We start from the raw sequence: 57,534 nt of genomic DNA on the forward strand, positions 1-57,534 counted from the left end.
GGCTGTCTGGGATTGGGGGAGCACTGAGTGGCCTGCGGTATGTGCCAAGTGGCTGGGTGCCCCACACGCCGGAAGGAACAGAATGGCCGTTCATGTTTGCTTGGGGCTTAAATGTCCCCAGCCTTCCTGCTCAGCGTGGCGTCTCTCAGCATAAGTGAGTGTTCATGTGGCCCAGTGAGTGGCTCCGGGCCAGAAAGCGAAGTGGGTTTAGCTCTGGTGATGGCTCTTGGGCTGAGTCTCTCTCCATTTATGGCTGAGCCCAACACCACTTCAGTGGCCTCATTTCTCCGCATGAAGCCCCTTGTCTTCCAGTAGGTGAGACCAGCTTCCTTACCTGGAGGCTTCAGGTCAGTGTGTCAGCAAATCAAGTACTGGGCTTGAGGCTGGCTCCCACAACACTACTTCTGGCACATTTGATTAGTCAAAGCAAGTCATGAGGCTGGCCTAGATTTAGGAGAGGGGAGGAGCAGACTCCACCTCTTGACAAGCCAGCGGCAGGGAATTTCTAGCTGTATTTAATCTACCACAATAGGCTGTGAAGTCTTAGGTCAGCAACTAACCTCTCTAGCCTCAGTTTTCCCCTCTGTGAACTGGGTCTATCAGCATCTATTTTATGGACTTGTCTGCGAGAATTAAACAGGTGATGCATGTAACGTGCATAGTACACAACCTCTCTTAGCGAGTGCCCAGTGAAAAGGCACCATTATTATTATCACTATTATTAATATTATTACAGTAATTAGAGTGGGAGCCTAGCAAACGGTGGGTGGAGGGATGGTTGGGCAGGTGGATAGATGGATGGTGGATGGATGATGGCTACATGGATGGGTGGCTGGGTAGGCAGGTGGATGGATGAGTAGGTGGGTTGATCATGGATGAATGAATGACTTTTGATATTCAAGCAGCATATAGTTCTGATGATCTGTCTGGTGAGAAGTCATTTCATGGAGTTCAGCATACATGGTGCTCTGCTGCTGAGTCCAAACACTCTGATTTCTGAAGAGACCTGACCTCTTGCTCAGTTTTTTCCATCATGTGTATTGGGAACAGGGGGAGTTTAGGCAATTCTGCTTCAGGCTTTGTACACAAGAGATAATATGCGTTTACACACACACACACACACACACACACACACACACACACACACACACACACACCCGCCCCCCCCCATGGCCTTCCTTAAACAACCGAACAGTAACAATCGAACAGTAACAATCGAGGCAGACATGGCCAAGCTTCCTCCTGGAAAGCTCAGCAGTAAACCACGTGTGGTTGGAGCGCAAGGGAGTTTGTTGCCCTGAGCGCCGGCAGGGGCAGGTGTGAGGGCCTTCTGAGCAGAGCCTGTCCTCTCCTAGGTTCGGCATCGCTTTGCTCACCCCCAACCTGGGTAGGAGCCTGCCCCCGGGGACAGGGCGGAGCTAGCCTTTATGTGTACATTGACTGGGGGCTGGCCAGGGGACTTGTGAGGGGCGGGAGTGCTGCTCCCTGATAGTGACATTTATCCCTGCACCAGCCTGCTCTTGGGTGAGGGAGAGGATGGGGCGGGGAGGCGCACAGCTTCCCAGCACTGCTGTAACAACTCCCACAAACTTGCTGGTATACAACAGAAACTTACCCTCTCCCCGTTCTGGAGGCCAGAAGCCCACCTGGTGTCAGCAGGGCCGTGCTCCCTCCCAAGGCTCAAAGAAGAATCCTTCCTTGCCTCTTCCTAACTTCTGGTGGCTTCCCATCATGCTTGGCGTCAGCTTGTGGCTGCCTCACTCTGGCCTCTGCCTCTGTTGTCGCAGGCTTCTCCCTGTGATTGTCTCCGTGTGTCTTTTCTTCTCCATACAGGGACACCAGTGAACGGGTTGAGGGCCCACCATAACCCAGTATGACCTCCTTTTATCTTGATTACACCTGAAAAGACCCTATTTCCAAATAAGGTCAAATTCTGAGGTTCTGGGTGGACTTGAATTTTGGGGGGACACCACTTAACCCAGTATGAGAGGTAAGGTAGAGGCAGGCAGATAGTGATGGGCACAGTCAGGGTACAGAGGTCAGAGGTTCTGCATATGAACAGAAGACCATAAGCAGTACTCGCCTTAGGCTGGACAAGGCTGCCCCATCCATGATTTGGAGGGGCCCACTCAAGCCCTTCTCTGGCCAGGTCCCTTCCCACAGGGCCAGGAGCCATGGAGCTGGGGTATGTGCCCACCTGGTACCTACACGGTCTCCGTGCTTGGGTCACATGTTCTGGACATCCCTGACTCAGAAATTCTCTGCCCCAGTAGCACTGAGCCATTTCCAAAGCCCGCTTGGATGTCTGCCCTTGGTCTGCCCTGCTGGCGGGCTGCCCTGCTGGTATCCTGGCGTGTGAAGCCCTAAACCTAAGGGGGCCTTGGAGCAGCTGTTAGTAAAGCTCAGTACAGAACTTGGGCTTTGAGATGGGGGTGCCTATCTGGGTGCACAGCATCCCTCGAGGTGCAGAATGGAGAAGGGTAGGGAGAGAAAGGGTTGGCCTGTGGAACTCCATGGAATCTGGGAGAATTCTGAATTCAGACCTGGCCTTCCACATCGCAGTGAAGGTGTTTGCCAAAGAGAGAGAACATATTTTATTCACATGGTTTCTTAGCTTGATTTATAACTGTTAAATCTGTAGACATATGGTACATATACCTTTATTTCTATTCATGTTCTGGCCCTGCACATGTTATAGGCTATGAATTGAGATGGAAGCATCTGGAAGCCTCTGGACTCAGAGTCTGAGGATCACCCTTGGTTCCACCATTCTGAATTATGTTGTTTGTGTGTGTGTGTGTAAATTGTTCTTGTCAGTCTCTCTCGCTATTATATATGTTTCATGAAAACAGGCTTTGCCTTCCCATCTGTAAAATGGGATGAATAATAGCCGCTGCTTTTACAGGGCTGCTGGAGGAGTGAGTGGGTTTGTGGCCGAGGAGCACCGAGTGCAGAGCCCGGCCCATGGTGAGCACACTGTGAGGTTTCTCAGGTCGGTCATCTCTGGAGCCCCAGCACAACAAATGGTGCATAGGAAGCCCTAGCGGCTATTGGTGGGATAAATGATGGAATGGCCTAGATGCAGGGGGCTGTGTCTGGCCCAGCTCTCAGCCTTAAGCACTTTGTGTCTGAAAGTTGGGCCAAGGAGTTGCATGATTCTCAAAATATCTCCAGGGTCCGATGTATGCCATTAGACCAGCAAACCCAGACTCCTCCAGCAAGGCAGTGTGATCAGGTTGGCCTTTCAAGGCAATTCCTCTGGACACCAAGGGGGGTCCATATTGGAGAAGAGGAGCAAGAAGGGCATAGGAGAGCCAGGTGGGAAGCAATTTCAAAGGCCAGGGTTGTGGACTGCTTGCAAGGCTTCTGTGGAGGTCAATGGACAGGACTAGTGAGGCTTGGGTGTGACAAGGACAGGACAGGGATGACACCTAGTTTCTGGTTAACATCACCAGGTTGAAGGGGGTGCTGTCACTGAGGTGGGGGACCCTGGAGGAAAATTTTTTTGAGGGAAAGCTCTCTAATTCAGTTTTGGACCAGTTGGATTTGAGGTGCCAGGAATTAGCCCAGGTCGAATCTCTGAGCACATCCTGGCAGTATTATCTGGGCAAGGCTCCTAAACCTGTCTGAGCGCCAAATGCCATGAGGAGAAAGTGTGTGTCTGAATCACACTGTCAGAAGCAACAGATGCACAGGCAAACTGGCTTCACCAAAGATTTTCTGTTTCTGTAACTAAAATCCAGGGAGTAGATCTGACTTCTCCAATGACCGCACTGGGGGCTCAAGCATTGTCACAAGGGCTTACCTCCCTCCAGTACCTTCCACATGTGTTCACAGTGGTCCACACTAGCAAATCCTGTGGCTTGAGGGGCTGTCTTTTCCTGTACTTTTGACAGAACAGTTTGTTCTGTTCATCCCATGTGTCCATCCCAGAGCCAATCACTGTGACCAGGCCTGGGTCACATGACATACCCTCCTTTACTCGCGCATGGCTGCCCTGTTAGCGAAAGCTGTCAAGCAAAACCAGCAGATGCCAATTTGTTCTCAGTCTGTCCAGTGGGAGGTCTCAGATGGTGGGGTGGGGAGTTGTGACTGTAAAGTCTCCGGGGCAACAGCCAAGACATGGAAGCAACCTAAATGTCCATTGACAGACAAATGGATAAAATAAAATACGGCTTAAATATACAACAGAATTTTTCAGAAATCCTGTCATATGTGAATACATGGATGAACCTGGAGGACATTATGCTAAGTGAAATAGGCCTGTTACAGATGGCCTATTTTACATAATTTCACTTACAGGAGAAATCTAAAATAGTCATGTTCAGAACCAGAGAGTAGAATGGTAGCTACGATGGGCTGGGAGGAGAGGGAAATGGGGAAATATTGGTCAAGGGGCAGAACGTATCATTTATACCAGATGAGTAAGTTCTGGAGATCTAAGGGAAGCATGGGGATGATGGTTGATAACACAGTATGGTATACTTAAAATTTTGCTAAAGGGTAGATCTTAACATTGAGTGTTCTTATCACAAAAGCTAAGAATAATAAAGAGGGCAGGAGGAAATTTGGAGACAATGGATATGTTTAGGGCATAGAGTGTGGTAAGGGTTTTCCAGTGGTGTACTTATCTCCAAACTTATCAGGTTGTATACATTAAAAATATACAGCTTTTTATAGGTCCATTATACCTTAACAAAGTGGTCTAAAAAAACAAAAATAAGGCTTCTGGCATACAGTAGGAGCTCAGTTCATGGTGGCTGTTTGCATTAGGATGCTGACACCAGAGCAGTCCAGCATGGTGCCCTTACCTTCCGTGTGCTTTAAAGTCCTTTACAACTGTGGTTTCCACCTTTAACAGCATCCACTTTTCCTCAGCTTCCTCCAGTTCTCGCCAAGCTTAGGAGATGGCACAGGAGAGATCAGTGCCAGGGCTTGAGGCATCCCCGAGGCCTGTAGCAGGGCCTCACGCTGTCCTCGTGGACAACTATGAGCTGGCCGTGGGCATCTCTGTCGCCGACCTGCACCTGGTGAGCCAGGGATTCCCCGGTCCTCTGGGGGGAAATTCCAGGACCTCTCCTGTCCCCTGACAGCCTGAGGTTGTGCAAAGATCTTTGTGGCTCACAACATCAGCGAGAAAATTCTAAGACCCCGGGGCAAGCTGTGATATGCGCGCTCCTCTCAGCGAATACTTCTGATTGGAGCTGCCGGGACCTCCCTGCCAGTCAGCACAGAACGCTGTGAAACCTGGAACTTTACAGCTTAGCAACGGGAAACCTGGCGGAACTGGAATTAATTTAAGGAAAGGGGCAGGAGAAAACCAAGAAGGGAACTAGTAATCAGGCTGCACGGTTTTATTATTACCTTTGTGGCGAGGGTAAGTCATGAACATTTTCAGCGCCCATTACAAGCAGAGAGGGAACCAGCCAGCTTTCTTTTCTTGAACTTGGGGAATAATGTTTTGTTTTCCTGAGCTGGTGCCCCTGTAGGGAGATGAACACAGTCAAGAGTGTACAGAACAGGTACAGTAATTAAAGAAGAAGCACAGCTGATTCTCCAGGAGCTTCCTGGCCACCTTTTGGGATCAGCTTCTATCATGTGACATCAAGGACACCAGCCTGTAAAGGATTTCTTTTCAGATAGAGGCCCAGTCAGAGGTGACAAGGGCATTGATGGGTCCATTTCATGAGTATTTATGAAGTGTCATTCACGTATCTTCACTGAGGCAGGGGCTATAAAGCAGAAGTGAGCTTCACATATGGGCCCCTGCCTCTGTGGGCTGATGGTCTAGCTTCTAGTCAGGGTGGGGGAGACTAACTAGATATTAACAGTCAGTTAGTTATACAATAGCTATGTGATTACAATTGTACCGAGGCTATGGAAGAAAAGGGTCGGGTGACAGGAAAGAGGTATATGTGTCAGAAGAGCATGGTTGGAAGATTCCTGGTTATCTTGGTCCTGCTTGGAATATTGTAGTGGGGGGATGGGGCCAAGAGGGAGGCTGGGCAGCTGGACCAGGCAAGCCCACAACAGGATCTCCCAGGCCTATGAAACTTAGAGTCTGTCCTAGAGCAATCAGGAAAATGAGAAACCATTTAGGTTTGTAAACCGGGACATGCAATGACTGGATTTACATATCCAGGCACTCTGGCTGTTTGGGGGAGATCAGAGTAGAGAGGGATAGGGAAAGATGCTGGGAGATGGACCACTAGGAGGATGCTGAGATGACACATGGATGATGCCTCCAGGGACCACAGGCATGAAACCCCAGTCCCCCCTCCGGGGCCTTGTTGACTCTTAGCTAGCTCCATCCCAGGGCCTTGTGCCTTGGCAAACATCCATTTAGATGCCTTGCTGTGAGGTAGCATGACCAACTCTTCCTGGTTGGCCCAGGCCTGTCTTAGTTTTAGTGTGTAAAGCCCCCAGCCCCAGAAAACCCCAGGATGGTTGGTCAGCCACTCTGGGACTGGATAAAATAGGACAGCAGAACCAGCTTTCCTACTGCATGGGGCTTCCCGCAGCTTCTGTCCAGGCAGCGTGGACACAGGCTCAGCAGCTAGTTTGCTGTGTGGCCCAGAACAAGTTACTCAGCCTCTCAGAGCCACTGTTTCCTCATTTGCAAAGTGGAGTTTGACCTGGAGAGCCACTGGTCTCCTGGCAGCTCAGATTTCCTGGCCCTGCTGTCTTATTTCAAAGCTTAATCATTGCACAGGGTCGAGCTTAGACAACAGGGCCGTGCACCCATGGTGCAGCCATGGGCAGGGTACCTTGCCTCTCTGGGCCTAGTGTCCTCCTCTGAAAAATGGAAATACTAGGACTTGTCATGGAAGTGTGAGCACTGAGTTAATCGCGATTATTCTGTGGGTTCAGCATAGCTGGATTCTCGGCAGTTGGGAAGTGTGGGTATAATGGTTTATGAAAGTGTGAGAGAGAGGACTTTTCTTGAGTTTTAAAAACTGCGAGTTTTCAGAAAAATGAGGATGTGATTAAGCACTCTTGCATCTCATGTCTGATGACTTGGACTTCATTCAGAGCCCTTACACTCTTAAGATTGCCTTTCACCTCTGAGCATCTGGTTCTGTGAGGTGGAGACTCAGTCTTTTCTGCCACTGTCCCCCCCTCATATAAAGGTTTCTTGAGTTAGTTGAGGTCATGTTATATCCATTTTATGAGTGAGAAAACCAAGGCTCAGGGAGGTTAAAGGTCCTGCCATTAAGTGAAGTCGGAATTTGAAATGGGATCTGATTCAGATTCAAGTTCTTTCTACCAATTGGCCTCTGCTTCTTCAGGGGGTGCCCAGAGAAGAGAAGCATGATGAGGAAGGGGTGGCAGGGCAGAAGCCGAGGGGGTACCCCCTGTGAAGACCTGGCTAGGAATTCTCTGGAGGGGGCAGCTATGGCAGGCCTGGCACGGTGCCAGCAGCCTGGCCTGGTCCTCATGGGGACAGGGGCCTTCAGATGCTGCTTTCTCGCCTTGCTGGTTGCCATGGGGATGGAGGGCGTGTGTGCATGAACGCGCATGTGCGCATGCTGAGATGTATCTCAAATCTGCTACTCAGATTTGCCCCAGAGATGCCAACGGCGGGTGGGCAGACCAACCTGATAATCCTTGAGAGAAGAGGAGGAAAAGACTGGTTTTTCTTTTTTACTGTGAAAAATTTGAGGCATACACAAGAGTAGAGTATATGGTACAATGAACCCCAGCTACCCACCATCCATCTTCAATACTCATCAGCTCTTGGCCAATCTTGTTCCATCTCTACCCCCTGCCCTCCTCCCTCATCCCAGATACTCAGAAGCAAATTCCTGGCGTCATCTATTTCTTTTGCAAGTATTTTAGTATAAGACTCAAAAAGGTGTTTTTTTGTTTTTTTTCTTTAACCATTATTATCACACCTGCTAAAACTAACAGTAATGCTTTAATATCAGCTAATATCCAGGGTTTATTTCTCTATCTCAAATAATTTCTTTACCGTTGGTTAAAATCAGGATCCCTGTACATTTTGTACTTCGTGATTTGATAATTTGTCTCTTAATCTCTCTTAATCTGTGGGTTCCCTCTCCCTTTCTTTTTCTTCTTTTGTAATTCACTTGTTGAGGAAACTGAGTTAATTCTGTAGTGTCCAACAGTCTGGATTTTGCTTGTTGCGTTCCCATCTTGGGGTTACACCTGTTCTTCTTGATATATTTCTTGTAAATCAGTAGTTAGATCTACAAGTTTGCTGAGATTCATGGGGTTTTTGTTTGTGTGTTTGCATGACTACTTCCTGGGGCTGTTTTGTATTCCCATTTAAAGGCACATATTTCTGCTTGTCCCTCTTTGTGATGGTAGCAGCCATTGATCACTGTCTAGATACATTAGAGATGGCAAAATGGTGGCCTAATTTCATCCTTCTGTTTTTGTTTGTTGGCTGGAACACTTTTATAAAGAGAAACTTCCCCTTATCAAGTATTTGGTTTCTGTAAGATATGGTACATACCAGAAAAGACAAGTGCTTGATTCTTTTCCTTAATATGACAACCTCCAAAATAATGAGCTGGCTTCCCTAAATCCTCAAAAGATGATAAATGAGTTTGCTTTTCTGTTCTTTGAAGTATTGTGAACTCACGCATTTGGACGCATATGACCATGTTTCAATCCACTGCAGTTATTCTTATTGATGCCCAAATAATCCCCTCTTTGGCCAGTGGGGGCCCCTTCACATTGTCCCCTGCATATTTTTTGACATGACCCCAAAAGTGTTTGACAGCTTCCCTGTTACCTGGGTTACAAGATGTTCCAGGTTCATTCTGGACATCCCTTCCTCAGATCTGGAATCAGCCATGTCTCTCCAGAGCCTGGACTTCTAGTGAGAAGTGGTGTTTAGAGACCATAATGTGGGTGCTGGGAGTGCTCACTGCTACTCCACTTGTCATGATTTCCAACTTTTTCAGTGGACAGAGGTAGGAAATAAGTATTTTGTAAGGTATAATGTAACAGGAGTTCCTACTGATGCTTCTAATTCAAATGTGGAACTGTAGGTTTTCTACTTTGTGACCTTACATCCACATCTGCTTTCTTCTGTGACAGTGACAAACCTGTCTCAAAGCAGAGCCTCTTGTTGTGTCTCCCTTTAAGCAGGAAGCATGTTAGAAAGCACTGAAGTTTTTCCCTCAGAAATGAACTTGAGTTCTCCGAAGAGGTTTAGAAAAGGCCTGGGAGAAGCTCACATCTGGGTCCTCAAGGGGCCACATTCTCATGGCTGATGAACCAGCTCCTTCCAGTATTCTGCATGTGGATCCTCTGATCTAGCTGCTTTCAATCCTGGCTGCACATTTGAATCACATGGGGATTTATTAAAACCCCCTCCCAATCACAATTAAATCAGAATCTCTGGATCTGATACCCTAACATCAGTGTTTTTTAAAGCAGCCTGGGTAGTTTTAATGTACAGCCAGGATTTAAAATCACTACTCCACTCCTGCTCCTCAGCCAAAGGAAGAAAAGAAGGAAGAAAGGGGTAATGATGGAATAGTGCTGCCTTTGAAGCCCATTAGCCTGGCTCTGAATTCTGGCACTGGCAGTTCTACCTATGAAATATCTGGAACAGTGCTGATCAATAGAACTTTCTGCAGTAATCAAAATGGTCTGTATCTGTGCTGCCCAATGTGGTACCCACTGACTACATGTGGTTATCGGCACTTGAACTAGTTGTCGGTACAATCTAGGCAGTGAATTTTTTATTTTTAAGCTATTAAGTAATTTACAAGTGGCCAGCTGCTACTGTCTTGGACGGTGCCACCCTGGAAAACTGCTTGACCTCTAGGAGCCTCATATCTATAAATTAAGGGACAAATAAGAGTTACTTCTCAATTGGGCTATTGTCAGGATTGGAGATCATGTATACTGAGCACCTGGTAATGTGCCAGGCCTCCAATAAAATACTGCTTATTTTCCTTATTAACATCAGGGTGTCACTCTTTAAAAACAAAAAAGCAGCTTGCCTGGAAAATGAGTGCTCAGAAGCACCCCAACAGAGAGACTAGAAATTCTAAGCCTTTCCAGAGAAACCCTTGGAAAATATTCCTTAATTGTTAGAAGTTCAATAGCAGCAGGAGGTTATCAGTTGCAAGGGCTGTATTTCATTACAGATCTAGCGGCAGCTCAATAAATTAAGCAATCACTCAAAATAACATGTTGCTTTAATCCCCTCTTGGAACAATTTCAAGTTGTTTGGTTTTATATTAGCACAGCTCTTGAAAGGCGACTCACATTGGCCTCATTTCTTTTCCCTCAATTCATCAGCTCCTCTCTGGATATATCTTTGCATCTCCTGGCTAGCAGGAGGAAGTATTCCAAGCTGAGCAGACCTTCTTTCATCAAAACTGGAGCGTTTTCCATCCTCTGGCCTTTACGCGTTCCACATTTCATTTGCTAAAATTATTGGCAGGTTTATCTGCAACTAAAACAGAAAGAGACACCTCTCAGCAGCCAGTTCTGGATGTGGAAAGCTAACTTGCAGAGGCTTTTCCATTTTCATCATCTCCCTACTGGTTTATGATCTCACTGTAGAATTTCGTTTCCCCTAGAAACTTGGCACTGGAGGTGTCAGCCTGGGAACATATTTGTTTGTGTAAATTAAAAGAAGAATATGTTTTGACCATATTTAAGTTCTAACCAAACCAAAGAAATAAATACTGAGTTGTACAACGCTTCTCACAACAGGGTTCTGGCTCCCCTCCCCAAACTCTGTCTTTGTTTATAAAACCCAAACCAACCAGGCCTCTGAATGGCCTATTGCTTCCCAAAGTGACAAGGGACAACCTCAAGGGCCATGTCCACTCCAACCCAGATGCACATGGAAAGTCCCCTTACCTCATTTGGGATCTGCTTCCCCGACACACTGCATTCTTGCAAGGGTGGGTGAGGGTGCTGGAAATAGGCACCCTCACACGTGCGTTGTCGATGGGCATGAATGGATGATACTTTCTGCACTGGGAAATAGCTACAGAAATTAAAAAGGCATATATCCTCTGCCCATGAAACTCCACTTCTAGGAAGGTAGCCTATAAACGTACTTGGATACATGCCAAAATGTATATACGTTTTAACACCAAAATCCTGAGTTGGGAGGCTCTGGGCTGCACAGGAACCTGAGTTGATCCCATTGATATAAAAGGGTTGGGATGGGGGGCCTCATTACTCTGGTGGCTGAGACCGAGAAAGGGAAAGGCCAAGCTGTGCTTGGATCTGGGGCCTGGAAGGCTCTGGGGTCTGACTGCCTGGTGGGTCTCTCTCCTGTTCCCCTACCCCACCCCGTCCCTGGTGTCTCCCTCCCTCTGCTTAGAGATCTCACTCTCTGGAGCCACAGCTAGCTCTGGATGCTGGAGAAGAGGGGAGAAGAAACCTTCCCACCAGCTCCAGTTAGGACATTCCTGGATTGGGCCTGCTTGGGCCACATGACCCCTCCTGAACCAATCACTGTGGCCCAGTGCAGAAGTGGGCTACTGTGATGGGTCAGCTTTGGTCATGTGCCGATGCCTGGCCTCATCAGCTGAGGGACAGGTGTTGTGAGCAGCGATCATTGACCATCTTCACGCTGGGTGTCAGGTCTGTTGCGGGAAGTGGGGGAGAAAGTTCGAGAAGAAAAAAAAGCAGCTAGAACCCAGCCACCTACCGCCTCTGGAGACTTCTCTTGGCTGTGCAGCATCTACATCCACTCTGCTGAGACTTGCCTCAATCCTGAGTTGGACTTTGCTCTAAGATCCACTTTGTGGTCTACAAGCCCAGAAGCTGCCAGCAGGATTTACTCAGACCTGTTGTTTTGCTATTGTCATTGTTATTTTAATCACATTGAAGGTTTTTTTAATCTTTGGTTTATGATTGCCTCTCTTGCCCCAAGGGGTAGGAACTGCCAGTCTTGATTACCATGTTGCTCACGCCCAGTAGGCAGCGCCTTATACACCGCAGGTGCTCAGATAATTGAATGAATGACGTTTCTTCACTCCCTGAACATCCCACAGAGAACAGGAGGAGCCCAAGGTCCTTACCTGTTTCCACCTTGAAGAGTCTCCCTCGTCCCTCCTGTCCCGCCCTGCCACCCTGCTGCCCACCCTTCCTGAAGATTCCGGTAAGCACCTCGTTGGGAGCTCTGCATCTCTGGGTGTCTCGAGTAAAGACGATGAATTCTTGGGTTGAGCAGCTAAATAAGCACAGGAAATAGGGTTCACTTAGTGGCGATTATCCTTGAGAAGGACAGTGGAACTCTGAGCTGGGAGCGGTTGGGCGCTGTGACTGGTTGCCAGTGTCGGCCATGACCACCTGCCTCTAATGGGCACCCCTGGTCCCGCCACTGTCCTAGGTGGTTTGCCACTTGGTGGGCCTCTGCTCTGAAGACCACAGCTCTGTCATTTGCTGTGAAAGCAGAGTACGCTGGCAGTCCAAGACAAAATGGTGTGATGGAAGAACGCAGCTGCAGGTTCTGAGGGAGGAAGGCTTAAGACAAATGGTCATTTTTCAAAAAGTACTTTTAATTCACATGTCAGCTGAGGTCAGCTTGTTTTTGAAGATTCACATATAATGGGCTTGAACCCTGCCCCACATGCCGCTGTCTCCCACGAGGGAGACCCAACTGTGCTTGGAACCTTCCAGGGGTTGGGTGAAGGGTGCTTATGCCTCTCCTAGGCACCAAAGCTCTAAATTCTTATGTCCCACGAATTAGTTCTGCTTGGGTGCCCTTTTGCTGGCCACTTGGGCATGTGACCTGTGAGCTGCACAGGGCCTACGCTTGGTTTAATGCTCTGCTGTTGTCTTGAGCTTCTTAGTAATTTTTGGACAAAGGGCACATTTTCACCTTGCAAATTATGTAGCCAGTCCTGCTTCACTCAGGAGCTGTTCCTTTCCCACCTCACACTGATCCATGTTAGCCTCTGTCCCAATTCCTCCATTCTCACCAAATTCCATCCACACATCAGATGTGGATGCAGGAGACTTTGAGGGTTTGGGACAAAAGAAAACGTTGACTTCTTGGCCCAGTTAACAATATAAAGGGCAGTGTTTGAATAGGCTCAAACCATTCAGTGGGAAACACACTTGGAGGGAAAAAAATGGAGGAGGAGGGAATGCAGATGAATTAAGACTGGCAAAGGTTGATAATCATTGAGCCTGGATGATGCGTATGGGCCGCTTGTTACAGAACTTTCTCTACTTTCAGTATGGTGGGAAATTTCCATAATACAAAGGTGAAAAAGGCAATATATAAGATGTGCCTCTGGCGATTTCTGCATGTTAAACGTGGTGTGGCATATGACCCAGGAGTTCCATTTCTAGGTATATACCCAAGAAAGATGAAAACACAGATCTACATAAAAACTTACACGTGAATGTTGACAGGTGAATTATTTTCATAATGATCAGAAAGTATACACCATCTAAATGTCCATCAAGTGATGATGAACAGGTAAATAAATTGTGGATGTTATTCAGCCATAAAAAGGAATGAAGTTCCGAGAGGCCTACAGCATGGATGAACCTTGAGAACATAATGCTAAGTGAGAGGAGCCATTCACAAAGGCTCACATACCATGTGATTCCCTTTACATGAAATGTCCAGAACAGATAACTCTATAGAGAAAATAGATTAACGTTAGGATTGGGGTGGGGAGAGCTGGCCACTGATTGTTAGTATAGGGCATTTCTTTTTGAGGCTGTGGAAATGTTCTATAATTGTGATGGCGGATGCACAACTCTGAATATATTCAAGGCACACTTTGAATGGATGAATCGTATGATAAGAGAATATCTCAATGAAGCTGCTAAAAAAAAAAAGCCATCCCCTCTCTTGCCTCCTCCACTTTCTCCTTGCACTCGCTTGTGAATTTTAAAATCCCCACTGTGCTCTGTTCTGGCAGTCACTGACAATTCCTAATAGTTGTAAACTCCAAGGGATTCAGAATTCCCTCAAGGAGAGAGGGGTTAATTCAGTATCTCCAGAGCCAGTGGGCTCTGGTCTAAAAAGTAACTTCGTTTAGGTAGGGAGAGAGGTGGAGAAGAGCATTGTCACAACCAAGTTCTTCCTAACTGGAAGGTAGGTTTCTGGGTCTGGAACAGGGGCAGGCAAGCTATAGCCTATGGGCCAAATTCAGCCCACATCCTAATTTTGTGCATACAGACACCTCTGTTTGTTTCCATGTTGTCTAGGGCTGAGTTCTTGTTATGATGAGTAGGAGAGCTGCAACGGAGACCATGTGACCTGCAAAGCCTAAAATATTCAGTATCTGGCCCTATAGAAGGAAAGTGTGCTGGTACCTGAGAAGGAAGAGTCAGGGCTTGAACCCCAGCTCATGACATGCTGGGTGTGTGACCTTGGACATGTCAATTCCATTCTCTAAGCCTGTTTCCTCATCCGTGAAATAGAGATAACAGTTCTTCCCTTACATGTTGCTGGGCAACTAAAATGACTTCATATGTGTAGAAAATGAGAATTCCCACTTCACAGGATTTTCTGAGGCAATGGAGATAATGCGGTGAAAACAGTTGGCAAAAAGTGTACAAAAGTATACACTTATATTGTTACAAATATCTCAATGGCTTTTGAAAGATTCTTTGCTTCTTAGTAATATTTATAACTTGGAGCTTTGAGACAGTAAAAGAACTGTAATTTCAGAGGGAAAAAAATCCAAAATCCAAAAATCCAAGCCCTCTCCTCTAACAGTCCAGGAAACTGCTCCCTGATGCCGCCTGGGACCTGAGCCTCCCAGAGCTAACCCCAGGATCCTCTTGACTGACCCCTGCATCTTCCCCAGTAGGAGGCGCCCTGGAACCTAGGTCTGCATGGCTTTAAATACTTGTCTCTGAGCTCACCAGAACCGGTTAAACAGTAATCTGCTACAGGGTGTTGGCACGCAGATTTGGGGCAGTGGGAGGAAAAGGACGTGCATCTCCACCCCCTGAAGGGGCTCTCCAGAAGCCTGCTGGGCTGCCTGGGGCTGACACCACTGCATGGACGACCTGCTTTCCCGGAAGGTGTCACTGAAATAGGTCTGGTTCCAGAGACATAACAGCCTCCTATTCACTGGCTTCATTTCACAACTATTAACCAAGCAGCTAATACACACTAGGCTCTGGGGATACAGCAGTGAGTGATGCATGGTCCCTGCCTTCTCATAGGGAGACCAGACAAATGAGTAGGCATTTGGGCCACTCCGCCTGGTAGTGAAGTCTTCATACTCTCCTCAGGATTTCAGTCCCACACTAAACATTGTAAGGATGAACTGAGAAACTACCCTGGACCTGGCTATATGACATCTGGAAGTTAGGACATAAGAGTGACAGCTCTGGGGGAAGTCAGATGTGGGCAGGACCGGCTCCATGATTGGCAAAATGAAAACCTGGGGCCCCCTTCTTCCAGAAGTACTAAGAATTTCCAGATGACAACAGAACATTAAACCAAGTGCAGGACCCACGACAGTGAAGCCAGCCCTGCACCTGGGCTCAAACCCCTTTCCAGCTGGGTACCCCTAGTCGTATGTCTTCACCAGCATAAGTCTCCACTTCCTCATTGGAACAGGACACGTTGAGGCCTGCCTGAGGGTTGGCTGTGGCTATTAAGTGAGGTGAGGCATGTAAGGTGCTTAGCAGGAAGATGGACTCAGCAGTAATACTGACGTTCTCAGCCTACTGTGACTGCTGCCTTTCATCCTGTAAGAATAGCGCACATGTATTATTCTCAGATAAGAGCTAAGACTTATATAGCACATGGTCAATGCCAGGCACTGTTCTAAATTCTTTGGGGACATTTGTTGAGTTCATCCTCACCAAAGCCCAAAGGAGTAGGTACTATTATTTATTCTAGCACCTACAGATGGGGAACCTGAGGCCCAAAGAGGAGAGGGACCTTGCCTGAGGTCACACACTGATCACTGGAAAAATCCAGACTCGAACAGGGGACCTGCGGCCTCTGGTCTGAGGTCTTACCTGTATGTCCCAGGAGTTGGCACGATACCGACATGCACATGTGCACACACACACACGTATACACGCCCCTTCTCCGAGTTGCTGCCACCAAGCTTACAGCGTGCAACCTTCCCCATAACACGGGATTCATTCTTTTTGCCTATTCTTTCCCCCATCTCCCCTGACTCAGCTTGGAGCCCCAGGAGGCAGGGAGTGTCTTCTCCCCCGCTGTGCCTGTGGCATCTGGCCGGGTGCTTGGCGCACAGTAGGCCTTTAGCAGATATGTGCCCAGGGAAGGGAGGCAGGAAGCAGGCAGGAGGCATCCAGCCAGGGCACTCGGATCCAGAATCAACAGCTGCAGTCCGTGGAACCTTAGGACAGCGTGGCTTATGAACTTGTTATTCGGGAGACCCCACAGCTAAAGAAACGATCTCACCTGCTCCTGGTTTTTACTTGGAGTGCTCCCCACTGCATGGGGGAGGTATTGAAGGGGTGCCCAAGGGCCCAGCCCCCCTCCTGGCAGGTTGCAGGGCAGGGGCAGTGGTTGTGCTCTGGCAGCCGAGTGGCAGCTGTCCGCCAGGCTCTCAGTACCTGCCCCAGCTGGCCAGCCAGGCCTCAGTGCCACCCCGCACCCCATGACACAGCAGAAAGTGAAACCAGAGTTCGCCCTTGCTGGCTGGGACCCAGTGCCCGCTGTTCCCCTGTAGAGCCACTATCCCGGGGGGCAGGCAGGGAGCTGGTGCCTGGACCTGGCACAGGGTGGCCTGTCGAGGCAGTGTGCCTCCTGGCTGAGGGCACTGCTGTGGCCCCCACCTGTCGCAGGGCTGTGGGTGCACACTGCCCTCTGAGCTGTTGGCCTGTTTGTGAACCATCATAGCTGCCCAACTGAGCCCTCTAAACCCTTGATCTTCCCTCTGCTGTGGGAGAGAGGGTTTTTATTCTCCCCATTTCACAGAGAAAACTGAGGCTCAGAAAGGAGGGTGCTGGGTCATCATGATCTTAAAATGAAAAACTAATCAGAGCTATGGGTGGGTGTAGGGGTAAAGACCTGAGGGGTCTCGCAGGCGGTGGTGAGCAGGGAAGGGGGGTGGTCCCCCTCAGAAGGGAAGATGTGACACCAGGTTGTCACATGGAGACATCTAGAGATTTGAGTTGGCAACCCACCCCTCTGCCCACTGACTTCCTGGGTGCAGAAAATCCCGTAGACAAATAAGAATTCTTAAAGTTAAGGGGATCCAAGTCTGCAGCCTGCCAGGAGCAGGGCTGGGCCCTCGGGCACCCCTTCAATGCCTCCCCCGTGCAGTGGGGAGCACCCCAAGTTTGAAACTTTACAAACTACCACCTTGATGTCTGCCTCTTCCTCAGGCCATCTATACGATCCTTTGCTTCATATTTTTCTTCCAAGCAACTTACCCCTTTTTTTTACTAACAAACTGATGTAACAAAAGGGCCCTTCTATCCCTCCCCTAAACTGAAAACCAACCACTTGCTATAAATAGAAATTAGCTGTATGAGACTAGCTTACATCTTTAGTCAGGTACCACTTAAATCACTGAGTAGATATGCATACCAGGCTTAGGAAACTTCTAATTCAAAATGTGGGTTTCATGCATAAGGCAATAGAGGCCCAGAGACGTTGAGTCACTTGCCTGGGGTGTCACAGCAAAAGAGTCACAGAGTTTGGGCGGGCTGATTCCAGAATCCATGCTTGTTGCTGGGCTGCAGTCCCCCCACCTGTCTCGACTATCAGCATATTAGGTGTATCAGTAAATACTAGTACTAGAACTTTCTATGTTTAATTCTTTAACTTCCCCATTTCCAAGGCACCCTCACAGCTTGTATATGCCTTGAGCTCATTATTACACTGGGTACGCCCAAGAACCCTTTGAGGCCAGAGCTTGGCATGATGTCCGCCCCTTGTCAGATAGGGAAACTGAGGCAGAGAATGGGAAAGTGGCCTGTCTCGGGGAGCTGGCGAGCAATCTAGGACTGCCCAGGGCCCCCTGCCAAGGAGAAGATCCCAGAGGCTCCACTGGTAAGGCCAGGCTGGGGTGGAATTCGCCTGTCAAACAGGTAACACTTGTTCTTATCCACTTTCCCACCTCCCCCGACAGCCCCCAGAACAAAGGCTGCCACTAGCCACAGTTGCCCTGTTTCTAACATTCGGCCCCTGGAGGGCAAAAAGCATGTTTAGCAACGAGTTTCTGTGGTGTCTTTATTTTTCACAGTGGTCACTAGTTCTGAGCACTGGGCAGGGAGATCTCCCAGGGACTGGAGGAGAACATCCTGGGTGAATGGGGGGAACATGTTTCTCACTTCTCTTAGCTGCTGGAGGCACTCCGAGCCGCTGTCTTCCCAGCCAGCCCAGGGACCCCCGAGGAATACTGCAAGAGCAATAAGGATTTTTAGGGGCATTATGATAGTAGAATGGAAACACATCTGCCCCCAAAAGTCCCTCATTTTCCCTGCGGTAACGAGCCAGCTGGGCAGGAAGTGGTGGCTCTCCGAGCACCAAGAGCCAAAACTAAAAAGGAAAAAATGTATGAAGTTAGAGCAAACTTGCAACAAGCCAAAGCTTTCATGGTGTCCGGCGGTCCCACCCAGGCTCCTGACAGGCCTGACCATCATTGGCTGATAATTGGGTAAATGTGTCTCTGGGCAGTGGCTTCGATACAGACATGCCTCTGCTGTGCCCAGGAAACCAGGATCTGGAATCTCAGAGCAGGTTATAAGGATGGCTCCCTAGCCCTTGCGGACTTGCAGTAGCCTGAGGATTTCCCCAAGACCCCAAATGATTATTCCACTCTAATTACCGATCTAATGAACCACGAATTCCATCAATATCTCCTCTGGAATGGGGGAAAGTTAGTCAACTTGGAAACCCCGATGAAAATATCTGGAAACGGGGCAGCTGTTTCCACAGCTGTATAACCAACTGAAAGTCAAAGGCTTAGGCAGGGAGGCCAATGATTACCGCTGATGGGGCGTAAGAGGGAAAATCACTTCTCAGGTCCCACCACTAATGACTGAAGATTGAGGAGTTCAGCAGCTCCGCTGGGGGCATGTGGCATTCAAGGTCTCTGAAGGTGAGAGTCCCCATGCCAGCCAGCACCCCTGGGGCCTTGAAAGGGTTAACCCCGCCAGAGTTGCTGACACCCAAGGAGGAGGAGGCTGCTCACTTAGCAGGCTGGCATATCACACTGGGCCATCTAGAGAAAAGGGGAGCTGAAAACAGCCTCTATGAGTTCTGTGAATGGAAGTGGCCTTATCGCCATCAAAATGAAAACGGGGCGCAAAGCCTTCCCAACACAGAACCCACTACCTGGGCGCTAGCTGGCTCCTTGGCACCTGTCGTGTGGCCCCAGAGCTCTGGCAGGGACTCTGGGCATCTGTGCCAGTAAGCACCCGGCTTTCTTGGCCAGGCCTGGGCAGGAGTGATTCTACACTCCCCATGTGACAGCCTGCAGCCTAGCTCTTTCTTTCAAGCAGCACCTAAAATATTCTCTGGTTGAACCTGAGGCTAAATATGGCACCGCCTATGAGTGCTCTATCTGGACCTTGTAATGCCATTCTAAGATGCAGTCACGAACCCAAGAGGCCTTCTGGTGGCCTGGAGTCCAGTTACTGAGGCCAAATGGGAGTAACTGGGTGGGATTGGCTGGGTCAGGCTGGGTGGGATTTCCCCCAGAGGGTGCACTCCAGTGCCAAGGCTGAGCAAGCTGCTTTCCTGCATGTTTTGCCCCAGAATGCCCACCCAGGTCTTTCTCAGCAGACCCCTGGGGTGACTCTATGTTGGCCCCTTCATCTGCCCAGCTGGCCCTCTGATGGCCCTCTAAAGCCTTCTCCCACTGAAGGCTGCCACCCTGGCTCAGGTTTTCCTCTCTGCCTGATGAAACGAGGGCTAGGTTCCCCGGGGGGTGGGAGGCCCATGGCTGGAGGGGATGGGAGCAAAGGTAGGCTTCGGTGGCTTGCACAGGAGCCTAGGTGTGTGTGCCTGCTGCAGCCAGGCGCCATGCCCCCTCAGATCACCCCGCATGGAAGGACCGCAGTCCTGTTGCCCCAAAAGCCCAGCTCCGTTCCTGAACCTTCTAGACTCAAATCTGCAGGGCAAACTCCTGTTTCCCTTATGAGCATTTGGGAGGCCGTCCTTTGCAGAGCAGGCTTCTGCCCTCGCCTGTCTCTAGGGAGGCTGTCTTCAGGAGCCAAACACCCCTCTTCCAGGTAAGGAATGCTGCAGGCTAGGTCCCAGAAGATACCCTCCCCCCCCCCCCGACACCTGTCTGGGGCCCCAGTAGTGCCTCTCAAACCACTTTCAGGCGTGGCTGGCAGCAGTCCAGGCTGTCTTGCACAGAGAGGCCAACAGGCCTGGGCACCGATCTCATGCATGATTCCAACGAGAGAGCCTAGTTTTCTGCACACCTCTGAGAAAAACCTTTGCACCACACTGCACATCTAACTTAAGGCTCAAGCCAGCTCCTCCCTCCCTGCCAAAGCCAAATCCTCAAAAAGCTTAATTTGTCCCCATCTTCCTAATGCATTTTTAAAATGGCTTTCTTATGACCCCCAACATCAGTTTTAATTTTCTAGGTGTGTGTCTCTTTTATGTAGTGGTGCAGCCATACAGGGACACTGAGAAACAAGTTTGCTTTGAGGTTCCTTAAACTCAGATGTTTCATATAAGGAAGATGATGTAAAAATCAGAAACCAAGGCTTTGTAAATATTTGCACATGCCCTCTCAGGACGCTGAGAAAGCAGTATCTGATCCCTGGCTGCTCTGAAAAGAGGCCACAAGGACAGCTGGGGGGCTTGGGGTGGCAGAGGAATCCACAAATCAACTCCTTGGAAACTCTCTTTCACATCCTCCCTTTTGCCTGAACCGCCTGGGCCTGAAAAGTCTAGTCATGGTTTATACCATGTTTGTGTCGGTGTTTTAGTTTTGTGTTTTGTTTTTTTTCCACTTTGTTGCAAATGTAAGAAGCAAAAGGGGCTTTACATGTTCCCAAGTTTGGGATGCTGGGCAAGAAAGAAAATTCCAACTTAAGTGAACGTTGATCAATGTTTTTTTCTTTGTATATACTTCTGGCAATTGATTCTAAGGACTGAGTTTGCCTTAACTTTCATCAGACTAATTTCTGCTGCCTCAGGTAGCTGTACTCACTCTACAATCCCAGTTAGAAGAGGGTGAGCTGGTCTACTAGGAAGCTGTAAGTTTATCTGGCAAGAATCTTCTTTCTGTTCTTAATATAAGGTGGCGTGTATGTAGGGAAAAACAAAATAGGAATGTTCCCTTGTAGGGATTTTTCCAACTTTCATTGGTTTGAGACATAAATGTGTGTTTTATTTTTAAGGAAGTATTAGTTTCATTGCAGCCCAGCCTTTTATATTTTACCCCGAGCTTTATCATATTCCTTTTTATCGAGACTTTTTTTTCCCTGTGTGATTGGCTATGGCTTGTGGATTGCTAAGAACTAAATTTGAAGTTGCTTTTTTTTTTTTCTAAAGCCACACTTCTCCCGGGGGCTGGGGGGGGGCGGGAATAGCAACTGCTTAATGGAATTTCACACAGAGAGGCAAAAGAAGAAAAGACAAATGTATTCAGTATATTCAGCAGTTACACTTTCAATTTTTTTTTCCTTATGGGGGGAAGGGGAAGGTGGTGGTAAAAATATGAAAAGAAGCTGTGATTCTTGGCCGAATTAATGACGACGTCTCACTGCAAAGTACTGATTTATAATCTCTTCACCATACTACTCTGCCTGTTTCCAGGCTCGGGGTGGAGTGGGGGCATGTTGGCTAAATGGTTTCATAATTACATGCACGGTTTCAGAGGGCTGTGTAAGCAAGGACTGCACTGTTGCGAGTGCTCGTGTTCAACCAGGACCCACTTCCCATTCAGCCCTAAATTCTGTCTGATTTGCCACACTTAATAATTCAGTAATTTAACATACAGCTTCATCGTCTTGATTATAGCTCAGTATCTTGGCATAACATTCTGTGTTCTGACCTCATTAATTCACGTAACACACCCTATTTGTGCAAGTATCATTAAAGGCTAATTTGGCGAGATATCCTTATTTAGCAAAGCAAATAGGTTCTGACAGTCGGCTCTCTGTTGCTACAGGGGGATGACGATTCAGCAAAGCACAAACAATTTAGCTCACGACGTGACAATTTCCCATTGCCAAGCTACGCTGAAATTGTGGGCTCCTGAAAATTGTGCTGTTTCATCGTGTCCCATATCAAAGAGTAAGAATCTGGAAGTAAAGATGTTTTTGCCAGAGCCCCGGGAGTGCAGATGTCATCTATGTGTACATGTGTCAGGTCTATTCAACACAGAAATCTTCTATCAAGAACTTTGTGTTTGCAACTTTTTCAGGTACACCTCACTTGGCTATTCTCTGCTGTGAACACTTTATTGAAATCCAGGTTTGCATGTAAATAAACTTAAGGCATGTGGTTGTCTACATAGGGTACAACTGGAGGGCAGAGGTGTATGTGTATAAATTAATACCATTAATAAGGTGTGTGGTTCTGGGAGGTTTGTACCCCCACACCCTTGTCTTAAGAGTTCCCTGTGAATACATTATCTCAAGTTTCTCATAAAATGACTTAGCGCAAGTGGCAGAGAAATACTGCATTTCCGTGTGGAAGCAAGCAGACAGATGTAAAGACACATGTAATGATGATTCTCTATTTCAGCAGCTTTGGATTTGGGGGGGGTGTCAAATGCCTTGTGGGGACTCACGTGCCACTCATTCCCTGCCCACTAAAAAGTCTCATTAAACCACCGAGCAACAAATGTTGTACTTTCTGCCTTCTCATCTCTGACCTCCCAAGGAAAGAGGCCCTTGAAAACAACAGGTTCAACAAACTGAAGACAGACGCACGCACGTACGCATGCACACACACGCGCACATAGAGGAATGTCCCCCCCCAATAGCCTTTCACTTTTACCAAGAGCAGCAAACCTCCCCCCTCTCCTCCAACCAGCTTTGCAGCAGGCAGCTCAGGGTGTTGGCTCTCTGCCCTCACTCTACGGGGGCTGCCCAGGCCTGAATCCCTCGCTGTTTAGAATGACCCCAAAAGCGGGACTTTGTGGGCCAGTTGGATAAAACATAAACTCATCTTGCCCTCAAAACCCCGATTCTGGGACCACAGCCTCTAAAACCTTCTGCAGAAAGTGTGTTCCCTTCCACGCTCACAGCACTGGGGCAGGCTGCCTCTGAGGCTGGATTTTGGAGAATCCTAGATAATTAAAGGAATCATTACTGGGTTTTCCTGCAGGAATGTCAGCTCATCTCACCGAAAAGCCGGGGTCCCGGTACTGACAAGGGGGCATTTGACCGCCCCATTAGGGTATCTTTTCCCTTTCTTGACCTCAGCTTCACAGTTGGGCCTGAAAGCTTCCCAGGGAAGACGCTGGGCGCCCAAAATGTCCCTTAGCAAAGCGCAAAAGGAGCTCCTGAGGTGCCTCGGAACTCGCCACCCTCTCCACATCCAGCTAAAATTTGGTTATTGATGCCCTTAATTGTCTCTCATTAAAGTCAAATTTGCTGCTTGCCCCGATTGGGGGAAATGATTTCCACCTTAATAGCTCAATTAGCCTCTGGGTTCTGGAAAGGCCATCCCCTCTACACATACCTTGCCTCCTCATTTTAAGCCCCCTCCCTTTTTCACAACTTCTCCTAAAAATAAATTATAAATATGGATGTGTCCTCAGAGGATCTGCGCCGCGCATTCCAACGCTCCCCACGGTGGGGACTGGAAGCAGGAGAAAGCAGAAAGGCCACTCCCCTAACCCCACATCAAAATGTCTTTTCTGTTCACCCGAACTTTTGCCAGAGCAACTCGATGTGGTCCCGGGCCCTGACACCCTGATCCGCACCCCGGAACCCAGTTTTTTTTTTTTCTCTCCTGCCCAGTAGAAGCAAGGAGCTAACGTACTATGGCCGCCGCCTCCTCGGAGGAAGGGAGGGAGGAGGCAGCCAACTTTACTTCAGGGAGGTGACAACTCTCTGGGGACCGTCCTCCGCCGCCTTTCCGGGCGTCTCCAGGGCCCGGCCCCCGGGAGCTGGCGCAGACCCCCCGGCCCCTGCCAGCGCCGCCCGGGCGCACGTGGAGTGGCGGGGCGCGGCGGACGCGGGCGGCCTGCTCTCCGCATGGCATTGATATCGGGGTCACGCAGCGAGTCAGTTTCCCGAACGGGCTTTCCGGGGTGGGGGCGGGGTGGCTGCCTTGCAAACCGCCCATTAATTCCCAAGCCCCGGCATTAGGGAGGTGGGGGGCTGCCTCGCCCCGATCTCACCTCCTCGCCTAACACGCCCATCTCGGGAGCCAGGGAGGGGGCTGCGGGGGGAGCCCAGCCCCGCCGCCTATGGGGGCGGCAGCAGCGGCGGATCGCAGCCCAGACGAGCCTCTAGCGCCAGGGTCCCGGGAGAGCCGCGAGCAGCCGTCGCTGCACCCTCCCGGCTCGCGTCCCCACCCGACCCCCGGGCGGCAGCCCCGCACCCCCCTCAGCCCCGGGGGCCTGGGCACCCACCTGCCGCGGCCCGGCGTGGGGTGCCGCGCCGGGAGGAGGGGGAGACTCACCGCCGCTGCCTCCTCCGGGGGTGCAGGGTCCCCGGGGCTGCGCCTTTCAGGGCTCCGGGGAGGCGTGCGCGGGGCGGGGGGCGCCCGCAGGCCCTGCAGCCTCCGCCTCGATTGGAGCCCAGCCTCAAATCCTTCACCGCGGAGGTGGCGGGGGGGACTTCCAGAAAAAAGCTCCCACCCTCCCAGGCAAGATCCCAGTGATGGGCGGGGGGCGCAGAAAACCCTGCCGTGCCGGGAGCGCGGAGCCGACGGGGCTGCACCCGGCCTCCGCGGGCCGCCGCCGCCACAAGGCCGCGCCCCCCGGTCCCCTCCCCCGCCCCCCCACGCCCTATGGCCGGCCCGGGGCGGGGGCTGGGCCGGCCCTGGGTTGGCGGCGCTGGGGAGGCGGCGGCGGCGGCGGCCCGGGCGGCGGGCCGCTCCTCCCCGGCCCGGGAGCGAGGGCCGGAGCCTGGAGGGCGAGCGCGCCGCCGGCCCGGTGGGGGCTGGGGCGGGGGCCGCCTTCCTAGAAACCCTCGCCAAATATAGTCAGCGGATAGGGGCATTCCTAGAAATGCGGCGGCTACGTCAGCCTCGACCTGTGAGGACAGAGCCTGGGGTTCTCCAGACTGGGGGGGCGGGGGAGGGGGAGATCCCCCGCTTCCAGTACCCCCGTGGCCCGGAGGAGGCAGCCAGGCTGGGCCTCCCTCGCGGGGAGCGGGCGGGATCCCTCCAGATGCGCTCGAGGGATCCCTCGGCTGGGGTGCCGGGGTGCCCGAACAGGCACACCTCTAGTTCAGATTCGGACTCGCGCCCGATCGCCTTGTCCCTTTCGGGCACACTCAGGGACAGCGCCGGCGGGCGCGTTTAGCCCTCCCTCCGATTTCCATCGCTCTGTCTGCCCCCCCCACGAGCGAACTGGAGGAGGAGGAGCGCCGCCAGGACGCACCCCCCGCGCCTCCTCACCACCCCTTGGCGGCCCCTGACCTCCCTTGCGATGCCTGGAGCCCCCCGAAGCTCCGGGCTTGAAACTGGAAGGACGTCTGTTCCCAAGATCTCCCCCAAATACCAACCCACCTTCAGGCCAAGAAATAAAGTTGTGCTTCCTCCTCCCACTCGAATGTCACTTTCTTGCTCTTGGCAGCCCCAGGATCTGGGAGACACACTGGAAATTGGGGGTAGGGCGTGAGGATAGCCTCTCCACCTGGCAGAGATCTGGCCTCTGGTGCTGACACCCGCGCGTCTCTCTTCCCTCGGCCCCCGCATAAGCTTCGTGGTTCAGACAGTAAGGGAGACCCTCCCCCACTCCCAGCTCAGCCCCCTGTCGGGCCCTTTGCTCAGAGACCCCCAGATCATCACAGAAGTGTCCCTCTTGCTCAAAGAGGACTGAATAACTGAGACATGACTTGTCCCCCTCCACCACCCAGCCTCTTTTTAAGTAAACGTGACTGGACTGAACCTCCCAGGATCATAAAAAATGTATTTGCTGTCCTCTGTTGGCCGACGCGTGTCACATTCAGAAAACACATCACCCAACCTCGTGCGTGTTCCTGATGCCAGCTGCAGAGTCCCAGGACCCCAACCAGAGGGAGTGAGCGAGACAGCCCCCTCCTCTTCTGCCCCAGCTGCGCCTCTAGCCTCCCCTACTCCCACCTGGGTGTGGGGGGTGGGGCTGGCTTGCAGTCACCGCTCAGGTCTTGGGCCCACTGGCCTTGTGGCTCATGTCCCTTCTCCCTTGTTGTACTCTTAATTCCAGACACCTGGAGGGCAGTGCTCAAGGGAGGCAAGGCAGGCTGCAGTGGAGGTCCTGGGCTCATTCAAGGTTGGAGGCCCCCTAGGATGGTTTTTCCCAGAGCAAATTGGAGGGAGAATGTGGCCAAAGGGGAATAGGTCAGACCCCCTCCTAAGGCAAAGGGTTACTCACTGATAATCGTAAGTCCCTGTTTCCTTCTGAGGACCTACTATGTGCCAGCAAGTGAGGTATACTAGCTTACTGAATCGCCCCATTTTCCAGATGAAAAGACTGAGCTCAGAGGTCCGTTGCTCATTGAACTAATGTTTGCACTCTGTATCCCAGAGCTGATGCTGGGGCCACAGTGGCAAACAGGACAGGTGCCCACCCTGAGACATGGTCTTAGGGAGAGACCCAAGTCGGCAGGTGGTCATCACGCTGCCTTCGAGGTCCATGGCACAGCTCTGGGGCCCGGCTGCCTCGGGTCAGGCACCACAAGACACCATAGCTGGCCAGGGCCCTCCTGCCTGACCTCTCCTGCTGGTCCCACTGAGGGCTGTCTCCGTTAGGCCTGCCTGCCCTTCCCTGTCCCTTCTTGTGGGGTAGAGCAAGAGAGGGACTGTGCTCTCCCTGCCACTTCCTACCATCTGGGAGAGCCTGCGCACCGCCCAGCCTCCCTGGGCCTCAGTTCCTCATCTGTAAACCAGGAGTTATAATTCTTGCCTTACAGGGCTTTTTGGGAGGATTAAATAAGACCAAGTCCTAGTAGGTGTGTTTGGCAGGTATTTTTTTTTTCATTTCTTCCTATAAATATTCTCTTTTTATTTCATGTTTAGAAGCTGCACTTTTAAGTACTATTAACATAAAATGCATGACAAAAGTTTTGTAACAAGTGAAAAAAATAATTATAAATGTTGGAAAAATTGGCCTCATTAACATATTTACAGACTTACTTAATACATCCTCTGTTGGAAATTGATAATATAACACTCACCCAAGCATTAACATTCCCAAATTTCTCTGCCTATGGACAAGTCCCTACTTTATGGTCTGTAGCGACATTCAGAGAACCCAGTTTCTGAGAGCAGTACAGACAAGCATCAGAAATGGTTAATCTGAGAAACTGTTGACATATTGTTCTGCTCCACAGTCCAAGGTATTTTGGTTGGGTAAATGGCTTTCTCCTCTTTGCCCTGATTTTCCTGCAGCTTCTGGATTATGTTTTGGATTTCTTCTCTTTCTGCGCTCATAGTTCAAAACCAAGAATTGGATTTCTCTTGGAATTTTAACAACCTTTGACAGAGAAGGGCCTCTGAGTGAATCCACAGGATGCTTGGCTGTGCTTGGTCTTATTACCTGGAGGAGGGGATGTCTATGCTGAGCCCAGAAAGAGGAAAATAACTGGACCAGGGGGACGGGTGGAGTCCAGGCAGCAGAAATAGCATGTGCAAAGGCCAGGCCGCTCTGGGGAGCTGAAGCAGCTCCCCGCTGTCACAGCAGTGCCACTCAGGGGCCTGCAGGAGCTGACTCCCCCTACATTTGTGAGTGAGCCGCAGGATTCTGGGAGCTGCCCCAGTTCAGGCCCTAAAAGCAGGATGCAGAAGGAAAAGGTGGGCTCTCGTAGGACCAGCAGGGCCTGTGGGCAAAGTCCCACCAGAGGCAGCGAGGGCTGTGACTTTATCTTACACTTTAAAAGCCTCCTCAAAGATGCCCTCCTGATCCCTTTGAAGCCTGACCTTGACCATTCTGGCTCAGCTTCCCATGACTCAAGCTAGTGGCAGGCCTGAAATCCAGTTTAGCAACGGAAGCGTCTTCAGACTCAAGAAAACAACTGCTCTTCGGCCCGAAGCCCTGGAGGCCCACTCTGGCCTTCTCCCAGGAGGGAGCGCCACCCGTACCCAGGTTTCTGGCCCAGGGATAATGCCAAGACCCAGGCAAGAAGTGCAGAGAGGCCACACCAGGCAGACAGAGCTTCCAGAAAAGGCCTAGACTCCAGGCCCATAGAAAAAGAGAGAGAGAAAGTGGGGCAGGCCTCACCCTGCCTCTCTGTACGTTTTTCTTGGGGCCTGTGTGGGGAATGGGAGGAGGGTTGCCAATTCCCCAGTCACTGCCATCTCCTGAAACTCCCAGAAGATCAAAAATGGAAAACTTCTGAAGCAGACATACAAAAACTATAATACAATAGGTTTTAAATGTTTGCATTGAGCATCTGTGTGCTCTTAAAAAGCAGACACATGCAAATAGTAAAGCAGGGAGAGCATGCAATTATGCCAGACATGGGGCAAGGTGGAGGTTTGTAGACAGTATGTCCTTAGGGGCTTCCAGTGGGGTTCACGGGCCCCACGTGTGAAGTGGTGTGATGGCCATCTCTTCCTCCCTTAACCCCATCAGAAGGGAGCTATGACCACCCTTGTGATATCTTCTGGAGATAACTTAAGAATTTAACCTAAAAAAATCTTATTATTGGATATGAGAACTTAGGCCAAGTGGTCCTCCCAAGTTAGGTCTGCAGTACTCTAAAAACCAAAGTTGCCACCCACATCTCAGACCCCTGACAGGAGGCTAAGCGATGGCCTTTCCTTCAGCCCTGCCCACCTGCCACAGTGGAGCCTCCCCCTGCATCCCTACCCCCAACAAAAGAAACAACAGAAGTTGGGGTCAAGGATGGCAAAGGGAAGCCAGTTTCTGTGGCCCTCGGGCTCTGCACTGTTGGGTGGAAAGAGCTCCTGGCTGCATGGGCTTTCTTAAGGCCACCCAGCCACCCAGAGCCACAGGCCCCTATGAGCCTTCAGCCTCCCACTGCTTATGGAAGGGAAACCACGGGGCCACTCCTCTCTCTTGAGCTTTGGCCCTGGCACCCTGTCCCGTCTGGCACATGGTGGGGCGAAATAAAGAATGTTATGATATGAATAAAGGGAGGGGAAAGCCCTGGGAAGAGAGGTGGCAGAGATGGGACTGTAGGGACATCCTGTCTGTGAGGTGGTTGGGTTCCCAGGAGGTGGAGAGGCACAGGGTGGGTGGGAAGACCAACTGCCATTTGGTGAGACCAAGGGGTCTGTGGTTCCTGGTGGGCTGGGAACAAGCTCCCGCTTGCTAAGGGGGTCATGACATGGGACTCAAAAGGTTTTTGAAAGGCTTTGCCATGGAAAGCAGAGCCAGAAGTCAGGCTGTGGTCTGGGACAAGTTCTTAGCCCTCCTGAGGTTTGTCCCATGTTGCCCGCAATAGGGATGTTCAAAGGCTCAAACTGCATGATTTGCACAAAATGCTTGTCTGGATCTGGCACGTATGAAAAGCACAATAAACTGTAGCTGCTACTTTTCTCTGTTCACACTTAGGGTGGCAAACCGTCTGTGCCTGTGGGCGCTGTGAGCAGCTTCACAAGCAGTAGAGGTTCTCACTTCTCTCCTTTAAGAGGTGGACAGTGTCCCTGGCAGGTCCCCTCCCTGCCCCTCTGTCCAGTGAAAACCAAAATGGAAGTGGCACCAGAGTCTGGGCAGGTGGGCCAGACTTGGTCACCTAGAAATGCAGAGCCAGCTTCTTGAAATCTTAGCAGGGTGTCCAAATTGTGTCTAGAAGCTAGAACATTCCACATCCAGCCCAGGTGGAAATGAAATAATCAGTCGATGTCTCCATCAGCAGAGAACTCTTCTCCAGAACCCACGTGGCTATGGACCCAGCACCGCCTCTCAGACCAATACCAACTTAAAAATCATGCTGTTGGATTTGGAGGTTTTTGACCAGAGGTTGCAACTGGCAGTCCACAGGCCCAGTGGAGCCCACAGATGTGTTTTCTTTGGCTTGCAGAGCACTTAAAATAATAATACTGAATTTGATTTGGTTGCCAACGTTTTTAAATCAGGAAATTTCATATTTAAGAAAATCCAGATTTCTGGCTTCTCTTTTAAAAAAAATCAGATGATCAAAATATTTGGCAGGAGTGGGTCTGTGCTCCCACTGGAATGGGCAACTGGTGCAGACCAGTGGGTAGCAGAATATTCGTTAGGGAAGGCTAGTTGCTGAAACAAGCAACCCCAAGCTTTCGATGGCTTACCGCAATATAACTTTGTTTCTTGCTCATATCACAGTCCAAGAAGGATGGGGGCAGGAGCCCCTACAAGTCATTTAGGAACCCAGGAGCCTTCCATTTCACAGCTCTGACATCTAGGGCTTCATTCTTTCTATAGTGAGCTGGAGGATCATGCAGGTGTGGGAAAAGCAGACCAGCTTTTAACTGCATCAGCTAGGAAGTGTCCTACATTGGTGAGAACCAGTCATGAGGCCCACCAGGGACCCAAAGGAGCTGTGAAATGTGGTCCCTGGCTCGGTGCCCAGGAGGAAGAGGAAAACACTGAGGCTTCTAAGCACCGGCATCTGTGTTTCAAGTGGCTGCCCTACATGCTTTCTGCATTTTGTCATGGAAATTCTCTTCCTGTTGTCCTTCCTCACCCCTCCCCAGCTTAGCCATTTAGTTCAGGAGAACCTGCTTGATGTTGGCTGGAGAATGGTCGTGTGAAACAATCCCAGCCAATGAGACAAGATGAATTTGGATGTGATGTCTGGAACTGCAGCAGCCATTTTGGGCCAGGCTTGCGGGTGAAGCCAACATGGTGATAGCAAAAAAGAGAGATGGAAGGAACCTGCATCTACTGCTAGCCTGGTGGAGCTGCTCAAACAACCAGTCCAGAAACCTATCCTGTCTCTAGATTTGCTGATAAATGTGTAATAAAGTCCCTTGTTTAAACCACTTTGAGTCAGGGGAGCTCCAGTTTCTTGTAGAATAAAGCATCCAAACTGCTAAAGGTATAGTCCCTGCCTGGCTAGATTCACTTAGTTCACCTGCCTAGCTCTGCAGGTATTTGAGTTTTGACCCCTAAACATAAAATTCTTTCTTCCTCTAATGAGGAGCTGAGGTCAGTTTGGCCAGACCTGACCTTTGTGGCCTGGAATTGAAATTACCTAGTACACACCACTTGAGGATACAGCATACAAATGTCAGTGCTTCCTGGGATAACGTGGTCAGCTCTGGGGTCTGGATCTCCGCCTGCATCTTGGGGAATGCAGCAATCCATGTGTAATACACTGTGAGATGAACAGGTACAGGTTTGAGCCCAGACTCCACCACTTCTTAGCTGTGTGAACTTAGGCAAATCACTTAACCTCTCTGAACTTTCAGTTTCCTCAGCTGAACACACCCTGACACTTGGAGCACTGTGATCATTGCTGGAAGATTCGATGACTCCATGGTGGAGCATCTGGAGAGCTCACAGGAGATGCTGGCTGGTGGCGTGGCTGCTGCCCGGCAGTGGAGATCCACTGAATGATGAGATGGTGAAGGTTTGCTACCAAGCCTTGGGTTTTTAGGGGAGACGTGGCTCTAAAGCACGAGGCCCATACAGTGGAATGCGTTTGACTGTAGATACTGCACAGAGGAAGCATCAGATGACTGGAATAACCTAGTAGAAATATATACCCTTTTCACTTTTCTTATACTCCTTCTGATTTATGAAAGAAAGTCTCAGTGAAGTGCTGCTCCGTGTTTAACACCTTTTTAACACGTATAAGCCCCCGATTAAGGAAGAGAGCCCAGCTTTTGGCTCAGAACAGTTCATTGGTAGCAGCATCGAGACAGGATATTCCAACACTGCTTGGTTTTTGTTCCCTTTGTAAGTGATTATCACCTATTTATGGCAGGTGGTGCTGTTTCCACTGGTGGAAGAGAGATACAATTTTCTTTTGAAATGAAATAGTCCAGGTTATAAAGATGAGTTAAGGTGAATAAAAAATTAGTAGACTACAGAGCAGGAGGAACATGTGTGGCCAAAATCGAGAAGTTGGAGAGTGAGAGACTCAAGCTTGGGGCGGCATTAGGGAAAGCCACGGGGCCTGGGGGTCCTGGCAGGCAGGGCCTCCCATGGTCAGAGGCTGGAGGGGATGCCCATCAGGAGTGATGGGAGCTGGGCTGGCCTGTTCTCAAGCCTCTTAAGAGAGTCCCTGAGATGACATTCAAACTGGCTTCCTTTGGAAGGAAGGACAGGTGGGGTGACTCATCAGCCTGGTTTCCTGGGACTGATTTCCCGGGTTTCCCGGGTCACTGGACTCTCAGTGATCAAATGGGACAGTCACAGGCGAACAGGACGGTGGTCACCCTGCCTGTCCTGGACAGGGGTGTGGCAGGAGCAGAGAGCTGCTGGTTCTGGTTCAGTCCGTGGGAGTGGCTGTCACTGTGGAGGCAAAGAAGGTAACTTTCGAATGCTTATAGCTTCTCCCCAGGGACTCAGAAGATTCCATCTTAACCTTGTGAAGTCTTGTTGCATCCATAAGGGCCGTGGTGAGGGGACCAGTCCGAAGGGACCTAGACAGGTTGGAGACACATAAGGAAGGGACAGAGCCTGAGAAAAGTAATAGATTGTGCACGTGACAAGTGTGGAGCGGGTCAGAGAGCCCAGCTGGGTTGGGACAGTGTGGGGAGAGGCCAGCGGCAGTTTCCTGCTGAGACAGACAGGCAGTGGAGAAAGAGGAGTGGGAGGGATTGCAAAGCCATTGAGCTGTGTTTTTATTGGAGGCTCCTCCCTGCCAACACCCCCTCGGATACCTTCTTGAAGTCACAGCGGAGATTAAAACGGTTGTTCAGTTCCTTTTTGATGTCTTGCAACGCCCTGTTCTGCAAATGTCTGCATAAATCTGAGGTGAGGAGGGCTGGTTCAGGGAAAGGCCCAGGGATGGGCTGTTTCTGCATCTGCCCATGCTTCTCCATCCCTTTACCCAACATCAATAAATGCTCCAGAAGCTGGAGAAAGTTCCTCCTCTCTCTTTCTCTCAGTTTTCCCATCTGTAAAATGGAAGTATTTTCCTCATCCTGTATAGGCTCTGTGCCGCATGGTAAAATGCAGGTTAGACCACATTAGACTCACTTTTTTTTGGTTTGTTTTGCTTTTAATTATGAGATATTTCAGGCCAACCACAAATGATAGGAAATAAGTTACAAATACCCATGTACCTACCACCCAGCTTAACTAATACATAATCAAATCCAGGTTCAACTAAGACCCCTCATGTGCCCCTTCTCCGTCTCAGCCCATCTTCTATGATAATACTGTCCTGAATTTAAACTTTCTCACTCCCAGGCATGTTTTATGCCTTTACTCCCTACATAGCCAGAAACAACAACTAGAGCATTGTTTGTGTCACGTTAACTCTGTATAAACAGTACCCTGGTACAACACCATTCTAACCTGCCTTTTTTTTTGCTCCGTATTTTGTTTTATCCATGTTGAGCACTGTTTACTTATTTGAACTGTGAACTTGATTCCACTCTGTGAGTACGCCATGGTTTGTTCTTCCATTTTCCTTGGCGGACGTTTAGCTCTTCCCAGCAATGTTGCTCTGAGGAGCCTTAGAACACATGAGTAAGAATTTCCACATGGTTTACATATCAGAGTAGAATTCCTGGGTCTTATTTACATGGGGTTTTCAGAAATGTGGTGGCCATTAGCCTGGCATGGGCTCTTAAGTTTTCTTCAGTCCCCACTCATCCTTATTGTCTTATACCCAAGTGGTTTCACTATTCACATGATCTATCTGGCTCCTGTAGGCATTTGAGCTTTCAAGTTCTGGTCTGTTAGGATATGTGGGCTTGTAAGCTAGCAATTGTACTATCTCATCATGGGTGCTCTTAAAAGAGATAAATCCAAGATGATGGTGGTGTATAGAGAAAGAGTAACTCCAACTGAGAGGTTAAAGAACAGTTCAGAATACTAGTTAAATTAGTAGTTTTTAGGCATGGTTTTGTAGTAGGATTAGGAGTTTTCCAAGAAGATGCGAGGGGAGGATGGACATTATAAGCAGAAGGAATAACATGTACAGGCATAGGGGACTAGGGAATAAGGTGAACTGTAGGAATAAAGGCTGGTGTGGCAAGAGCAAGAGGGTGCATGGTAGGAGGGCACTTGGGGACTGTAGAGCCATGCTCAGGAGTTGGGGTTCACCTTGGTGGTGTGTGTCTCTTGTGATGGACTGGAGAGTGAGAATGATGTGTTCCCACCATGGTTGAGTGCTGTCAAGTGACAGTGGACGGCAGATGCAGGGAGACAAGACTGAAAGCAGGGGATATCAGTCAGGAGTCTACCGTAGTAGTCCAGGCTATTCAAAAAAGGCCGAAAGCAGCACAGAGGAGGTGACTATTTGAAGAGAGGTTTCAGCAGTGACAAATCAGGTGAGCAGGTGAGGAAGGAGGGGTGACTCAAGGGTGGGAGGTGGAATAATGGTCTCCCAAATATGTCCATACCTCAGTCCCTGGAAGCTATGAATATATATGTTTCACGGCAAAAGGGACTTTGCAGAGGTGATTAAGATTATGGATTTTAGAACAAAGAGATTAGTCTGGATTATCAAGGTGGCCCCAGTCTGAACACATGAGTCCTTAAAAGCAGAGAACCTTCTGTGGCTCGCATGAGGAAGGTGCAGAAGAAGTAAGAGGGACGTGAAATGTGAGAAGGAATTGGCACCGAAGTAGGGACACTATGTACGAGGACTGTGGGGGGGCCTGTGGGGTCAAGGAAACAGAGAACTCAGTCCTGCAAGTACCAGGAGCTGAACTTGGCCAACACCCCAGGAAGCGAGGAAGCGCATCCTTCCCAGAGCCTCCTGCTAGGAGCCTGGCTACTCCACACTTTGACCTTTGACTTGTGAACCCCAGAACCCACTGGGGCTCCTGACCCACAGAAACTGTGAGATAAGGAAACTGTGCTAGTAAAGCCACTCTGGCAGTGGTAACTTGGTACAGTAGCTGTAGAAAATGAACTCCAGGTGAATCCCGGCTTTCCAGCTGGGCCATGGCAGATGGCACTGTGAACCTGGTTGGGGACTTGGACGGAAGATCAGATTTCAGTATCCGTATCAGACTCTTTGTGTCAGTTACCTATTGCTGCCTAAGCATTACCACAAACTTAGCAACGTGTAACAACACATGTTTAGTGCCCACCGGCTTTCTGGGTCAGGAGTCCAGGAGCAGCTATTCTGGGTCCTCTGCAAGGCTGCATTCATGCTGTTGACCAATCTAAACACTCAGCGGGAGTCTTCGTCCACCTGGACTGCTGTAACGGAGACTGAGGGCTTACACAACAAACGTGTATTTCTCATTGTTCTGGAGGCTGGGAGTCCAAGACTAAGGTGCTGGCAGATCTGGTGTCTGGTGAGGCCTCTCTTCCTGGCTTACAGACCACTGCCTTCTCACGGTGTGAAGAGAGAAAACTCTCATGCCTTGTCCTCTTTACAAGGGTCCTAATCCCACCGCGGGGGTCCCACCTTCATGATCTCCCAAAGGCCCCACCCCCTGATGATCACCCTGGGGATTAGAGCTTCAACACAGGCATTTGGGGAGGGCACAGAAACATTCAGTCCCTAGCAACTGGGAAGAATGTGCTTTCAAGTTCACATGGCTAATGACAGAATTCAGTTGCTTGTGGCCTGTTGGACAGAGGCCTTCAATTTCCTACAGGTTGCTGGCTGGAGGATGCCTTCCATCCCTTGCCAACCTCCAAACATGGTTATTTGCTTCATCAAATGAGCAAGAGAGAGTCTGCTAGCAAGGGTCTTGACATCTTATGTAACAAGCAGAGATGTCCCACTCACGCTTGAGCAAAAGGGATTATATGAGGCCATGGACACCAGACGGCAAGGCTAACTGGACAGCTTACAGTCTATCTGCCAACACTTCTCCAAGGGAGACCTAGAGTTTCAGATCTGGGTGTGCATCAAGAATTGTTGCAGGTTTTTCAATCCAGCAAAGCCTCAGCTTCCGGGGCTCTTTTTTACCCACAGTGAATCAGAATCCTCTCCGCTCACCTGGGTTAGGAGGGCAGGGTAGGGGCCGTAGGGAACTGGGTCTCGAGAAGTGTGGTGTGGCAGCCTGGTGATTTGCTAAGCAAATCTCAAGTCAATGCGACATAAACAATGTCTGTTGCTCCCAGGGGCATGACACAATATTTTCATGTAAGTTCTACTCATGCCTGAAATACGCTTCTGGTTTTGAAATGTGGTTCTTGGATCCTGCACGACTACCAGCCACTTGTTCCCTTAGGACGAGGACCACCTTTTCACTTTAATGCAGGTTTTCTCAGCACATGATGTCAGCCCAGATGGGAGATGTGCCTAGGTGGTGGCCTGGACGATCCTCTTTGGAGAGGGTCAGTGTGGACGACAAGAGTGAGCTTTTCACTACAGACCTGGCATCTGTTTACTCCATTTTCTCTTCTTTCTGTTAAGTTTATAGGTGTTCACTGACAACATAGTAAATCCAGAAGTAACAAACTTTCTCTTTCCAATGCTGTGTTAAGAAAAAAATCGGTGATTTTCTCTGCCCTTCCTCTCCACCTCTCACCCCACCTGGAGGTATTCATTGCCAATAGCATGATGGGGAGCTTCTGTGTGGGGTGTGGACTTTTCTTCATGTTCTGAGAAACCCATATCTGCCCATAGGTGTTCTGGCAAATGTGCTTCTTTATTTTTACAAAAACGGGACATAAAGTTACAGTTAGAGAAGACAAACAGTTCTAGGAATCTGTGGTACAACACACTTACTGTTAACAGTAGTGTACTGTGTCCTCACAAATCTGTTAAGAGGGTAACTCTCATGGTAAGCATTCTTATCACAGACCCAGAAAAGGCAAAGGGACCCAGGAAACTCGGAGGTGATGGCATGTCCATTAGCTTGAGTGTGGCAATGGAATCCCAGCCTTATTATGCATATATCCAACCTCATCGAATTGTGTACATTAACTATGTGTGGGGGCTGGGGGTTTGCATATGAATCAGACTTGAGTGAAGCTGCAAAACGCAAACCAAGAAGCAGGACCTCAACTTTTCTCACTTCGCTGTGGCTCATCACCTCTTCAGATCAATAAATCAAGCATTCCTTTTAAAGGCTGCCCTTGAGGCCATGAGCTGGATGGATGGATGCCCAGTTATATCCTTGCTGTCCTCAGAATTCCACGACAGGGGAGCAAGTATATATGTGTGTCATTCCAATTTTAGAATGGGAGAAACTGGGGCACAGAGAGGTTTTCCGTGGCTCCCACCAGTTCCCAGTAGATGTGGGGCAGAGACAAATCATGCCAGCACACTCCTGCTTTGCTGGGACTTGCTCCTGCACAGCCTCTGTGGACCACCAGCCCTTCCCTGACAGTACTGGGATCCTGGGCTCTCTTCCTCGGCTTTGAAAGTCCTATTAACTCTTTTTTGGCCACTGCCTATGATGCCCTACCCTTATAGGTCTCTCTAACTTCGAATAACTAGGAGAGGGTTGGAGGAGTTTAATGTCTTTTCTGCCGGAAAGTCCTGGGCTCCTTATGCAAATACACCTTCTAGCCCACGGTCAAGGTAGCCCGGTGGAGTCTCAGGGGGCCCTCTCGGCTCAGACACACCTCCTCCCCTTCATCTCCCCTTTACATTTCTAAGCGAGACCAGTGATTCTTCCCAGAACAAAGACAGCTGACTTCAAGGTGACTTTCCAACACGCAACTCAAACAAAAGTTATAGAAATCCAAACACGGCTTTACATATTCATGACACAGGTGGTTTAAATCAACATAAACGTCTGGCTTATTCAGACATATGATTAGCTTTACTCATTTAAGTGTAAACAGGACCCGAATTCAGGATTTGGCTCGCTGGTTCCTGATGCTGCAGCATGTGCCAAACTGGTTTTACAGCCCTGCGGCACCCCCAGATTTCAACCAGAGGTGATGGTTTTGAGATTCATGTGTAACCTTCCAGGCCTAAACACACACACACACAAAACAGCAAGCACGTTGGCACATATGAACGTATACCCTTAGATATTTTGTGCAATTTTTTTGCATAAATTTCACAGTACTTTATGTAAATTGCCTTTTACTAAAATCCTTCCTTCACCTCAGGTGGGAGAGAGAGGGAAGGGGGCAGGTGTGGGAGGTGTGGGGGCAGTTGAGAATGATGTCACAAAGGAAGCCTGCTCCACTGTTTGGAGGGAAAGACATACCTGTTGGGGACAGTGTGTGGTGTGTGTTTAATGGAGAGGAATATTTTGGGATATTTTTAATGGGGAGGAACTTGTGTTTTTCTGCAGCACTTATCAAAAAAAGAACTGAATGGACACCCAGTGGAAAGATGAGAATGCTCATTTATTTGTCTTAATTCTGGATCATTCTATTTTGCCTGAGTTTTAATAGGTTATCTCTGTGTTTGTGGACTCTGGAGGTGATTTACAAAAAAAATTAGTACACATAATACAACCATCTCTTAGAAAATCAAAACAATGTGAAAATTTACAAAATAAGAGGGAAGGAATCCTTCCAACAGCATTGCCTTTCAAAATCCCCCCAGAGAGGCAACAACGGTTATTTCGCTGTGGCTCCTGTCCTCTGGCTTCTCAGAGAGCGTGGGGACCAGCTGCGTCAGAATGTCCATGGTGCGAGTTAGAAGTGCAGTCTCAGGATCCACCCCAGACCTACAGAGGCAGAACCTGCATTGTAACTCGACCCCCAGGTTGAGGTGTGAGAAGCACTGGTGGTCACTGTTTTTACGTGTCCACTTACATATCTGAGTACATGCATACACACTGTGCTCCTGGGGTTAGAATGCGGCCTCAGCATATGGCGTCCTCCGGGGAGCGGTTCTCAGTGTGGTCCGGAAACTAGCGGCGTGGGAGGTAGGTAGAAATGCAAACCCTCAGGCCCCGTCTCAGACTTACTGACTGCAGCAGCTCTCCAGGTGGGTCCCAGCGATCGGTGTCTTAACAACTCCCACGGCGGGGTGCTGATGAGCGCACAGGCTTGAGCGCCTCAGCTGCAGAATCGGGGACCCTTACCTGCTGGCTGCCCCTGCCAGGCTCCCCGCCCGCCAGCAAAGTCATCTCCCCCTCTATCAGAGAGCCCGCCTTCCTCTGGCTTGTTCCCCAGAGTCCCTCCACCAGGCATACCCCAGGAGCTCCCAATACTTTCTTCAATTAGGAATCTCGAGTTGATACAGGTTTCCCCAATTTAGATCAAGATGTCTTTAGCATTATACAATAAGCCAATTCCTGGAGGGCGAGGTCATCGCAAAGTATCTTTAAATGCATCGGGGCAGCCCCGCTGCGCCTCCTTTCGTGATGCCAAGAAAACAGGTGCCATATGAGCGTAGCTGCATTTACTGAGGCCGCTTCTACGGCCAGTCTCTGGAGCTGCTACACAAACGCTTACCGGTGGCCAGCGACCCATTTTACAAAGGGGTAAACGGAAGCTCAGAGAGGGAGGTTTGGATTTTCATGTCAGAAGTGCTTCCTGTCTGGGCAGGATTTCCTCTCTCCCACACAATGCCTACAGTGGATTTCCTTTTAAAAATAACAAGCCAGGCACCAGCTGACTCTGGGTGTGGGCTCGGTATTAGGGAGGATGAAATTGGGCTTTAAAGTTCAGAAAAATGCTTAATGGTTCTGGAATCAATTCCCATTAGCTGTAGGTTTTTTGACCGAAGGGTGTCGGCCTTTGCTGGGGCCACGGCATCTAGATGACCTGCGCTCACCGGGAGCCCCCTAACCTGCTCAGAGGGCCAAGGCCCCGCGGGCGGTGCTGTTTGCAGGGTGCCGAGAGCTAAGAGGGCCAAGTTCGTGTCGCAGACGGTCCACCCAGACCTGTACCTCCGGCGCGGGCGAGAGCAGAGTCTGAACCCAACTGAGTGAAAACAGTTGGTGAGGTCAGCTCCCAGGAACCAGGATCCAAACGTGGAACCCGGAGATTCCGGAGGTGTCGATTCTCCGGGACCCTTGCTGAAAAGTGCTTCCAACCCCTAAAAAGTCTCTTCGCTGACAAGTCTGACTGTAGGCACGGACGGGGTTCGAACCCGTGATCTTCGGTTTACGAGACCGACGCCTTACCACTTGGCCACCGCGCCTCCGTTAGAACCTTGGCTCGGCGAGCCTCCACCGTAGTGTTCTCTCCGCGAGGTCGCCCCGCAGGCGCGAGGGCGGGCGGGGGCGCGCCTGGCCCCATGGCGCTCGTGCGGCCCCGCCTCCTCGCCGCGGCCGGTGGGCGGGGCTCCTGCGGACTCTGGCCGCCGCTGGGCCTGGAGCTCCTCCCGCCCCGCCAGTCCGGGTGTGGCCTGGGAGGCGGCCCCGGCCGGAGGAGTGTCTGAAACTCGGGAGCAAGCAGCACGCGGGCGAGCGTCTCAGAGCTGCGGGTTCGAATCCCAGCTTCGCCCGCGACTTCGGACAGCGCGTGTCGGAGCCTCAGTTTACCCGCTGGGGTGCAGCAGAGGAGAGGGGGCAGTTCTGGTTACTAGACCGCCCCCGGCCGTCCGCTGCGCTGCTTGGAGCAGGCGCTCGGCAAGGGTTGTTGAATGAATGCGTGTCATGAAATAGGAAGCCACAAACTTCTCTTCCCCTACATGGCCGCGGGTCAGCCGGCGGTGTGTGTGCTTGCGCTCGGGGCCGGCAGCCTCACCCGGGAGCGTCTCCCGGTCACCCCAGACCCGGCAGATTAGACCTGCTGGCGGAGCCCAGCCACCTGCGTTTTCACAAGCCCCGCAGATGCTGCTGATGCGCGGAAAGGCTGAGCCCCACTCACTGGTCTAGACGACTGACAGGCATGTTCACACTTCATGCTCAACGGGCCTTTTTATTTCTATACACATGGACTGCCTTTACAGTTCTCCGCACTCGGAGTTTTCACGAATTAATGTAATGGTGTGTTTATTAATACACTGGCTTGCACATAATACAAAGTAATCACGATAAGTGATTGCATAATTACTTAATAATTTCTATTCATTAATAGAATGTGTAATATTGACAATACGGTATGGTTAATTATATTTAGTATATATGTTAATATCATTATGCACGAATGCATTACTCTCCTGAATAAGGCCGCATGGTTTCCCATTGAGTGGCTTTGTCTCATTTGATGTCATGAATTTCTGGGAGCGGGGCCTTGGGTTATCTGCAGCCTTTTTGCTGCACAGAACGTTCTGCTCTCTGTATCTCTGCCACCTGGTACTGGTGATGCTGGCAGGGTACATGGAGACAGGTGTCAGTGTCCACAGCCTACCAGTCAGGTGTATGGGCAAATACAAAATACCGGGAAGCTGTGTTCACCAAGTCGCTTTAAATGTCAAGGCCTGGGTAGGTGAGTGGCAAGGCACTGGCATTTACCCTCGGAGGCTGGGGCAGGAACTGCAGGACGCTGCACCCACAGTGCATGAGATCTACGTGCAAACCTCATTCAGCTCCCCACTTAAGGAAAAAATTGAACATTTTCAGAATTAAAACGCATTGCCAAACATGGCTTCCGATTAGTTGGTAAAAGTGGTTCCATTGCCCCCTTCTTTGTTTGGTATTCATTGAGTTGTTGGAATTATTGTGCAGAAATGACAGTGGCTTATAAAAAGTGAAAAGAAATGAGTAAATGAGAGAAGACCACATGGGAGCCGAGCCCAGAACTGACGGACAGGTGGAATGGGAATCAGATTCTAACAGGTGCTTTGTCTTGTGAGGCAAGAGAGGGAGCTGAATGACAGGGGGTACCTGGATGGACAGGTGGGATGCCCAAAGTGACCAGGGTCCAGGCGCCCTGAGAGAGGCTGGCCCTCCAACCTTCTCTGAGCCCCGAAGTGGGAAGCCTGGGTGCTGAGTGGTCTGACTCTATGTACCTCACAGGTGTAAGGAGCCCTGAGAGGCCACAGGCCTTGAACACATGGACAGAGGATCCGTCTGTCCTGGCCCCAGCGCCTGACAGTGCTGCCAGCCCAAAGTCAGTCCTCCAAATGTATTACTGAGGAAATAATATACAGGGTTCCTTTCACTGTGGATCTGGGGAACCCCCTTGGCCGGTGTACCACAGCCACGGTTCCAGGGCTGTCCTGGTGCTGAACTTGTGGGAAGCCGTTCCCTAATCAAGCAGAAACTTTCAATTTCTCATTGATAAGCTGTCCCTTATTCACCTAAAGGAAAGAATTTAAATCCTGCAAACATTTGCTGTGCCTTAGAGTCCCTGGGGCAGGTGGGTCTTGAGGACACGCAGATAAAAGTGACTCTATCCCAGGCCTCTCAAACGCCAGGGGGAGCAACCAGGGTCGGCTGAAGTAGATGATGTTTTGAGGAGACTGGGGAAGTGACATTTCAAGTGACAAAGTATCAGAATTGATTTGGTGACAAAGCCAGGGGACATGACTCAATACTTTTTCATCTGTATAGTTAAGTTGCCTAGATCTGAATAATTTATAAGCATCCACATTTCATCTGTGTTTAAACTCAGTCACTCTTTTCCATTTCATTTTTTCCCCCACCTGCACCTCTTTGTTTCTCTGTGCGCATCTTTGGAGCAGGAATTCTTAACCTGGGGCCCATGCGCCTCAAGGCCAGGAAATCTCTGAATTCCCCCAAAGCATATGTAACTGTGCGTGTGTGTTTCTGGGAAAGGGATGTATCAACTGTGTCAGGTTTTCAGGAAGTCCTGCTGAAGGTCTCAGAAGCGTTCCAGGCTTTTTGCTTCGTCGCACCTATGGTTCAGGACTCACCCAAACCCGGGTGGGACCCTGTAGCTGTCCAAAGCTGTCTAACCATACTTGAGGTTGCTTGAAAAAAAGAAGCTGTCTCTGAAACACTGTCCCCCACTGGGATGACTCTGGCTGTGGCCAGTGCCTCCATGCTGGCTGCCCTTGCCCCTGCCTGCTGGCCTCCACATTTGCCGTCATTTAAGTGAACTTCACTGTCTGCAAGCTTCTACCTACAGCGTCTCGAAGAAGGGCCTGGCAGTGCCCCTCGCTTGCACCTGCATATCTCACAAAGATGCAGACTGACTCTGGAGGTCTGGGGTGGCACCCCAGGTTCTTCCAGTCTAATGACCACCCAGGTCAGGCTGGGTGACCCCCACTTTGAGAACCATTGCTCTTAAAATATCCTTGGAGAAGTTCATTTGCATGACAAGGAAGAAGAAAACCCCAACCCCCCAGGCTTGGATATTTTGGTCGGCAGGCTATTTACTAACAGCCCAAATCAAGACTTCTCCTAGGAAAGTGCACTTAGCTGCTCAAGCATCCTGGTGACCAGTTAGTGATGGCTGGTTTAGAACCCGGGACCAGGGCCAGAGAACACGGCTCCCTTGCATTGCTTTGTCTGATGAATTCACCTTTTTGAAGCAGGATGAGCACCTCAAATGCCTGGTGGGGCTCAGGCGGGTTATACGAACCTATGAATCAGCAGGTGTAGGACCCACAAAGTAAGGGGACTGGGGCACTGCAGTGCCATTGTACATTCCCACCAGAAAGGTACCACTTCCAGTATTTCCCATCCTGTCTTTAATTTTAGCATTTCCAGTGGGTACGTGGTGGCCTCTTGTCTGAATTTGCAATGCCCTGATGACCAATGATGTGAAACACCTTTCATGTGCTCATTAGCCACTTGTGACATCTTTTGTGTCTATGCGAATCTTTTGCCCTGTTTTATAGCTTGTTCTTCTTCCTACTGGTCAATCACCAGGTTCACTGTATATTCTGGATACAAGTGTGCTGTCAGATACCTGTGTTGTGAGTATTTTCTCCTAGTCTGCGGCTTGCCCTTTTCGTGTTCTTTATGGTGTTTTTGAAGTGCAGACATTTTTAATCGTGATGAAATCCATGTTTATAATGTTTTTCCTCTTACGTTTCCTGCTTCTTATGTCCTAATATCTTTGTCTACGCAGGTCACAAAAGTTTTCTTCTAGAATTTTTATTTTAGCTTTCACATCGAGGTCTGTGATCCATTTGGAGTTAATTTTGTGTACAGTGTGAGGCAGAGCTTGATGTTCATTTTATCCTCTGGCACCACTTCTTGAAGTGATTATCCTCCACCCCACCCCCACCCATGGCAATTGTCATGGTACCTTTGTGACAATTCAGTTTTCTGTCTATATGTGGTCTGTTTCTGGAGTTTGATGTCTTAACACTCCCATCCCTGAATATTTCATCACCAGTTGTTTGTGGGGAACTCCTGTGAATCTTGGATTCTCAACTCAGTTCTTTGGCAGCTTCCCACTCCACGCAGCACTGATCCCTGCCGTGTGTAGGAATTGTGCGGGCCCCTGCGGAGTGCAGCGGGAGGACGCAGCAAGCACGAGGAGCTACCTCTGTGACCTCTGTGACCAAACTCAGAAGAAGCAAAGGTCCCCCAGCTTGGAAAGAGAGGGAGTTGCTGTTTCAACACCTTTCGCAAATAATGCTGACAGTAGCACACACAGTGGTACACAGGTGAAAAGTGAATTTTTCTGCAGAAAAAAAGTCACAGTTGTGTACAATGCCCTGGTATCACCTCATCAAATCCATCTTAGAACTTCTAACCTCAGAAGAGGATGTTTCAGTGGAGTCATTTCAGAGCCAGAATAAGTTCAAGTTAGCAGCTCTTGAAATCTCATAAAATGTTTTGGTCTTTTTCTATTCTCTTTTGCTTTTTTCCAGCCCTTAGAAAGGTCAACCAGATGATCTAATGTACAAACATGAGCATGCAGAGTTGACAGTGGTTTTATGTATATGTATGTAAAGCACTAGACAGAACAGAAGGAAATTGCTATTTGTCTTCGTTTTTGTTCTGCCTATAGCAGAGGACCCCACCCAGTCCCAGTGTTCCCTTCCCTCTTTCCTTCCCTCTCCTCCTAACAGGAGTTTATTCTGGAGTTTTCTATATCTTTTTGTATGCTTTTATGTTGATATGTATTTAAACATAGGAAATAGAGCATTGTCAGAAGAATTTTCCTCCCCACAAATGGTATCATATTGTACACATTTTGTAACATGCCTTTTTTACTCTTTCGAGCATTGGATGTCTAGTCGTATCATTCCCTATGGCTCCAGCTCATTCCTCCAGCTGCTGCATTCTGGTCCACTGGGTGACTAGCACAGTTCTAACAATCCCCTATGGCTGGACACCTAGGTTGCTTCCAATTTTTCTTTGTTACAAACAGAGCTGCTCTTGCATCTTTGCTCTGCTTCCTGGGCACACGTGTGGATGGTTCCCTAGATGTCAGGGTCATTGCTTTCCTAAGATAACTTTTCTGTCATATTTTAGCAGCCTCAAGCAAACAGCTCTGCAAGCATCTTCTTGCCGGTGGGTGAGCTGGCCACTAGTGCCACTGATCTGCAGGAGTGATATTTGCTCTTGTGTGAGTCTCTCATTTTTGACTTTGTGTAGAGATGGATGGGAGGAGGCAGAAACAAGTGGCCACACACTTTGTGTGATGGCCTGGCTGAGATCTACCCAACTGGTCGGGACAGTGTTACAGGGTGTGCATGTGTTAGTGTCAAACTGAACAAAGATCTTTGGTTCTTTACATCATTATGAGCTTGTAAGAAACAAAATGTGAATGTTCACATTGGTTCCTTTGCATATGTTGCCACTATGTATAAAGTAGTACCAGCATCTTGCTTGAATCAAACACTTGAATGGTGTGTTTCTTAATACAGCAAAGAATCATTTGCTTTCTTTAGTTAATTAATACCATATGATATTTCAAAAACTCAAACCTTTACTCATGTTAACCAGGAAGTCATTTTGATTGATGGATAGATAGTAAGATGGATAGATAGTGACCCTTTTCTAGGCTTTGTATTTTAAGATCACTATTACATAAATGACCCTTGTTCTTCTGGGCTGCAATTTTCTTTTTAACCTGTACAAAGTTCTGGTGAATTTATGTTTGCAACTGGGCTATCTTTTAGATGTAGAATTTGAAGCAGTATATACATGGTTAAAGGTGAAATACATGTTACAAAGTTGAAAGTGACTATTTAAAAATGTCATCCCCTGTCAGTTATACCCAGCTTTTGGTGTGGGAGGTGATTATCCCCAGGGCTGTTCTCAGCAACTTGAAAAGATAAATGGGAGGAAGGAAATGAGAGCAAATGTGAAGATGAATTTACCTATCGAACTGAACATAACCTTTGCATTTTTCCTTTGTGGCTTTGAGTTAGTGCCATAAACTGTAAATGTATGTCTGGAACTCATGTATAAAAATGTCAAACATGAAATACGACTTTTCCCTTTTCTTCATTCAATTAGGGACACGTTAGAATTTTTTTTTTTCTAAGTAAAATTTTTATTATGGAAAATTTCAAATATATACAAAAATAGTGATTATCAACATTTTTGCCAATCTTGTTTCTTATATTCCCTCCCTTTTTTCTCTTAGACTTTTAAAAAATATATTGCTTTTATTTATTTATTTTTTTGGTAGATAATTATTTTTTATTGAAGGGTAGTTGACACAGTATTACATTACATTAGTTTCAGGTGTACAACACAGTGATTCAACATTTATATACATGATAATTCTAGGTACCAGCTATCACCATACCAAGTTGTTACAATATTTTGACTATATTCCTTATGCTATACATTACATCCCGGTTACTTATTTATTTTACAATTGGAAATGTGTACTTTTTTTTTTTTTGTTGTTGTTGTTGTGAGGGCATCTCTCATATTTATTGATCAAATGGTGGTTAACAATAAAATTCTGTATAGGGGAGTCAATGCTCAATGCACAATCATTAATCCACCCCAAGCCTAATTTTCATCAGTCTCCAATCTTCTGAAGCATAATGAACAAGTTCTTACATGGAGAACAAATTCTTACATAGTGAATAAGTTACATAGCGAACATTACAAGGGCAGTCATCACAGAAACTTTCGGTTTTGCTCATGCATTATGAACTATAAACAGTCAGTTCAAATATGAATACTCATTTGATTTTTATACTTGATTTATATGTGGATACCACATTTCTTCTTTATTATTATTATTTTTAATAAAATGCTGAAGTGGTAGGTAGATACAAGATAAAGGTAGAAAACATAGTTTAGTGTTGTAAGAGAGCAAATGTAGATGATTAGGTGTGTGCCTGTAGACTATGTGTTAATCCAAGCTAGACAAGGGCAATAAAACATCCACGGATGCAGATTTCTCTCAGAACAGGGGGGTGAGGTTCTAAGCCTCACCTCTGTTGATCCCCAATTTCTCACCTGATGGCCCTCCTGCGACTGTGCCTGTCTTAGGTTGTTCCTCCCTTGAGGAATGTTACCCGTCTCTGGCTAACCAGTCATCTTCCGGAGCCATACAGGGAAATGAAAAGTTGGTAAGTGAGAGAGAAGCCTTATTGTTTGAAAAGGTTAGCTTTTTACTTCTTTGCATATTTATGCCCTATGGCTTCTATGCCCAGCATTTGTCTTGAGGTATCTTTACCACTTGGAAGAATTATGATACTCGGTAAATTTGATATGAGGCACGAATTCTATTTAAGGGTTGTAATTAGGAAGGAAGAAGAAAAGCTATAGAAGTAGCAGGTGGAAGAAAACATGGGAAGATTGATTATTTCTTTGACATATCTTCTTGTAGAGTAACTTCAGCATGTATAGGTTTTAAACTACTAATTAAATTGCGCACACACATTAATATAATAAGAGTATAGTTACATAACCAAAGCATACCTGTAATTACCAGCCATCTCCAGTGAAATCCAGAAAACCAGTTAGGCACCTTAGGCATTTGTGAAAACTTATCTATGATATGGTGGATATTGTCCAACTGAACCCGAACAGTCTGAGAGAAATCAGACAAATTAAAACAACCCATTCCTGGGGACTGTTCACATCCCATATGTTCTTTTAACAGTAAATAGTCTGTAGTTGTAAGATTTTGGAGCGCTACAATTTGCACTTCTCCTAATTCTTGTTTGAGTTCCAACAGTATAGATCTAGTCAAATTTGTTGTTTTACTGTATGCACAGGCCAGCTTAGATATCTCCTTCCTCATTCCCATGGCAAGTCCAGGAACTGGTGGGATGAGTGCATCTACAGCTGTAGCACTGCGTGGATCTTTGTTGGTGGATGATCATCTTCTGGCCTGAGTCTTCCCGAGAGTGCTGATGTTGGAAGTTCTTCTTAGTTCATTTTCGGGGTAGCCCAGTTAGGCTTTGATCCTCTGTATAAACACAAACAGATCCTTTGCCTACACTTTTATATGCCCTTTATACCCTTGTGTAGGACTCATTGGAGGTCTCCACACAGGAACTGCCTTTTTTTTTTTGTATCATTAATCTACACTTACATGACGAATATTATGTTTACTAGGCTCTCCCCTATACCAGGTCTCCCCTATAAACCCCTTTACAGTCACTGTCCATCAGCATAGCAAATGTTGTAGAATCACTACTTGCCTTCTCTGTGTTGTACAGCCCTCCCCTTTCTCCCACCCCCCCATGCATGCTAATCTTAATGCCCCCCTTTTCCTCACCCCCTTATCCCTCCCTACCCACCCATCCTCCCCAGTCCCTTTCCCTTTGGTACCTGTTAGTCCATTCTTGAGTTCTGTGATTCTGCGGCTGTTTTGTTCCTTCAGTTTTTTCCTTTGTTCTTATATTCCACAGATGAGTGAAATCATTTGGTATTTCTCTTTCTCTGCTTGGCTTGTTTCACTGAGCATCATACCCTCCAGCTCCATCCATGTTGCTGCAAATGGTAGGATTTGCCCTTTTCTTATGGCTGAGTAGTATTCCATTGTGTATATGTACCACATCTTCTTTATCCATTCATCTATCGATGGACATTTAGGTTGCTTCCAATTTTTGACTATTGTAAATAGTGCTGTGATAAACATAGGGGTGCATTGGTCTTTCTCATACTTGATTGCTGCATTCTTAGGGTAAATTCCTAGGAGTGGAATTCCTGGGTCAAATGGTAGGTCTGTTTTGAGCATTTTGATGTACCTCCATACTGCTTTCCACAATGGTTGAACTAATTTACATTCCCACCAGCAGTGTAGGAGGGTTCCCCTTTCTCCACAGCCTCACCAACATTTGTTGTTGTTTGTCTTTTCGATGGCAGCCATCCTTACTGGTGTGAGGTGATACCTCATTGTAGTTTTAATTTGCATTTCTCTGATAATTAGCGATGTGGAGCATCTTTTCATGTGTCTGTTGGCCATCTGTATTTCTTTTTTGGAGAACTGTCTGTTCAGTTCCTCTGCCCATTTTTTAATTGGGTTATTTGTTTTTTGTTTGTTGAGGCGTGTGAGCTCTTTATATATTCTGGACGTCAAGCCTTTATCGGATGTGTCATTTTCAAATATATTCTCCCATACTGTAGGGTTCCTTTTTGTTCTACTGATGGTGTCTTTTGCTGTACAGAAGCTTTTCAGCTTAATATAGTCCCACTTGTTCATTTTTGCTGTTGTTTTCCTTGCCTGGGGAGATATGTTCAAGAAGAGGTCACTCATGTTTATGTCTAAGAGGTTTTTGCCTATGTTTTCTTCCAAGAGTTTAATGGTTTCATGACTTACATTCAGGTCTTTGATCCATTTTGTGTTTACTTTTGTATATGGGGTTAGACAATGGTCCAGTTTCATTCTCCTACATGTAGCTGTCCAGTTTTGCCAGCACCATCTGTTGAAGAGACTGTCATTTCGCCATTGTATGTCCATGCTCCTTTATCAAATATTAATTGACCATATATGTCTGGATTAATGTCTGGATTCTCTAGTCTGTTTCATTGGTCTGTGTCTCTGTTGTTGTGCCAGTACCAAATTGTCTTGATTAGTATGGCTTTATAGTACAGCTTGAAGTTGGGGAGTGAGATCCCCCCTACTTTATTCTTCTTTCTCAGGATTGCTTTGGCTATTCAGGGTCTTTGGTGTTTCCGTATGATTTTTGAATTATTTGTTCCAGTTCATTGAAGAATGTTGCTGGTAGTTTCATAGGGATTGCATCAAATCTGTATATTGCTTTGGGCAGGATGGCCATTTTGACGATACTAATTCTTACTAGCCACGAGCATGGGATGCGTTTCCATCTGTTAGTGTCCCCTTTAATTTCTCTTAAGAGTGACTTGTAGTTTTCAGAGTATAAGTCTTTCACTTCTTTGGTTAGGTTTATTCCTAGGTATTTTATTTTTTTGATGCAATTGTGAATGGAGTTGTTTTCCTGATTTCTCTTTCTGTTGGTTCATTGTTAGTGTATAGGAAAGCCACAGATTTCTGTGTGTTGATTTTGTATCCTGCAACTTTGCTGTATTCCGATATCAGTTCTAGTAGTTTTGGGGTGGAGTCTTTAGGGTTTTTTATGTACAGTATCATGTCATCTGCAAATAGTGACAGTTTAACTTCTTCTTTACCAATCTGGATTCCTTGTATGTTTTTGTTTTGTCTGATTGCCGTGGCTAGGACCTCCAGTACTATGTTAAATAACAGTGGGGAGAGTGGGCATCCCTGTGTAGTTCCCGATCTCAGAGGAAATGCTTTCAGCTTCTCTCTGTTCAATATAATGTTGGCTGTGGGTTTATCATAGATGGCCTTTATTATGTTGAGGTACTTGCCCTCTATTCCCATTTTGCTGAGAGTTTTTATCATGAATGGATGTTGAACTTTGTCAAATGCTTTTTCAGCATCTATGGAGATGATCATGTGGTTTTTGTCTTTCTTTTTGTTGATGTGGTGGATGATGTTGATGGACTTTCGAATGTTGTACCATCCTTGCGTCCCTGGGATGAATCCCACTTGGTCATGGTGTATGATCCTTTTGATGTATTTTTGAATTCGGTTTGCTAATATTTTGTTGAGTATTTTTTGCATCTACGTTCATCAGGGATATTGGTCTGTAGTTTTCTTTTTTGGTGGAGTCTTTGCCTGGTTTTGGTATTAGGGTGATGTTAGCTTCATAGAATGAGTTTGGGAGTATCCCCTCCTCCTCTATTTTTTGGAAAACTTTAAGGAGAATGGGTATTATGTCTTCCCTGTATGTCTGATAAAATTCGGAGGTAAATCCATCTGGCCCGGGGGTTTTGTTCTTTGGTAGTTTTTTGATTACCGCTTCAATTTCATTGCTGGTGATTGGTCTGTTTAGATTTTCTGTTTCTTTCTGGGTCAGTCTTGGAAGGTTGTATTTTTCTAGGAAGTTGTCCATTTCTCCTAGGTTTCCCAGCTTGTTAGCATAGAGGTTTTCATAGTACTCTCTAATTATTCTTTGTATTTCTGTGGGGTCCGTCGTGACTTTTCCTTTCTCGTTTCTGATACTGTTGATTTGTGTTGACTCTCTTTTCCTCTTAATAAGTCTGGCTAGAGGCTTATCTATGTTGTTTATTTTCTCAAAGAAACAGCTCTTGGTTTCATTGCTTTTTGCTATTATTCTTCTCAATTTTATTTATTTCTTCTCTGATCTTTATTATGTCCCTCCTTCTGTTGACCTTAGGCCTCATTTGTTCTTCTTTTTCCAATTTTGATAATTGTGACATTGGACCATTCATTTGGGATTGTTCTTCCTTTTTTAAATATGCTGGGATTGCTATATACTTTCCTCTTAAGACTGCTTTTGCTGTGTCCCACAGAAGTTGGGGCTTAGTGGTGGTGTTGTCATTTGTTTCCATATATTGCTGAATCTCCATTTTGATTTGGTCATTGATCCATTGATTATTTAGGAGCGTGTTGTTAAGCCTCCATGTGTTTGTGAGCCTTTTTGCTTTCTTTGTACAGTTTATTTCTAGTTTTATGCCTTTGTGGTCTGAAAAGTTGGTTGGTAGGATTTCAATCTTTTGGAATTTACTGAGGCTCTTTTTGTGGCCTAGTATGTGGTCTATACTGGAGAATGTTCCATGTGCACTTGAGAAGAATGTATATCCTGTTTCTTTTGGATGTAGAGTTCTATAGATGTCTATTAGGTCCATCTGCTCTACTGTGTTGTTCAGTGCTTCGATGTTCTTACTTATTTTCTGCCCGGTGGATCTATCCTTTGGGGTGAGTGGTGTGTTGAAGTCTCCTAGAATGAATGCATTGCAGTCTATTTCCCCCTTTAGTTCTGTTAGTATTTGTTTCACATATGCTGGTGCTCCTGTGTTGGGTGCATATATATTTAGAATGGTTATATCCTCTTGTTGGACTGAGCCCTTTATCATTATGTAGTGTCCTTCTTTATCTCTTGTTTCTTTGTGTTGAAGTCTATTTTGTCTGATATTAGTACTGCAACCCCTGCTTTCTTCTCGCTGTTGTTTGCCTGAAATATGTTTTTCCATCCCTTGACTTTTAGTCTGTACATGTCTTTGGGTTTGAGGTGAGTTTCTTGTAAGCAGCATATAGATGGGTCTTCCTTTTTTATCCATTCTATTACTCTGTGTCTTTTGATTGGTGCATTCAGTCCATTAACATTTAGGGTGACTCTTGAAAGATATGTACTTATTGCCATTGCAGGCTTTAAATTCGTGGTTAGCAAAGGTTCAATGTCAGCCTCTTTAGTATCTTGCTGCCTAACTTAGCTCGCTTATTGAGCTGTTATATACACTGTTTGGAGATTCTTTTCTTCTCTCCTTTCTTATTCCTTCTCCTGATTCTTCATATGTTGGGTGTTTTGTGCTGTGCTCTTTCTAGGAGTGCTCCCATCTAGAGCAGTCCCTGTAAGATGTCCTGTAGAGGTGGTTTGTGGGAAGCAAATTCCCTCAGCTTTTGTTTGTCTGGGATTGTTTAATCCCACCATCATATTTGAATGATAGTCGTGCTGGATACAGTATCCTTGGTTCAAGGCCCTTCTGTTTCATTGCGTTTAATATATCATGCCATTCTCTTCTGGCCTGTAGGGTTTCTGTCGAGAAGTCTGATGTTAGCCTGATGGGTTTTCCTTTATAGGTGACCTTTTTCTCTCTAGCTGCCTTTAAAACTCTTTCCTTGTCCTTGATCTTTGCCATTTTAATTATTATGTGTCTTGGTGTTGTCCTTCTTGGATCCTTTCTGTTGGGGGTTCTGTGTATTTCCGTGGTCTGTTCGATTATTTCCTCCCCCAGTTTGGGGAAGTTTTCAGCAATTATTTCTTCCAAGATACTTTCCATCCCTTTTCCTCTCTCTTCTTCTTCTGGTACCCCTATAATAAGGATATTGTTCCTTTTGGATTGGTCACACAGTTCTCATAACATTGTTTCATTCCTGGAGATCCTTTTATCTCTCTCTATGTCAGCTTCTATGCATTCCTGTTCTCTGGTTTCAATTCCATCAATGGCCTCTTGCATCCTATCCATTCTGCTTATAAACCCTTCCAGAGTTTGTTTCATTTCTCTAATCTCCTTTCTGGCATCTGTGATCTCCCTCCGGACTTCATCCCATTTCTCTTGCGTATTTCTCTGCATCTCTGTCAGCATGTTTATGATTCTTATTTTGAATTCTTTTTCAGGAAGACTGGTTAGGTCTGTCTCCTTCTCTGGTGTTGTCTCTGTGATCTTTGTCGGCCTGTAGTTTTGCCTTTTCGCGGTGATAGGAATAGTTTGCAGAGCTGGGACGAGTGACGGCTGGAAGAACTTCCCTTCTTGTTGGTTTGTGGCCCTCCTCTCCTGGGAGAACAGCGACCTCTAGTGGCTTGTGCTGGGCAGCTGCGCACAGACAGGGCTTCTGCTTCCTGCCCGGCTGCTATGGAGTTTATCTCCGCTGTTGCTGTGGGCGTGGCCTAGCTCGGGCAGCTACTCCAAAATGGTGGAGTCGCGTTGGAGGGGGAGCGGCTGGGAGGCTATTTATCTCCGTAAGGGGCCTCCCTGCTCCCTGCAGCCCAGGGGTTAGGGTGCCCAGAGATCTCCGGATTCTCTACCTCTGGATTAAGTGTCCCTCCCTGCCCCTTTAAGACTTCCAAAAAGCACCTGCTAAGACAAAACAACGACCACAAAAAAAAAAGAAAAAAAAATTTTTTTTAATTAAAAAAATTAAAAAAAAAAAAAAGCCTGCTTGTTTTTCTTTATTCTCCGGCGCCAGCCTCAGGCATCTGTTCATTGGTCTTGCAGCCCTGTTTCCCTAGTATTGGGGTCCCTATCCCTTTAAGACTTCCAAAAAGCGCTCGCCAAATCAAAACAGAAAAAAAAAAAAATGGCCGCTCACTTTTCTTATGTCCTCTGGCGCCAGGCCTCCGGTGCCCGCTCACTGTTCTTGCTGCCCTGTTTCCCTAGTATCCAGGGCCCCCCGCGCATGCACTGTGTCTGCGCTCTGGCCCGGATGGCTGGGGCTGGGTGTTCAGCAGTCCTGGGCTCCTTCTCCCTCCCGCTCTGCCTACTCTTCTCCTGCCGGGAGCTGGGGGGAGGGGCCCTCGGGTCCTGCGGGGCCGGGGCTTGTATCTTACCCCCTTTAAGAGGCACTGGGTTCTCGCAGGTGTGGATGTGGTCTGGATGTTGTCCTGTGTCCTCTGGTCTTTATTCTAGGAAGAGTTGTCTTTGTTATATTTTCATAGATATTTGTGGTTTGGGGAGGAGATTTCCGCTGCTCTACTCACGCCGCCATCTTGGCTCCCAATCCACGTTAGAATTTTTTTATGGAAACATGAGTAATATTTTATAGGAAACACTGTGTTGTTGTTCTGCCTCCTTTTGTGGTTCTTAAAAAGCTGTCGCTGTTTTCATGCGATGCTTTCTGAGTCCATAGCTGCTCTTAGGGTGCCAGTTGGATGGTCTGGAATCACAAACGTTTTCTCTGGGATTTCCCTCTGTGCACTTGCCTGTTGTTTTGGTATATTAGAGATTGCTCTTTAATCCCCTGCTATCTCTAAAAGTAACACAAGGGAAAATATTTAGAGACAGTGGAAACACTACATCCAGACCAAGGCTTATCTCAAAATCCACTGGTCCCATTTGGGTAAAACACCTGTTGAAATCTAGTGTCTTTTTTCTTTTGAATTGATTTTTTGGTGGTGTTTGATTGTTTCTTCTTGCCTTTGGTAATCCTTCTCCCCCGCCCCTCAACAACCACAATTCTGCTTCCTGTCACTCTATGTTGGTTTGCATACCCTAGAATTTTCTATAAATCAAATTAATTACAAATAAAGCTACTATGAACATTCACATACACACTTTTGGAAGGACATTAAAAGGCGTTATTCCTTTTGTATAAATAAATACATAAAGGGGGGAGGGCCTGGCCCATCTGTGTACCCTTTTAAGAAATTGACAGGCTGTTTCCCAAAGTGGTTGCGCCATTTTACATTCCTATCAGCAGTATAGGAGAGCTCCAGTTCTTCCACATCCTCATTAGCACTTGGGACAGTCAATCTGTTAAATTTAGACTTTCTAAGAGGCATGCAGTGGTATCTCACTGTTGTTTTAATTCTGCATTTCTCTTTCGACTAATGATGTTGAACATTTTCCATGCATTTATATTACTATTCATCTTGGAGAAGTGTTTGTACAAATCCCTTATGCATTTTTATATTGGATTGTTTTATTATTGAATTTTGAAAGTTCTTGACATATTCTGGATGCAAATACTTTATTAGATATATGATTTCCAAATATTTCCTGTGGCTCTGTTCATTCTCTTAACCATTCCTTTTAAGAGCATAAGTTTTAAATTTTGATAAAATCCAATTTATCTGTTTGTTCCTTTGTGCAGCATTCTTTTCTTGTTATATCTAAGAAATCTTTGCCGAACTAAAGTCACAAAGGTTTTTTCCCTCATGTTTTCTTCTAGAAAAGTTTGGATTTTACATTTAGGTCTGTGATCCATCTAGAGTTACGTACTTGTAGACAGAGTGAGTTATGAATTGAAGTTCACTTTTTAGTAGATAGAGATCAAATTGTTCCAGTATCTTGTTGAAAGATACTGGAACATACCATCCTTTCCATTGAATTGCCTTTGTCAAAAATATATTGCCTATAGGTGTGAATTTATTTCTGGGCTCTACTTTTCTTCTGTTGATCTATTTGTCTAATTTTACACCATTCCACACTGTCTTAATTAAAGCTTTATAGTAAGTCTTGAAGTCAGAGTTAGTATTCCAGCTTTGTTTTTCTTTTGGACTATTCTGCTTCCTTCACATTTCCATGTGAATTTTAGAATCCACTAACAATTTCTGCAGAAAGCCTGCTGGGATTCTATTAAATCTATAGGTCAGTTTGGAGAGAACTGACATGTTGATAATATTGACTTCTTCCCATCCATGGACAGGATATATCTGTTGATTTATTTAGGTTCTCTTTAATTCCTCTCAGCAGTGTATTATAATTTTCAGTACATAACTTTCACAACTTTTGTCAGATTTATTCCTATGTAGTTCATATTTCTGATGCTATTGTAAGTGACGCTATTTTTAAAGTTTCAATTCCTGATTGTTCATTGCTGGTAGATAGCAATGCATGTGAGTTTTTCGTATTGACCCAGTATTTTGTCACCTTGTTAAACAAACTTAGTAGTAGCATCTTTTTGTATATTCCTTTGGATTTCTATGTAGACAATCATACTATCTGTGAATAATGACAATTTTACTTCTTGTTTTCCTATCTGAATGCCTTTTGTTTATCTTTTTTGCCTTATTGGCTGAAACTTCCAATATATTGTTGAATAGAAGTTGTGAAAGAGCGCTTTCTTAGCTGATATCTGATCTTAAGGAGAAAGCATCAGCCTTTCATTGTTAAAGTGTGCTACTAGCTCTGAGTTTGTCATAGACATCTATCAGGTTGAGGAAATGTTCTTCTATTCCTAGTTTGTTGAGGGATTTTTTTTTTTAAGTCAGGAATAAATGTCACATGTTGTCAAATGCTTGTTTATGTCTATTGAGATGATCATGGTTTAAAAAAAATTTTTTTTAGCTTGTTAAAATGGTAAATTACATTGATTTTTCCCCCCCAAATGTTAAACCATCCTTACATTCCTTGGATAAACTTCATGTGGTCATGATGTATTAGTATCCTTTTTATGTGTTGTTGGATCCAATTTTCTAAAAAATTTTTAGATATTTCACATGTTCATGAAGAATGTTGATCAATAACTTACTTGTCTTATTATTTATCTTTGATTTGGTATCAGGGTAATACTGGCCTCATAGAATAAGGAAGTATTATTCTAGTAAAGGAAGTATTCCCTTTTTTTCAATTTTCTAGAAGAGTTTGTGTAGTACTGGTATTATTTCTTCCTTAAATGATTGGTAGAATTCACCTGGAACTCCATCTGGGTCTGGAAATTTTCCTTGTAAAATGGTTTTTCACTATTCCATTTCTTTAATATATATGGACTAATTATGTTATCTGTTTCTTAGGTGAGCTTTCATAATTTTTCTTTCAGGGAAGTTGTTTCATCTGAATTGTTGAATTTATAGACAATGTTTTTCATAATATTGCCTTCTTATCCACTTCTTATTTGTAGACTATTGTGATGTCACCTTCCTCATTCTTGATTCTGGCAATTTGCATCCCTTTTCTTCATTTTCCTGATTTGTGCAATATAGGTTTGTTAATTATTGAACTTATCCAGGGACCAGCTTCTAGTTCCACTGGCTTTCCCTATTGCTTTTCTGTTTTCTATTTTATTGAATTCTGTTCTG

General features: G+C 47.3%; 1 long non-coding RNA gene and 1 other non-coding gene across 2 annotated transcripts; both read right to left on the reverse strand.

Moving 5' to 3' along the window:
* Positions 1–10,163: 10,163 nt before the first annotated feature.
* On the reverse strand, positions 10,164–12,105 carry LOC118928536 (uncharacterized). Its single transcript, XR_005031274.2, has 2 exons — positions 10,855–12,105; positions 10,164–10,441 (listed from the first exon to the last, which is right to left on the reverse strand). It is a non-coding gene; the product is annotated as an uncharacterized LOC118928536 (long non-coding RNA).
* A 27,963-nt stretch (positions 12,106–40,068) lies between these two features.
* On the reverse strand, positions 40,069–40,140 carry TRNAT-CGU (transfer RNA threonine (anticodon CGU)). The gene has a single exon. It is a non-coding gene; the product is annotated as a tRNA-Thr (tRNA).
* Positions 40,141–57,534: the final 17,394 nt, after the last annotated feature.

The sequence above is a fragment of the Manis pentadactyla genome, chromosome 10 (genome assembly GCF_030020395.1).
Source record: "Manis pentadactyla isolate mManPen7 chromosome 10, mManPen7.hap1, whole genome shotgun sequence".
In the NCBI taxonomy this organism is placed as follows: domain Eukaryota; kingdom Metazoa; phylum Chordata; class Mammalia; order Pholidota; family Manidae; genus Manis; species Manis pentadactyla.